Genomic DNA, 63,292 nt, shown 5'->3' on the forward strand with positions numbered 1-63,292 from the left:
TAATATTACAATATATACATATTTACTCTTCATAAAAACCATAACCACGCAGTAAAAAAGTCACATCACTCTGATCAGTCCGGTCTCTCTCAAGAAAGCCATCAATTTATCAGTCATAACAATGTCCCCATCACCCAGGATGGTGGAAAGGGTGAAGGGGACGTCTACTGCGCCGCAGTAATTTATAAGTGAAGCGCGTTCACGAATAAATCGCCGACAGCGCAGGATGATAAGACTAATAGATAACACCGCATTACAGATGTCACAGTGCGGTGGGAAGCGTCTTTCCATATATGGTTTTATGTGGGTTACAATGGTGGCATTAAGCCGTAACCGTGCCAACACTTTTTCTTCTAGGCGACTGGGACGGTTGGCAGTGTCCCAGTCGCCCAGGTACGGCTTACAAGTTGGAATATTTAGTCTGGTCCACTGACCTTGCCACAGAAGATTTATTGATTTCTTTCCGAGAGATAGACTCGACTGTAGATCACGAGGAACGTCCCAAGTCTCCTCGAGCTCTACAGCCGACTTTGCAAGTAAGTCAGCCTGCTCATTGCCGTAGATACGACAATGACCAGGCACCCAGATCAGCGTGAATGACTTGTTGCATGAATGCAACTTATTAACGATGCGGCCCTGGATCTCATGAGAGTCCGTAGTGCAAGATGCAATTGCCTGAAGGGCTGATTTTGAATCTGAAAATATAACAAATGAGTCATGTCTAGAATTGAGAGCATAGTCTATGACTTTGTCAATAGCAAAAAGTTCTGAAGTAAACACAGATGTATGAGTCGGCAGCCGATACCTGAGGGCACATTCAGTCGACCACACACTTGCACCCACACATTCACTCGACTTGGAGCCGTCGGTGTACAATTGATGGGACCCCAAGTGACGAACAATGATGTTACGAAACAAGTGGTGGACCTCCGCCTCCGGCGCCTTGGCCTTTGGTGCTGGGAGCCATGTAACATCGACTGTAAAGCCGGGTGGCTCCCAAGGCGCTATATTTTTAAGCACCAACTTGTCACAGTCACTGGGGTCCACATCAAGCTCCTGAGTCAGTAAGTGGAGGCGAGCGGCAAGTGGCCGACGCACCCCCCGCAGAAGGTGGTGGTATTGACGCAGGGGGGTACAGGCCACATTGCCGATATTACTTTTTCTTAATGTCCTTATGCCGTAGGACAAGGCCAGGTGGTCACGGCGAATACGGAGGGGAGGCACATTCGCCTCCACTTCCATACGAGCCACACGGGTACACCGTACAGCTCCAAGACACATTCGCAAGCATTTATTCTGTAACACATCCAATCCTTTCAGCGTGGCATCAGATGCCGAGCCATACACCTGTGCGCCATAGTCTAGCTTTGATCGAATAAGGGACTTATACACCATTAATAAAGATTTTCTGTCGGCACCCCAGGTAGTACCCGCTAGGTACTTGAGGACATTTAACGGTTTATCACAACGAGCAAGCAAAGTATTAACGTGAAGTTTAAAATTCATTCTACGATCAAAATGTATTCCTAAAAATTTTACAGAATTTTGAAAAGGTACTGCCTGATTATCCAAAGTTAAGCACAAATTAGGTACGTTACGATTAGTGAAGACTACAGCGGCACACTTACGTACGGAAAACTTAAATCCCCACTGCAAGGCCCATTGGTGGACGGAGTCAAGGGCTGCTTGAATCCGCCCAGCCGAAAATTGTGCATTACGGGAAGAGTGCCATATTGCACAATCGTCAGCGTACAGTGAGTATTTAAGATTCCTCGGGATGGGAGCTGATGACAGAATATCATTGATCATAATACTAAATAAAGTAGGACTAAGCACACTTCCCTGTGGCACCCCATTTTCCTGGATAAATATATCCGATGTTACGTTACGGGGCAATTTGACAGAGAAAGTTCTGTCCCTTAAGAAATTTGAAATAAAAACAGGCAAATTTCCTCTTAAACCATAAGCATAGAGCTTCATTAATATACCGTGTCGCCAGGTCATGTCATAGGCTTTATGGATGTCCAAGAACACCCCTATCATGAATTCTTTATTGGCAAATGCCTCTGCAATACAATGCTCCAAATTCATTAAATGATCTAGTGAACTTCTGTATTTACGGAAGCCATATTGTTGATCATTTAACAAATTCTTCGACTCTAAAACAAAAAGAAGCCTATTGTTAACCATTCGTTCCATGACCTTACATAGACAAGAAGTCAACACAATAGGACGAAATGAAGTGGGATTCATAAGACGACCAGCCTCTTTGGGTATCGGTATGACGTGCGCAGAGTGCCATGAGTTTGGGAACGTTCGAGACGCCCAAATCTCATTGTACAATGCTAACATCTTAATCAGGTTGTCCTGATTAAGATGCTGGATCATACCGTACGTGATGGTGTCTGGTCCAGGGCTGGTGTCTTTACAGGATTTAAGGGCAAGGAGCAGTTCATCTAGCGTAAACTCTTGGTTGTACGGGGAGTTTACGTCTTTTGTGGCAAAGTCTAATATCTGTAGCTCAGCCGTGCGTTTATGATGTTGGAAACGCGGGTCATAATTGGCTGAGCTACTTACATGAGAAAAACTCCTGGCGAGGATGTTAGCAACGTCCACGGGCTCGTCATAGATGTTATTATTTACTTGCAAGGTGGTAATGGGGAAATATGGGCCTTTATTATTTAATATTCTTATGGTGGACCAGACTTTACGTAATGGTGTTGTACGAGTCACCGTGGACACAAAGGACCGCCAGGAGTCACGTTTGGCCCTTCTTATTATTCTCCTTGCCTCAGCCCGTGCCAGTTTGTATGCAATAAAATTTTTCTCAGTGGGCTGACTATCAAAAATCCTGTATCTCCTATTGCGTTTTCTTAAAGCTTGTCGGCAATCCGACGTCCACCAATGTGCTCTAAGCTTCGCATGAACTGTAGAAGTCTTGGGAATAGCAGCCTCAGCTGCGTGTAATATGGAAGTAGTTATATTTTCGACCTTAACATCTATGGTCTCCCCAGATATATCTAAATTGGCGATCCTTGAGAAGGATCCCCAATCTGCTTTCTTATAGTTAAATTTTGGAGGTGGAGGGTCCGAAATGATGTCGCGTGTATAAGAAAGACAGATGGGTAAATGATCACTTCCCAAGGAGTCGTCATAAGGGTCCCATGAGAGATCTTGATGTATACCAGGGGAGGCCAAAGATAAGTCAATGGCCGAAAAGTTACCAGTACGATCATCTACACGAGTCGCTCTACCATCGTTCAGAAGACAGAGGTTGGACTGTAGTAGTAGGTCGGCTACTTGCTCCCCACGACCATCAATCCTCAAGCTACCCCATTGATAGTGATGAGCGTTAAAATCGCCCAACACTAACTTATTTCCAGGCAGATGTTCAACTAGTGAATTTAAAGCATCACTATCAATGGGGCCATGTGGAGGACAGTACAGAGAGCAAATAGACAGATACGTGTTATTAAATTTTACTCTGCACGCGACAGCTTCCAGAGTAGAATTTAGAATCACTTCCGTTTGTGGGTGTGATTTGTGTGTGTAAATGGCAACTCCGTGACCTTCATATCTTCTATACGAGTGGTAGTGTCTGAACTGTGGGGGATCAGGATGATCCTCCAGGCGCGTCTCCTGTAAACAAACAACGTCTGGCCTGAGTAGTGAAAGCAAGATAGCTATATTATGTAACTTATTCCCAATACCTCTACAATTCCACTGCAGTATAGTGAATGCGGCGGTTTAAGATTTTCGAGGGTGGCCAGTGTGCTTAGTCTTTTTATGCCCCCCGCGACCAGGCGAGTGGCTACCGGGGGACCTTTCCCGGTTCTTGTTCATGGAGACTTCCATATTGTCATCAATGATAAGGCTCCCAGACTCCACCGAGGAAGAGCTATTCTTTCTCTCCCTCGTTGGACCAGGAGCGGGAAGGACATGAGGACGTGACTGCTTAGTGAGGGGGGTCAAATTAATTTTGTCAGACTTGTCAGGCTTCTGTTTTGGCCACACTGACTGCGAAGGAGCAGCGGCAGCCTGAGAGTATGATGTAGCAACAGGGATATCCGTAAGAGAGTTGGAACGTACAGGAGGCTTAGACTGAGAGGTAGGGCGTGGAGCACGAGGAGCGAATGTAAGGTCAGTCTGTGTCTCAACGGTGCACATCACGGGACGGGACACAACCGCCGATGCATAGGAGACATTAGGCTTGGGAGTTGCATGCAACTCCTTCACCTTCTTCCTATCTATCTATCTATCTATATACCTAGGCTGCTTCCCCCAAGAAAAGGGAGGTAGCCGAGACAGGACGACTCACTCTCCATTTACTCATCCATTCAAACACATTCATTCGCATCTTATCTCCAAAGGGGAGAACGGACAGATCCTCACCGCATCACACTGCACAAGGGTCAACTGCGCAATGCAATCAGTGACATCCGCAGCAGGGCCCGACAGCAGAACTGGTTTACCCCTGCCACATCATAACAGATCCATCCCCTTACCCGCACCTGACCTGACTAGCTGATCAGACCAAATGCGGGAGAATATCCCCTCAGGGCTGCGTCATCACTTATTCATTCACAATTTCTCTCCATTTATTTCTGTCACGCACAGCCACTCTTCCTTGCTCAACAGACATCCCTCTCGCATCCAGCGCTCTCTTCACACTGTCCATCCATCCTATTCGTGGTCTTCCTCTCAGCCTTACACCTCTCACATCAGATCTAGTTATCTTTTTCACCAATCGCTCATTATCCATTCTCTCCATATGCCCAAACCATTGCAACACCCTCTGCTCAACTCTACCAGCCATCTCCCGAACAACTCCAGTTCTCCTTCGCACTTCATCATTTCGCACTCGATCCATACGCGTCACTCCACACATACTCCTCAGACATCTCATCTCCATTACATTCAAACTTTTCCTCTCTGCTACACCCATATTCCATGTTTCAGCCCCATATAATGCAGTCGGTACCACAACACCCTCATACAGCCTTCTCTTTACATCCATTCTAAGCGAACGACATTTAAACACTTTTTTCATTCCTCCCAGCACCTTTCCTACTTCATTTATTCTAAACTTCACTTCTGCATCTATTCTTCCATCCACAGCAACATGTGACCCTAGATATTTAAAACAATCTACCTCCTCAAGCAACTCACCATTCAAAACTATATTCATCCCTCTACCATCTATCAACCTCGTACACTTCATCACTTTACTCTTATTCTCATTTACTTTCAATTTCCTCCTTTCACACACCCTTCCAAACTCCTCTACCAACTGTCTCAATCTCTCCTCTGAATCAGTCACCAGTGCAGTATCATCTGCAAACAGCAGCTGCTTCAGATTCCACTCTCCTCCATCGACATTTACCAGACTCAGACCACCTAAAACTCTTGCATTCACCTCCCTTACAACACCATCCATGTAAATGTTAAACAACCAAGGCGACATCACACATCCCTGTCGCAGCCCCACTCTCACGGGAAACCAATCACTCACAGCATTTCCCACTCTTACACACGCTCTACTATTTACATAAAAACTTTTCACCCCTTTTAGTAACCTACCATCAAGTCCATACAATCTTAAAACAGTCCACAAAGCCTCCCTATCAATTCTATCATAAGCTTTCTCTAAATCCATAAATGCCCAAAACACCTCCTTGCCTTTCGCTAAATACTTTTCACACACTTGTCTCACAGCAAACACCTGATCAACGCATCCCCTCCCTCTCCTAAAGCCACACTGCTCATCACTAATCACTCCCTCTGTACCCTCTCTAACTCTCATAATTAACACTCTACCATACACTTTACCTACAACACTCAACAGACTTATACCCCTAAAGCTAGTACATTCATACTTATCACCCTTGCCTTTATACAACGGGACCACACAAGCACTTGCCCAGTCAAATGGCACCATACCTTTCTCAAAGCACACATTCAACAATCTTACTAACCAGTCAACAATAGTCACTCCACCACCCTTCAGGCATTCCACAGCACACCCATCCATACCTGCAGCTTTCCCTGTTTTCATCTCCTTTACTGCCTTCTCCACTTCCTCCTTCGTGATCAAAGAATCATTTAACTCTCCCAACACATTTATTCCTTGCACCCTTCTATCCGCCACAATCTCAGCCACCCTTTCCTCCTCTACATTTAACAATCTTTCAAAATACTCTGCCCATCTCTTCCTTACTGCATCCATCTCAATTAACATCCTTCCATCCTCTGCTTTTACTCGTTCTTCCTTCCCAGACTCTCCCTTTCGCACCCTTTTCACCTCCTTCCTAGCATCGTAAAAGGATATGCCCTCAGTCGCTTTCACTGTGCAGACCTCTTTCTCCTCCTTCCACTTGGGACAAGCCCTAGAGGAAGTGGAGTGAGCATCCTTACAGTGAAAGCAGCACTCAGTCTCGGATGTACAGTTGTCAGCAGAGTGACCTACAGCCGCACACTTGCCACACACGATGTTGGAAGCCCGACAAGCCTTTTCATGATGTCCATAGAGCTGACATTTTGAACAACGAAGGGGATTCGGGATGTACGGTCTTACATTTACAATTTCATATCCTACTTTGGCATTTGTAGGTAGCAAAACTTTGCCAAAAGTGAGGATAACAGTGGCTGTCTTCGTCCTTACGCCTTCCTGATAACGAGTGATGAATCTGGCATCAATTACATCCTGCTGAGCAAGTTCCTGTATGATTTCTTCCTCACTCATCACCATGAGATCCCTGCAAGTGATAACACCCTTGCAGGAATTCATGGATGTTGGGATCTTGGCCTCGATATCATGACAGTGAAACTTACGCAGCTTTAGCAAGTCTTTAACCTGAGCTGAGTTGAATGTCTTTACTAGGAGGTCTCCATTTCCAAGTTTTTTTACTTGTTCCACCTCTCCCGCACAGTGGTCAATCACCTTCTTGACAATGAAGGGATTGAGTCTGGACAGGGGAGTGGAACCTAAAGCATGCAGTGTCACGTAGGTCGCATTCCCAAGGGGAACGTCAAGTGGGGATCGAGTCTGGCGTCCGTCAGTCTGGGGCCGGTCAGTAACGGTAGGAGTGTCGTCAGGACTACCTCCCCCCCTGAAGGGGGAGGAGACAGTAGGGGGGTCCATCATAGCTACCACTTCCCCCTTACGGGGGAAGTGGGAAGAAAGAGAAAAACAACCAAGGGATAAATTGCCCGGGGAAAAAACACCTAGTCTGAGATTACCCTCTCAAACCACTCTCGGGAGGACGCGCCCGTGTGTAACTCACACCCCAGAGCGATCAGTTGGGGGTACACTCCAGAGGTGAGTAAGCAAAGGCAATCTCAGGAAACAGATATAGACACTTACTATATCTACTAAGGCCAGGGAGGAAAATGAGATCTAGCTAACCTAACTTTACTGAAAAACGCCCTAGTGGCGAGAAAAAGAAAAAGCTAAGGCCGGTGAGGCAACCCTGCAGCTAGAGAAGAGCCAGAGAAACACGTCTGCACACTCCACGACCATCCATCAAAGTCCGGCTCAACAATTCCACTCCGCGAAGGTAGTGTCCTTTTCCTACGGTGGCGGCGGCGTGGTGGCTGCATGACACAGGGGCGCACGGCCCGGGCTGACATATGTCGCTGTTGCCGAGAGTGGTGGTGACTGGTGGCGGCTACCCCGTGGGGTCCGTGTGAGGGTGTCGGCGCATCTTCGGGCATACTAAGCTGCGTTTGGCTTGCCCTGTCGTCGGGGGTACTATGGTATTCTTCGGGGGCACTGTTCTTCAAGCCACGCATTTTAGAAAGGGATGACAGTTTGTTGCTATACGGGTGCTACGCACTCCTCGTAGAGGTGGAGGGATGCAAAGAGACAGTTTTCAGAGGAGCAGTGACCATTGAAGTAGCGATAGAAAAGAGATAAAGAGGCAACAGTGCGGCGAAGAGACAGAGGTTGAAGGGAGCCAGTAAGAGAAGGAGAGCTGATGAGATGAAAAGCCTTTTACTCCACCCTATTGAGAAAAGCTGTATGTGGGGAGCCTCCCCACACATGAGAGTTGTACTCTGCACAGGGGCGAATAAAACCCGTGTATAAAGTCAACAACTGGATATGCATACTCTTATTGGCATTGAGAATGTTTCAAGATGTTTAAAGAGAAAAATATATATGTGGACTTCACATTTTTGTGACTGTATCCCTTTTTTTTAACATACGGTGCAGTACTGCTAAATTTGGGCAAATTTTATAAAAGCCAATGTGGTACTAAATAAGGAGCCATTTGGGAGCCAAAAGAGCCGGCTGTCTTGACTGAACTAAGCCAAATGAGCAGGCTTCCTTGAAAAAGCCGGAATTCCCATCACTTCCACACACCGCTTTTGCATTCCTAACTAAGCAATCCCTATACGTATTCCACGGTCTGTCCAGATCCGTTTCATTCCAAATCACTTTGGCCCTGTACTCATCTGCCATTTCTTTGATCCTCAGCTTCTCGACTTTCAGGCTCTCTCTCTCTGAATGCTCTCACTCCTCTAAGCTCTATCTTGTGTACCACAGTCATAATATTATGATCTGACAAATCTCCACATCGTCCTCTCACTGCCCTCATATCAGCAAGACTACACAGCATCGATTTCTCTATGAGCACAAAATCAATCAGGCTCCTTTCAACATGATCGCCATTCCCTCTATACCAGGTAAATTTATGTGCATCAATGTAGTGCTGCTCGTGGGTGGCTACCCATTCCACTCTTCCTTCCATCTTTCCTCTATGTCCCCTATTCCTTCTTTCTTTCCTCTTCCTGCCTATGGGTTACTCTGCACTGAGTGACAAGCCAAATGGTTTAATGTACACCAGGAAACCATACATTATGCTGGGTGGTAAGCATATAACCAGATTATGGCACCTGGTGGTTTAGGCAGTCCAATCGGATTGAACTGGTGCAGGTTTATATCCAAGGGATGGTTGGAGTTTATTGCTCACGTAATGCCACTCAGGGATGAGTGAGGCTGCTCACTCTCATCCTAAATGTCAGGACCAACTTGCCTAGTCCAGGGCTCCAACGCTCCTCATGGGGTAACACTGGATTAGATGATGAGTGAATGAATGATTGCATTTACCAGTCTTGTTGAAACTTCGGCCTCTCCTGGGAATTTCCTCACTGAGGATGACTATGAAAGAAGTTTCCAACTACTTGATTCTTACACAACTCGTCCATTCTCAATCATTCTATTTCCATTTCCAACTCACGCTCAAAAACTGTTATTTCTTTTCTCCATTGTAACACGTCTTCCTCTGACAATGCAAAGTACCTCACTTCTGAGCACTCTCCCTCACTCAAAGTTCGAAACTTCTGTTCACATATTCTTACCCAGTGTTTCTTGACATCCTTAATACACCAAACAGCAAGGCCATATGGCTCTTTTCTCCGTATCCAGCGATCTACAGATCGTGACGACAAAGTCAATAATGATTAAAATATGTGACAGAGAGAGAGAGAGAGAGAGAGAGAGCAGTTCTTTGCTCAAAAGTTCTACCACATAATCAATGAAGACCAGTACAGATTCTACGGCATATAGGGTGAAGCTGAGACTTTTGAAGGATGGAACAAGTGAACAGAATGATACAGAAGTTCTCTCAATTGATTTCTTCCTTTTCCTTTTCTGAATCTTGCCCCTACTTATTTATTAGTGAGAAACTGTGCTATGATGATGAAAACAGGGAATAGGATGATGATGTTACAGTATCTATCATCTGATCCTATATTGCCCCTACAGGAGAACAGCGGCCTGGGACTAGGCTATTCAGTCTAGGTATTTAACGTGAGTGACCAGCCACTTCCTTATGTGGCATTACATGCATATAGGTAGCAGATAAGTGTTTACCACTGATCATGGGAAGTATACCATGAGAGTGAAATGTGGCTGCAAACTTGGTAACCAGCCACACAAATATTACTTTTAGGCAGGGAACATTCGGCCACAAGTAAGTCACCCTGTTACCTTTCTTCTGAGAGTCTGTACACAGTCATAGCCCCAGTTGAGACTCTCACTCTGTTGTAAATCTTGATACACATCATATATATATATTTTTTTTTCCAACAGCTTCAAGCAGCTGCTGGGTAGTAATCAGCTGGTGTTGGTACTTGGTTTAGTTCCAGTCCACAGTAAACATCAGTTGTATCATGGGCAACCCCAAATGGGACTCCTCAACAGAAAACATTGAGGAATATATTTTACACTAGACGACATGAGCAAAACTCAAAACATCTGGATTCAAACCCCATGTAGGTTAAATCTATTTGCAGCACTTTAAACTTGCTAAACCACCAGTCATCCTTCTATTGGTTACAGGTTTTTGATCACCTTCCAGTATAATAAATGGTTTCCTGTATTACAAAACCATTTGGCTTGTCACTCAGTGTAATCATCTGAAGGCAGCACTGTATCAAGTGAATGTTACAACAGTTACTGCATTTATAACTGAAAGAGTAATGCAGCAAACTATGTATTTTCTGAATACAGCCCAACTTTCCTATTGTTGTTATCTCTTCTGTACACCTTTGGACAGCTTTGAATTTTGAACACCTTCTAATTTATATTTTATGTTTTACACCTACCACTTATGCCTACTCTACACTCCCTTTTCTGTCTTTTTTTTTTTTTTCATTCTTTCCTCTTCCTTCTGCCTATGGGTGACTCTACACTAAGTGACAAGCCAAATGGTTTCCAGTACATTAGGAAACCATTTACTATGCTGGCTGGTAACCATACAGTATAACCAAATCATGGCAGCTGGTGGTTTAGTGTGTAATTAAGGTGTTTCAATCGTATTGAGCCTGTGCAAGTTTATATCCAAGGGGTGGTTGGGGTCTATTGCTCACGTAATGCCACTCAGGGATGAGTGAGGCAGGTCACTCTCATCTCAAATGTAAGGACCAACTTGCCTAGCCCTGGGCTTCTGTGCTCCTCATGGGGCAACACAGGATTAGATGATGATGATGATGATGATGATGATGATGATGATGATGTATTACCAAGGATAGTGGTAGGTAGGGGCATTCGATATCCACTCACTCAATGCAGTGCTGCTCTTGGGTACCTGTCCTTTCCTCTTGTCTTTCCTTAATCTTTTGTCTTTCTTTCCATCATTCTTTCCACTACCTTCTGTCTATGGTTGACTCTACACTGAGCAACAAGCCAAATGGTTTACTGCACATCAGGAAACCATTTACTACACTGGGCAGTAATCATATAACCAAATTATGGCAATTGGTGGTTTTAGTGGGTAACTAAGGCACTCCAATCAGACTGAGCCAGTGCAGGTTTATATCCAACGAGTGGTTGGGGTTTATTGTTCATGTATGCCACTCAGGGATGAGTGAGGCTGCTCACTCTCATCTTAAATGTCAGGACCAACTTGCCTAGCCCAGGGCTCCTATGCTCCTCATGGGGCAACATTAGATTAGATGATGAATGAAAGAATGATTGCATTTACCAGCCATGTTGAAACTTTGACCTCTCCTGGGAACTTCCTCACTGAGGATGACCATGAAAGAAGTTTCCAACTACTTGATTCTTACACAACTCTTGCATTCTCATTCTATTTTCATTACCAACTTTTGCTCATAAATTAATTCTTTTCTCCACTGTAACAAGTCTTCCTTTGACAATGCCAAGGACTGTTTCCTACTATCCAAATTCCCGTGCTATGGACTAACGTCTTTTGTTCCTCTGCTTTCCTCATATATCAGCGACAGAAAAATAAGAGTAAAAGTAGATGATGTAAATTCCTATTTCCACTCAGTTAATGCAGGCATGCCACAGGGATCAGTTCTAGTTCTAACCCTGTTCCTGGTTCATATTAATGATCTCTTATCTGTCACCCACAATCCCATCCATTCATATGCAGATGACTCAACACTTCACAGTTCATTCACACTCAAACACCCATTTACAAAGTCTAATATCTCTAACTCTCAACTCAGTACAGCCATCTCCATAAATCAAGACCTATCTATGATCAGTGAATGGGGACAAAACAACCTTATCTCATTTAATGCTAGTAATACCAAATATATACAATTTACTAATAGACAGATATTGCTAGATTCGTATGTTACCTTCAATGCTACTAATATTCCCATTTCCAAAAGTATTGAAATTCTTGGTGTCTTACTTAACAATGCCCTCAGGTAGACCTCTTATGTCCAATCACTTGCTAAAACTGCCCCAGAGAAACTTAGATTATTGTATAGAGTCCGTAACTTCTTCACTGAGAAGCAGTTAGCTATAATTTATAAGTCATGGGCGCTCTCAGCTTGAATATGGCTCACAGTTGTGGAACAGATGTGGAGAGGTTGCACTAAAACAAATAGACAAAATTCAGAACAAAGCTGTTGTAATTATTAATAGCCCTGCTATTATAAAATACACTACCTCCCCTACAAGTATAAAGGGATTAATCCCCGAGCTAGACTTTATTAGATCATATAGCCCTGCTAGGGTCAAAGGGGAGCACTACCCCTCACAACACAGCAGCCACCGGGCGGGGCGCGAACCCGCAACCTCGCCATTACGAGCCCGGCACCCTACCACCGAGTTACCGCGCTCCCACCCTATAAGTACAGTATACAGATACTTTTATGGCAAATGCTCAGACGAAGCCGCGTCCATCGTGCCATCTCTCCATTGCCTTCCCTTGTGCTTCGCGGTCATCTGGTAGTGCTCATGACTGGAATGTCACACAACCATATTGCAGAACTGCTGCCTATCAGAATTCTTTTATTCCCTGAACTGTATCTGTCTGGAACTCGCTTCCCTGAAGTTGTATCCCCCTACACTTCAACCTGCAGCTGTTGAAGTCCAACCGTTACAGATATTTTATGAATGGAGGACAGTATATAATTTGGTGTATGGATTATTTTTTTTATTAATTTGTTTTTCCTTCCTCTGTTGTTATTAAAACACACACACACACACTTCTGAACACTCTCCCGCACCCAAAGTTCCAAACTTCTTTTCACGCATTCTTACCCAGTGTTTCTTGACATCCATTATACACCACACGGCATGGCTAAGGCTCTCTTCTAAGTATCAAACTATCTACTGATCATGATGATGACAAAAACAATGGTAATTAAATCAGAGAGAGAGAGAGAGAGAGAGAGAGAGAGAGCAGTGCTTTGCTCAAAAGTTCTACCACATAATCAAATGAAGATCAGTGCAGATTCTATTGCCTACAGGGTGAAGCTAAGACTTTTGAAGGATAGAATAACAAGTGAACAGATATATGCACTTTAATGATACAGAAGTTCTCTTAACTGATTTCTTCCTTTTCCTTTTCTGAATCTTGCCCTACTCATTTATTAGTGAGAAATTGTGCTATGATGATGAAAACGAGGACTAGGATGACAGTGATTTGCAGTATCAACCTGATAAAATCTTCCACAGGTATACCCACTAATGTTTAATAATATTCAGCTTAATCCTGCATCATCCTTGAACATGCTCGGGGTTTCATTTACTCGGGACTTATCTTGGAAAGATCATATTACATCTCTTGTACAATCTGCTTCCAAGAGACTGGGTGTGCTAAGCCAACTCTGTTCCTTCTTTACCCCTGCACAATTGTTGACTCTATACAGGGGTTTTATCCGCCCCTGTGTGGAGTACAACTCTCATAAGTGGGGGGGCTCCCCACAGACAGCTCTTCTCAATAGGGTGGAGTCAAAGGCTTTTCGCCTCATTAACTCTCCTCCTCTTACTGACTCCCTGCAACCTCTGTCTCTTCACCGCACTGTTGCATCTTTATCTATTGTCTATCGCTACTTCAATGGTCACTGCTCCTCTGAACTGTCTGCATGCATTCCTACACCTCTATGACCCATCTAGCAGCAAACTCTCATCCCTTTTCTGTCCAACTCTCTAATGCAAGAGTTAACCGTTACTCCCAGTCCTTCATTTATGCGACAGGTCAACTCTGGAACTGTCTCCCTCTGTCTGTATTTCCTGCTTCCTATGATCTCCAGTCTTTCAAATGCAGTGCGTCCAGGCATCTCAAAATGATCAGATCTTGAATTTGGCTCTCTCTTGTATTTTGTTTTTCTCTTGGAAGGAACAGTTTTGCGGACTCGTTGCCTTTGGTTCCTTCTTCCTCACAAAAAAAAAAAAAAAAAAAAAAAATCCTTTATTGCCCTGTCAGGAGAACAGCAGCCTGGGACTAGGCTATTCAGTCTAGACATTTACAGTGAGAGTGACCAGCCACTTCCTTGTGTCGCATTACATGCTTGTAGGTAGTAGATGAGTGTTTACCACTGACCATGGGAAGTATTACCATGAGCATAAAATGTGGCTGCAAACTTGGTAACTAGCCACACAAATATTACTCTTAAACAGAGCACATTCGGCCACAAGTCAAGTCACTCTGTGACCTTTCTTCTGAGGGTCTCTACACAGTCACAGTTCAAGCTGACACTCCTACACTGTCAGAAATCTTGATACACATCCCTTTCCTTCTTCCCCAACAGCTTCAAGCAGCTGCTGGGAAGTAATTAGCAGGTTTTGGCACTTGGTTTAATTTCCAATCCATAGTAAACATCAGTTGTATCATGACCAACCCCAACATGGAACTCCTCAACAGGAAACATCGTGGAATATATTTTATACAACATTACATGGGCAAAACTCAAAACATCTGGATTCAAACCTCTTGTAAGTCAAATTTATATGCAGCACTTTAAACTTACTAAACCACCAGGCATCCATATGTGAGTTGCAGAGGTATCATTACCTTCCAGTATAATAAATGGTTTCCTGTAATACAAGAAACCAATTGGCTTGTAAATCAATGTAATCATCTGAAGGCAGCTTTATAGCAAGTGAGTGAATGTTACAACAGTTATTGTATTTATAACTGAAAGGGTAATGCACAATATGGAATTTCTACAGATCAGCTTTCTTATTGTTGTTATCTCTTTTGGACTTTGAATTATGCACACCTATTTAAAATATTGATGTAGTGCTGCTCTCTGGTGTCTGCCCATTCCTCTCCTCTCTCCATTCCTTCCTTCCTCTTCTGGCTTTCTTTACTTCATTCTTTCCTTGTCCTTCTGCCTACGGGTGACTTTACACTCCTTCTTTTGTCTTTCTTTCCTCTTCCTTCTGCCTTTGGGTGACTCTACACTGAGTGACAAGCCTAATGGTCTCTTGTACACCAGGAAACCATTTACTACGCTGGGTGGTAACCGTATAACCAAATTATGGCGCCTGGTGGTTTAGTCGGTAATTACAGCGCTCCAGTCGGATTGAGCAGGTGAAGGTTTATATCCAAGGGATGGTTGGGGCTACTGCTCATGTAATGCCACTCAGGGATGAGTGAGGCTGGTCACTCTCATCTTAAATGTCAGGACCAAATTGCCTAGCCCCGGGCTTCTACGCTCCTCATGGGGCAACTTAGAATTGGATGGATGGATGGATGGATGGACACCTACCAGTATGCCTGCGGGTGACTCTACACTCTCTCTTGTTTTTTTTTTCCTTCATTCTTTCCCCTTCCTTCTGCCTATGGGTGACTCTACACCTGGAAACCATTACTACACAGGCTGGTAACCATATAACCAGACTATGGCACCTGGTGGTTTAGTGGGTGATTGAGGCACTCCAATTGGACTGAGCCTGTGCAGGCTTATATCCAATGGGTAGCTGGGGTCTATTTGCTCATATAATGCCACTCGGGGATTAGTGGGGCTGGTCACTCTCATCTTAAATGTCAGGACAGGACCAACTTGCCTAGCCCTGAGCTCTGACGCTCCTCGTGGGGCAACGCAAGATTAGATGATGATAATGATGATGATGATGTATTACACAGGAATGTGGTAGGTAGAGGCACTCACTATCCACTCACTCGATGTTGTGCTGCTCTTGGATGCCTGCCCTTTCCTCTCTTCCTTCCTCTTCTGTCTTTCTTTCCTCCATTCTTTCTTCTTCCTTCTGGTTACGGGTGATTCTACACTGAGTGACAAGCCAAATGGTTTCCTGTTCACCAGGAAACCATTGACTACAGTGGGTGGTAACCGTATAAACAAATGATGGCATCTGGTGGTTTAGTGGGTAATTAAGGCGCTCTAATCGGATTGAGCTGGTGCAGGTTTATATCCAAGGGGTGTTTTGGATTTATTGCTCAAGTATGCCACTCAGGGATGAGTGAGGCTGCTCACTCTCATCTTAAATGTCAGGACCAACTTGCCTAACCCCAGGCTCCTATGCTCCTCATGGGGCAACACTGGATTTGATGATGAATAAATGAATGAATTACAAAGGATGTTTCATCCTAGGGGTGGCTGGGGTTTCTTGCTCATGTAATGCCACTCAGTGATTGAGTGAGGCTGGTCACTCTCATCCTAAATGTCGGGACCAACTTGCCTAGCCCCGGGCTCCTACGTTCCTCATGGGGCAACACAGGATTAGATGATGAATGAATGAATGAACGAATGCTTCATCCTCACTACTCAACACTTGTGTTGCAAACAAACTTTTAACTCCTGCAGTGCAGAAGGGAACAAGATTATGCACAACATTTCCTTTTCCATGTGAACACAGGGAATGAGGCTATGATGATGATGATATATCTATACAAAGTTTACAGTAACAACTACGTATACTAGCAAAGACAAAAATTATACATGCCGGTAAGTACAAATAAATAAGGAACTGTGCCAAGGTGGACAGGTTTAGTACACATACACAGTACACACTAAATAATATTGCACAGCTCTATGGTACACAAAATAGGCTTTTAAGAATTCAAATAATTAGTCAGCATAAATAATGCAATTCTTTAAATGGTACAGCAAAACTAAACTTTTAGTCTTGGTGGTCATTCTGTGCCTCAGCCTCTCGCCAGTTGTTGAGTACAGCCTCTGTCAACCGGGCACAGAGATCTGAGGTGACGAAAAGCCATGAGGCACAGCTCAATAGGAACACCCACGCTGCCCACAGAGCATACGGCCGTGCTTCTGCTACTTGTGATGGGAGCTTGGCCTGTAGTATATAGTAACAGTGTTAGTCACTGGAAATTTAGCATGCTCATGGCACAATTTTCAAACCCCTCAAATCCAAATTACATCCCTAAGTTACCATTAAAACATGCAGTAAGATGACACTGTAGAGGTTTGTACTATCTCATGATTGTGGTATGCAAGATCAAGCTGAGAGGAGTGAGATGGACCAAGAGAGAGAGAAGAGCAGTGAGGGAGGGAGGCTGAAAGCCGAGAAGCTGAGGATCATAGAAATGGCAGATGAATACAGGGCCAAAGTAGGGGAGGAGTTAGAATCAGTGAACTGGAATGAAATGGATCTGGACAGCCTGTGGAATACACACAGGGAATGCTTAGTTAGGAATGCAAAAAGCAGTGTGTGGCGTGGCAAGAGTAACAACAAAGATAAAAGGTACGGCATGGTGAGATGAAGAGGTTACAAGAGCAGTGGAGGAAAAAATGAAGAAGTGGCTAGGGTAGATACAGGACAGTGGTTCAATTGAATAGAACTGAATATATTCTATCTATCTATATACCTAGGCTGCTTCCCCCATGGAAAGGGAGGTAGCAAGAAACATGTTAAGAGACTAGCAAAGAGGAAAAAGGAGGTAAGTGATGATCTCGGAAGAAAAATAAATGCAAACATCTCTGAAAATAGGAAGTTATTTTGGAAAGAGGATGATGGTTGGTGGGGGTGCTCACCGTCCACACACTTGATGTAGTGCTGCTTTGAATGTCTGCCCTTTCCTCTTCTGCCTTTCCTTCATTCTTTCCTCTTACTGCTGCCTAGGGGTGACTTTACATTCTCTCCTCTGTCCTTCTTTCCTTCATTCTTTCCTCTTCCTTCTGCCTATGGGTGACTCTACACTGAGTGACAAGCTGGGTGATAAACATATAACCAAATTATGGCACCTGGTGATTTAGTGGGTAATTAAGGTGTTCCAATCAGATTGAGCCAGTGCAGGTTTAAATCCAAGGAGTGGTTGGGGTTTACTGCTCACATAATGCCACTCAGGGATGAGTGAGGCTGGTCACTCTCATCTTTAATGCCAGGACCAACTTGCCTAGCCTCAGGCTTCTACGTTCCTCATGGGGTGACATAGGATTGGATGATACATGAATGGATGGATGGACTGGAAATGTAGAAGTGACAGTGGAAAGAAATGTGAAAGTGTGAAGGATGTAAGTGGTAGATTATTAACCCATAGGGATGAAGTAAGGACTATATGGAAAGAATATTTTGAAAGTCTGGATAAGTGGGACGGAGAGAGCAAAACGACTGTTAAAATGATTAGTTTTGGCGGTGTACAGAGAAGGAATGCAGTGCCAGGAAACATGATACTTGCAGAGGTGAAGAACGTTGTGAAGTGGCTGAAAAATGGGAAAGCAGCTGGGGTTGATGAGCTGTATGCAGAGATGATTAAGTGTAGTGGGGAGAGTGGAATGAAATACTTGTTGAAGATATGTAAGAAAGCATGGATGAGTGAAACTGTCCCAGTAGAGTAGAAAAAGGCAGTGATTGTACCCCTGTACAAAAATAAAGGTGAGCAAAGTGAGTGCAAGATTTATTATGGCATAGTCTATTAAGTGTTGTTGGGAAGGCATATGGAAGAATTATTAAAGAGAAAGTAAGAGAGATATCAGAAGTCCTAGTGAGTGACCAACAGGGTTTCTTTGGGAGTGGCAGAGGATGTGTGGATCAAATATTTGCAGTGAGCCAGATAGTGTAGAAGGTGTGTGAGAAGGATAATAAAGTGTTTACGGTATTTATGGATCTGGAAAAAGCATACAACAAACTAGACAGAGAAGGATTGTGGAAGGTTTTGCGCATGTACGGCGTAGATGATAAGCTGCTAGGTGCCGTCAAGTTTTTATGATGGTAGTGAGGCATGTGTAAGGGTACATGGGCATTTAAGTGAATGATATGCGATCAATGTAGGAATGCGACAAGGTTGCATGATGTTCCCATGGTTGTTCATCCATCCATCCATCCATCATCCAATCCTACACTGCCCCATGAGGAGCGTAGGAGCCCGGAGCTAAGCAGTTGGTCCCGACATTTAAGATGAGAGTGACCAGTCTCACTCATCCCTGAGTGACATTACATAAGCAATGAACCCCAACCACCCCTTGGATATAAACCTTCACTGGCTCAATCCGATTGGAGTGCAATAATTACCCACTAAACCACCAGGCACCAAAATCTGGTTATATGGTTACCACCCAGAGTAGTAAATGGTTTCCTGGTGCACAGGAAACCATTTGGCTTGTCACTCAGTGTAGAGTCACCCACAGGCAAAAGGAAGTGGAAAGATTGAAGGAAAGAAAGACAGAAGAGGGAGTGTAAAGTCACCCGTAGGCAGAAGGACAAGGAATGAATGAAGGAAAGAAAGACAGAAGAGAATGGAAGATAAGAAGGATGGAGAGGAAAGGGCAGACACCCGAGAGCAGCACTACATTGAGTGAGTGGATGGTGAGCGCCCCCACCATGGTTGTTCTATATATATATATATATATATATATATATATATATATATATATATATGGATGGGGTAATGAGAGAAGTAAAAGCATGAGTAATGTAGTGAGGGATGGCATTGGTAATGAATGGATATGGATGGAATATCTCAAATCTGTTGTATGCTGATGATGCAGTGCTACTTGTAAATACCGGACAAGAGCTTGGTAGACTAGTGCAGTGTTTTGTAGATGTCTGTGAGCATTGTGCCCTGAGAGTATATGTAGAAAAGAGTAAAGTGATGGACACTAAGAAAGAAGGTGACTCCAGTGTGATATTTCAGTGAATGGAGAGAGACTGGAACTGGTGAGAGAGGTCAAATACCTGGGTACAGTGATAGAAAAGGAGGAAAATGTGCAAAAGAAGTGGAAAGTAGAGTGACACAAGAAAGGAAAGAAGTTGGTGCTATGAAGGCCTTGATAAGAAACAGAGGCTTGAGTGTTGCAACAGTGCGAGGCTTACATGAGGGAGTGTTAGTGCCAACTTCAACATTCGGATGTGAGAATATGGCGTGGCATGAAAATGAAAAGTCAAAAGTAAGAGCAGTGGAGATGGGAATGCTGAAGAATGTATGTGGAGTACAGAGAGTGGACAGGATACAGAATAATGTGATATGTGAAAGATGTGGAATAAGGAAGTCTGTGGACACCAGAATCGAAGCAAGTGTACTGAGATGGCTTGGTCATGTGAAGAGAATGGATGACAATAGAGTGGTGAAAAAGGTACATCTGAACAAATTTGAAGGAAGGACAAGGCGAGGTAGGCCAAGAAGGTGGAGGGACATGGAGGGTGAGTGTGTGAAGAAGAAAGATGTGGAAGTTAGTGAGGCTAAGGGAGACAAGAGATTGAGCTGGATGAATGAATTTTGTGTGGAGAAGTGCATACCCAGGGATTTGGCACCCTTTTTATATGTAACAGCGTTCAGACTGGCTCTATCAGATTGGTATATGTGAAGCTACAGAACATGGTGAAATATTTTGCCCTATCTGATGGAGGCAGGATTTCTAGGGCATGAATGATGAGTGAATGGAGGCATGGCCCACTGAACTGGGCAAACTTTGGCTGTATGGACTTTGCTACCCCTCAGGGTGGGAAAGGAGGTCCAGGTGATGATGATGATGATAAAACATAATACTCTACAGTTAAGCAGTTTCATGTGAGTCAATGCATACACAGCCTACTGGTATAGGTGCATACACAGTTGCCCATAATTAGCTGTTGCTGATCAACCCCACTCTGTCTGGCCATGCAGACCCAACAACCACGGGCAAGTGACCATCCCTGCAGGGCTGTCTCATGCAGTGAGCTGATGTTCCATTGTGGTTGACAGCACCTTCCCATAGCAAGGCACAGAGAAGTGTCGAGGTTTGGTTCCTGGGTGGATACTACACCTGCATCTCTCCACCCAGTTAACAAGGGTACCATTAGGCTCCTCGCCACCCCATGATCTGGTTATCGGCATCCAGCTTTGTAAATGGCTTCCTGGGTTACAGGAAACCATAAAACCATTAGACTTGTCACTCAGTGTAGAGCCACCTGAAGTGGAAAGAATAATAATAAAGTGGCAGGAAGGAAGGAAGGGCAAAAGTAGAAGAGGAGGGCAGACACAGAAACTGAATGATAAAGGTGATGGAAGAAATAGGCAGCACTACATCAGACGAGTGGAGCATTGTCGCCATCACCAACCACTAGTCCATAAATAGTACTGTAAATTACAGTAGTAATATGACACATGCAAGCATATCTGTGCCTTTATAAATTATTTCTTTTTTTAGGTGGGGGTGCTCACCATCCTTTCACTTGACATAATGTTGCTTTGGGTGTCTGCCCTTTCCTCTCTTCCTTCCATCCTCTTCTGTCTTTCTTTCCTTCATTTTCTCCTCTTCCTTCTGCCTACGGGTGACTTTACACTCTCTCTTCTGTCTTTCTCTCATTCATTCTTTCCTCTTCCTTTTGCCTATGGGTGGCTCTACATTGAGTGACAAGCCAAATGGTTTCCTGTACATCAGGAAACCATTTACATCGCTGGTTGGTAACCATATAACCAAATTATAAGGCCTGGTGATTCAGTGGGTAATTATGGAGCTCCAATCGGATTGAGCTGGTGCAGGTTTATATTCATGGGGTGGTTGGAGTTTACTGCTCACGTAATGCCACTCAGGGATGAGTGAGGCTGATCACTCTCATCTTAAATGTCAGGACCAACTTGCCTAGCCCTGGGCTCCTACACTTTTCATGGGGCAACATAGGATTGGATGATGGATGGATTTTTTTTATTTTTTTATTTCTCTTAATAATAACTCACCCTGAAGTCAAGTGATGAACATATGCTATTGATATGAACTTACTCTGAAGTCAAGTGAAGTGACATTGATGTTGGTAATCTCCTGATCAGTGAAGTGACGCACAAATGCCATGAGCTGCGAGACTGAGTATTCAGAGGCGTTGTATCGACCAACCCCATTACCATTGTGAAAAAGCAGAAGTGTTGGAGTGCCCATCACGCCATAACGAGCATTGACACTGTGGATTGACATACAGTAATGGTATATTGTGCTTAATTATTTGATGTGCTGAAACTACAATCAGTCCTCATTATGTCTTAAGGGATTCTGGTAATTCTTAAATACCACAAACTGTTACATACATTCAGGAATATAAACAGGAGACACTAGCAAATGAACTTCATTTGCAGCAATATAATTTTAATAGGCAATTTTTCTATATCTAACTGAGGACTTAATAGCAAAAAGGGAACATATATATATATATATATATATATATATATATATATATAGACACAAATATAAAATATATATATATACTGTATATATATATATATATATATATATATATATATATATATATACACACACACACACACATACATACAGTCACTGTTCACATAACACGTGAATATTGGTCCTGGCAGGTCCCACTTTATGAGAATTCCGCATTATACTGCCATATGTTTCCATGTTAAAAGGTCTCATGGTACCCAAGCCAGCCCCAACTTCACCTTTTGAGGCAATTTTCCGGGATTTTTCCCAGGACATTTACCTACTTAAAAATGATTTCAGTACATACAAACACTGAAGGATTCCTCACCTTGAATTGAAGAGTTTGTGGACTTCCTGGGAGGAGGAGGAGTCGGGTACCAAGGCAGGATAGGACTCCTACTGGTCCCCAGCACAGTCCTCTGGCCATGCCGGCTCCACAAAGTCCTTCAGGCATTTATAGAGTCAATTGGAACTCCTTCTCTCTCCTGTTGATTGCAATGCATGTCCAGGTACCTCTCCATCATAACAAGCACTGGGTCAGACGAATAGTTGACTCGATGACTTGGCACTGTTTGGCTATTCTCCTCTCTCCTTCTGCTTGATTATGTCAAGCTTCTACTCCTGGGTCAAACTCTTCCACCGTCTTGCTAAGTCACGGTAGGGCGGCATGGTTAGGCTGGATCAGGTGACCAAAAGAAAGAGCAAAGTTAACACACAGCACGTGCGGAGGCAGAAAGCAGGCAGAGGGTTGACTGGATTGGCCCAGGAATGCTCAGTAGACCATGACGACACTCCGCGCAGACAGGTGACATGCATATGTCACGGGCAGATGCAATGTGCACTATGAGTAAAACTGAGCGCAATTTGTCTGTTTTTTACTGTGTTTTGACCAGTTTTCTCGTGTAATGACTAAATATTCCATAAGTTTTGGCCTCAGACCACGTTTTCACTGACGCAGCAGCATAGTATGTTCTTTTAAGAAATGGACCATTACTCCACCTGCATATTTGTCAAAATCGCGTTTTGACCATTTCTTGGGCTAAAAAAAAAAAGGGCCGTGTTATGACTAGTTTCGTGCTCTGATCGCGCGTTATGCGAGCAGTGACTGTAAATATATATATATATCGTTTCGTTTTTAAAGGCTCCAACATGCTTGCATGCGTTGGCCTTGGTCACCTAATGGTGGCTCTCCATGTTGCACGATTCATTGCAGCCTCCCTGTTCAGTCCCCTAACCCTGAGGTCACACTCAATGACCTCATCCCATGTCTTTCTCGGTCTACCCCTCATAACCCCACCCCCAACATTAACACTTCTCACCTTCCTCACCCAATTATCATCCTCCATCCTCTCCACATGTCCAAACCATCTCAATCTACCTCTCCTCAATTACAACACCAATACACTCCAGTCCCATCCAACCTCTCAACTCTTCCATTGTGAACCCAGACTCCCCAGACCTTGGAAGCAGGGACGCACTACACATCCACCTAATCATTGTCGTTTCTGTACTTCTGAGCTGGTGAATATCTTCCTCTTTCACTGCCCAAGTCTTACTACCATACAGCATTACACTCCTAACACATGCTGCATACAAAGACCCCTTAGCACGTAGGGAAAGTCCTCTCAATGTCAGGAGAGGCAAGAGCTTCCTGAACTTCTTCCAACCACTTCTCACCCTAGCCACAGAGCTAGCTCCAGCCCCACCTCCTGCACACAACATGTCTCCCAAATAACAAAACTATTCCACACAGTCAAGAGATTCAGCAGCAAGTTCAATTCTTTCACGTCTGACAATCTCCCCGACACTTCGTACACATAAAATCAGCATTATCTCTCAGTCTGCCTCTGATACCACTACATCTTTTATGCACCCATTTATCACAAACACCGCACAAGATGGAATTACTTCCCACGCCCTTGTGGCAAACTGCACATGGCCACTCTCCCTCGTCTTTGACAGTACAGTATATATACTGTATATATATACACACACACACACACACACACACACACACACACACACACAAAGGTGGGCATCGGTCTGTTTTTTCTGTTACTCCATTACTAATGAAGTTACTTTTTTGAATAATGGAGGACCAGACTCATTACTTTTTTTTTCTATAACAGAACGAGTAACTTCTGTTATTTTCCTAGTCCGTTACCCCGTTACATTTTGGTTACATTTTGTTTCGTGGTAGATGTTTCATGTAGGTGGTATTGGTAGTGTGGTGTGGTGGTAACTGTAACCGTGGTAGTTGTGTTGGTAGTGGTGGACCATGAAAGGTGGTAGACTAGTACAGTAGTATCATGGTTGTGATGCCTGGTGCTACTGGTAGATGGTAGTTATGGTAGATGCCTGGTGTGGTAGTAGTGGTTATGGCAGTAGTGGTAGTTGTGGTAGCTACTAGCTGGTAGTGGTAATGGACTAGTGGTAGTACTAGTAACTACTAATCAGTATTGGTGGTAGCTGCCGAGCTGGTCAGTGATAGTGGTGGTAGCCTGGAAGGTGGTTTCACTGGTGTGGTGCCGTGATATAGTGGTAGTGGTGGTAGGTGGCAAGTGCCTGAGTGGCAACTGACTGACTGACTGACTGATATCATGGTGTGGTGGTGGTGGTGGCATTGACAACTGTTGTGGTCATGGTGGTACTGGTAGTTGTGGTACTAGTTAGGTCCTGGTGATTCTGGTAAGTGGTTCTGCTGTCACAGTGTGGAAGTATCGGTAACTTGAAACTTTGCTGTGGTGGCGATGATGGTACTGGTGGTAGCCGGTACTTCAGTTGTATGTTGGCATTATGATAGCAGTGGTAGTGTGATATCACTGATATGGTGCATAACTAGTAACTTCTATCTTTCTGTCTATCTATCTATTGCCAGACGCCATAATCCCATAAAGGGTGGCCATCGACTTTGAGTTATTTGTTTTACGGGGAGGGGCATTGACCCTCCACCAACCCACTTGTTTACACGTAGGGAGCACGTATGGTTTGGTTATATGGTTACCACCCAGCATTGTGAATGGTTTCTTGGCATACAGGAAACCATTTGGCCTGTCACTCAATGTAAAGCTACCTGTAAAGGAAAGAAAAGCAATAAGACATGACAGGAAAGATGGGAGAAATAGGAAGAGAGGAGGGTAGGCACAAAGAAAAAAAAATAAATAAATAAAAAAATAAAAAAAAGATAAAGGCTAAGGAAGACGTAGGCAGCACTACATCAAGTGAGTGGATGATGGTCGCCACCACCTACCACTACTAGTAACTTATAAAGTCTAATTGTGGTGGAAGTTAAGGGCAAGCATGGTAAAAATATAGCTAAAATATAATAACGTTAAATAATTAAAACTTAAAAAGATTAAAAGGGAATATTTAGTGTACAGGTAAGCCCTTAATTCACGCGAGGGTTAGGTTCCCAGACCCTTCGCGTATGTGGTAAATTCGCGTATATGTTCTGCCCTTGCCCTTGTGTGCACATAATTACGCATGTTTATACATATATTACATCTGAATAATACTGTTTATGCACTACATACACCTTATAAACTAGCATAAAGTATTAAAAACAACAAAAATGTAACAAATTTAAAACTGAAACCTGACAAGCACAGGCGTAGGTGGAGACACTTCAGCAGTCTGATGCACTAGCCCTCACTGCCTCCCGTATGCTACATTCTGCCTTCTTTATTGTATGAACAGTTGACTCATTCACCCCAAACATGCGGTTACAAGACAATTCACAGGAGTATGTGGAGACACTTTAGCAGTCTGGTGCATTAGCCCTCACTGTCTCCCGTATGCTACGTTCTCCTTCTTTATTGTATGAACAGTTGACTCACCCCAAACATACGGTTCTGAGACAATTCACCATCAAGTCAATTCACCATCAAAACATGGACAATTCCCCATCATTCTATTAATATACTTATTATTGATTAATTAATACTTTAATAACTAATTTTCAGGGGGATTTTATAACTCATATAAGTAAAAAACTAGTGTACTGTACTTTCTAAATAAACTGGTATGTAAATAAATGACGGGGAATCGTCCTGACGGAGAATTGTTGCCAACATTCCTCCCTGAAGTTTGTCCAACACTTTAACTTTCTCTGTCAGCAACATCATTTTACAAGTCAGTTTTGGTGTGTTACCACATGCATCACTAGCACTACGCTTATGCCCCATGTTGACAGACAAGGCATGCAATTACTGGAAGGCAGAAAAATAAGCCACAAATAATGATTTGCAAGTCATGCATGGTTCGACCGTCGGATTCAAACTGACTGTGTGGTGTGTGGTAGACCGATCTCCCAGGCTCCCACACACACATACACACACACACACACACATACATATATGTGTGCACACGGGCAGCAGGTAGGCATTTTTTATATTTTATTTATTTCTCTTGTATACTGAAATTACTTATTTGAATACTATAATTTTGTTTTAATTATTGTACGAAAAATTCGTGGATAACCGAAATCGCGTGAAAAAAGTTCGCGTGAATTAAGAGATAACCTGTACTTGTTTTCTAAATATTTTTGTACTTATATTAACTACAGTGGGCTCGCACAATGCGCGAGAGATTGGGCGGTCCACGACCTGGCGAACTGGGAATTCGCGTACTAGGAATACATAATCTTATGGGAATAATTACATATGGGCGGTACCCCCTCATACCTGGACATTTTTGGGCCCTTAGAGACATAATAAAGGTCATATGTTTCAGACATGGTACTAATGCTATAGCTACAATAACAAAAATATGGGTAGTCACCTTAACAACAGTAGACAACAGGCCTGATGACCTTAAATAACAGGGGCTCCGAGGCGTAGCAACGCTTACAGCGCCGAACTCCCCACTGCACCTCCCACCGAACCACCACTTCCCTTCACAGACTCCTCTTGATCACCTTCCCCAGGAGCATCAAAGTCACTCACTTTGGCCATAAACCCTTCAAAGTCCAATGCTGACACTTCTGACATTGCATCCTCTTCATCCTCAACAGGAACAGGAGCAGACGATGTCGCTGGTTCCGCAATTTCACCAACTTGAGCCCGCTGTGTGTAGCTTGTTATGAGCGTCTGTCTTCTCCTGTTTATTTCTTCCCTGTGCCTGTCTGTGTAGAAACGGAAGAGTTTGTTGATACCAACCAGAAGTTCCTCCGTTCTTAGGTTGCTCACTTCCTGTTCCTTCACCTCTTCCTTGAGCTTATCCACAGCAGCAAGGATCTTGCTAATGTTTGACATACACAGCTCAGTCCTGCCTTCCATCATGCTAGGCTGCTCAACTTGACTCTGTCTGGTGTCGGGCTCTGCGTCAGCCTCGTCTATCCATTGCAACACTTCCTCGGGAGGCTGTTCCTCAGTAGCAGTGTGCACTTCTTGTATGTCCGCCAATGTAACGTCCTCGAAACCTGGTACAGCTTGTGCTGCTGTCAATGTTGCTGCCTCAGCCTCGGCCAGTGGTTGAATGGCTGTCTCCTGGGTGATGCATAAGTGAGGCAAGAGCATTCGCCACGCATGGTTCACCATTGCAGGTGTAATCTGGTGCCAAGCTTGTAGGAGAAATTCAACTGCGTCCTTCACCGTAAAGTTACGCCAAAATGCCTCAACAGTCATGGCATCTGTGGCAGGTTGGGATACAGGTGCTAGTGGAGATGGAACGGGAGCAGATTGCTCATCAAGGTCTTCGTCGTGATCTTCTTGTAGGGCATGAAGCTCCTCTTGTGTGTCGGTCTTCCTGCGTAGGTAGGCGTAAACTTGCTTATGGTAGAAATGCTTCACTGTGGCAATTAGTTCTTGATCCAGTGGCTGCACTAGTGACGTCGCGTGGGGCGGCAGAAACACAACACGACAATCCTTATGAAGATCTTCAAGGTATGTAGGGTGACTTGGTGTGTTATCAAGCACAAGGAGCATCTTAAATGGAATGCCCAGTTCCTGACACTTGGCCCTGGCATCAGGGACACACCGCCTCGTTAACCAGTCTGCCATAATGTTCCCAGTCATCCAACCATTTGCGGACTTGTACCAATACACGCCACTTGCATCCATGTTCGTGAGGTTTTTGTAGCACATTGGGTGTGAAGCTGTGTGTACAACAACTGGCCTCATCTTGTGGCTCCCAGACAGGTTTACAGCGAACATTACCGTCATCTTACACTTCTGGAGCTTGCGACCAGGGGCTTGTTTCTGTCTTTTAGCGATGTAAGTTGATTTTGGCATGGCCTTGTAATATAATGACGTTTCATCGATGTTGTAGATCTGGTCCTTGGTGTACTGTCCCTCTTCAATAATCGCTCGAAATATCGCAGGATAGTCTCTCGCGGCCAGCTCATCGGCAGAGGCACGATTACGAGAAACTTTCACGTAACGGAGTTCCTTGTGCTTGAGAAAACGGTCCAGCCATCCAACCGATGCCCTGAAAGGTTTTTCCACTTTTAACCTGCGAGATGCTGCCTTGTAAAAGAGCTGGGCTTGGTTTCGAATAAATCTTCCACTGAGTGGAACACCTTCCTTTGCTTTCTGCATTTTGAAGGTGGCAAGATAGCGCTCCATTAGTATCATAGCATGATTTCCCACCCGCAAACGGCCGTCTAGGTCAGAGGCACCGTACGTCTTCACTACAGCCTTTATGGCTTCACGGTTCTTCCACACAGTTCTCACTGTAGATTCAGTCAGTCCCAAGGTTCTCCTGATAGCCATGTTTCCTTGACCCTCCTCCTTCATCTTAATGATCTTTAACTTGGTGGAGTGCGTCAGAAGTTTCTTAACTCTTGGGGTTGGAGCCATGGTGCGGCGAAGTACAGGCAGCACAAAAAACACCACACATTGTACACGACAGGTTAGCTGTAGAGAGCGGATCCGCACAGTGCACGAGCTAGGACTGTTACGGCGCGCCCGCTCCCTTGTACCCCAAGCTGCGCAGTAGAATGCCCGGGAATTTCTGCACATCAACATGACGACATGTGACGCGCTGTGTGAGGGGTGGTCGCGCACCAGGAGAAAATGGCATTTTTGAGCCATTCCTTGCCTCTCCCTCGCGTTCTGTGCGGTAAACTCGCGCATTGAAGGGTTTTTGGTTATGATTTTTGGTAACTCGCGCACAATGCGAATCGCGCACTGCGATGACGTGCACTGTGCGAGCCTACTGTACTTTGCACAATCGTGCAAGTCACAGTAATTATAATGGATATATTTATGTTTTAATTACAGGCTAACCACCTGCATGCCAAGGACACAGAAGACCTAAAGAAAGGTCAAGGGCAAGGTCATCCCACCACTGGGCCACTGGCCGCCACCACCCATTAGTGCCAGTACAGTGTGACTGTCAGACTCAGAGCAGTGAGCACGATGTTTAATTATGGTTTAACCCCTAAAGCGCGGGTTGTCGCGTTTGCGACGCTCGCCAAAAAGGACATAACGGCGGATTGTCGCATTTGCGATTCGAGTTAATTTTGAATAAACGTGGGCGAGGATGTTCCAGCTGGTATTGTCTATCAGTACCACCACCCTTTAGCTACAATTAGCATACTTTACCTTTGTACTACTGACCTCCGTTGTTGCCAAGTATTGCGTTTTTCCCCCCTCCCCCCACCACCACGGCCCGGCCAGCCTGGCTGTGATACATGGCAGCCCTCTGACTGCTCAGAACTGTAAATCTGCGCTCTCCTCTCACAAGCAGTTTATGCTAATAGGAAACGCTTGTTTCCCCAGCTGTCACACTAGCTTTTTTTCACACGGTTTGCCCCTGTTTAGCGTCAGTTTACCGCAGGCTTTCAAAGTGACATTATGGCGAGTTCTAGCTCTTCCGAGTCAGTGCAAGCGGCCGACAGGAACGAGAATAAAGTGACAGGCGTAAGGCAGAATAAAAAGCGCGCTGCAGTGATCTTTTGGGAAGTAATATGATTGAAAATAATGTAGTATACGTGTTTTTAGCTGTGAAAATGGAAATGTTTGTTGAGTGACGGGAAGACCGCCGCCGCACTGCATGTCGGCCGTACGCTTCGTTGATTTTAGCCTTATTTTCACTGCTTATTGTACAAATACGGATTCCAAACTACCTGTACGTTGTAGTATAAAATTTACTGTGACAGAATGAGGCTGTGGTAGAGGGGAAACCGGGTTGCTGGAGGTGTGAAAGTGAAGATTTTGTTACCCAACTTTGCAAGTCTCCACAAGTCCTTGGGTAGTCCACGAAGGCTCAACACCTGTCTCTGGAGAAAGCTGAATGTAAGTACTATCTGCCATACCAAGTATAATGTTCTAGGGTTAATCTCTGATTTTTGGCTAATATTTCCTACAGGTACTCAGACCGCGATACAACCCCGCCACCCGGGGGGGGGGGGTCGGCTGTCCATTGGCCGCGCTTTAGGGGTTAATCATCCGTCTGTAACCTTTTTTGCATTACTTCCCTTTGTTACTTTTATATAATAAAATGAAATGAATGTTTTTTTTTTTTCACTTTATTTAATACAAGTAGCAGAGTAACGGTAACTTCCGTTCCTGTTGTAAAGAAGTAATGGTGTAACTGATAACAAAGTTACCTTTCTAAGTAACAAAGTAGCGGATAACAAAGTTACTTTTTAGAGTAATGATGCCCACCAGTGTGTGTGTGTGTATGTGTGTGTGTGTGTGTGTGTGTGTGTGTGTGTGTATACACACATATATATATATATATATATATATGGTAGGTACTCACAGTTCACGAGTATATGGGCGACAGTGGGCGTCGCGTACTAGGAATTCGCGTACTCAGAATACATAAACTCATGGGAAAAATTATATATGGGCAGCACCCCACTTCATGGGCAACCCTTGAGACTCCTTTCAGGCCTAAGTATTGTACTGTACAGGGAAACTATCTAAGACCTATTATCTAAGGTAAAGAAAACCAACAAGATTATGGCTTTACTAAATCAACAAGGATATGGCTTAACTAAACCAACAAGAATATGGCTGCTCACCTTAACCCACGAGGAGAACAGGCTTGATGGAGGTAAAAAGGGGATCCAAGGCAGGATGAAGCACCTAGAGTGCATCACCTGCATCACCCACCACACCACCCGACACACCACTTTCTTCACCATGCTTGTCACCAGCACTTTTGACACTTTAACTAGCTAATGCACTCCCTTTGTTCATAAACCCTTCAAAGTCTATTTCTGACACCTCAGACATCGCATCATCCTCTTGATCCTCCTCAGGATATGACTCTTCTGATGTTGAAGGGAGTGATTTCTCACTTTCTTCAAGCTGCAGGTAACGGGTGACAAGGGTTTGCTTCTGTCTGTTTACTTCCTGAATGTGCTTGTCTGTGTAATAGTGGAAGGTTCTGTCCAGTGAAGTCATCACCTCCTCCACTCGCAACTGAGAGAGTTTGATGTCCTTGAAATCTTACTTAAATTTATCAAGGGCACACAGTACCCAGCGATCTCCATCATGAACAAATCTTCACTCTCCACCACTGGTGTTGCTGGCTTGTCTGCTGCGCATCATCGCCATCAGAGGGAGGGCAGAGCATAGGCAACCATTATCGCTTCTTGAGATGGCAATGTCGCATACTTGGGGTAACCCCGGATTTGGGCCACTCTTCGCTGCCGTCTCGCCTACAAGAAGTTCAATTCGCGTACTATTAAAAAATACACTAAAATTCGGAAAAAAATAGGTCTTCGCGTACAATGAGGATCGTGTACTCTGAACTCGTGTACTGTGAGTACCTACTGTATATGAAACAGGGGCTACTTATAATGAGGACCACCTTTAGTTCTTTACACACTGCTATGGTGGGGCATAATAATATATCTGTAAAATGGAGATGTACAGTCATGGTAACAACAGTTTTAAAACATGGATATCAACTATGCAGTATATGAGTCCTCAGAATGAGATTTCAATTTCTGTGATACTACAATGGCCATTCATCAATTAATTTAATAATACCTCCATTTTTTTTTTTTATTTGGTGTTGTTATAAAAGTGATGATGATAAAAAAACAAGCATGAATGAGTGTAAAATTATTCAGAAAATGATATGAATAATGTACATACGAACACTAAAAAAAAAATTATCTGGAAGAAATATTCACACTGTGTATTTACCTATTTGTAGTATACAGGAATTGAGCAATGCTTGTGTTGTCCTGTCTCCATATCCACACTTATTAGTTCTTGTTAGCTGCATGGTACCTTTCTCAATCACTCAGAGTACCAGAAATCCACCTGGAGGGTAGTTTTTCTACTTCATTACTTCATCATTATAAGGTAAAGTTTATCCTTGACGAGTCACTTTTCTCCTTGTGGCGTGTGACTGCCAGCCTCTACTCTAGCGCACAGGGGATAAAAGGTGGAATGGAGACTAAGGAATACAGAATGAATCAGGTCACATTATCTCTGACAATGTACAGTACTCCCATCTGCTCCAAAGGTCTCTCGAGCCAGTCCCAACCCACTGGAGTAACCTGTCAACCCCTCTTCCTACCCTACAGTGTCATTGGGGAAAGGCCCCCCCTTATTCTATTCTGACTGATCATTAATTCATGAAGAAGGTGTTATATGAGGAGAGATTTCAATGAATACTGTCAAAGCAGGTGCCATAACAAAGGAAGCTCCATCAACCCATCCTGCATCCCTCACGAGCAATTGCTCTATCTCCTCCCACGAAAGTCTACTAGGCCTATGACACCCCCAGCACCTGACACCTCCAGAAGATTGCCCTCCAGGCTGAAGAGCAAGTCAGAATCTGCCACCAGAGACAGTCATGCCCTCAAAACAGCCAATCCCAACCAAATCCTCTAGTACCTCTCGGTAACCATAACAGCACTAACACGTTCTCTGATGCACTACCTTCAGTAGCAGATCTAACTGCTCCTACCCTAGGACAAGTGGGTAACCACCATGGAGGATAATGATGTAGTTTCAGCAGGTGTTTACCTGCATCAGTATGGTAGCCCTAGTTAAGAAGACTCTGAGGACAAGGCACCTGCATGTGTCATGAGATGCACAACCACCTCTAAGCACCAGCTGCTAGGCCAAGTAAGGTTAAAGTTATCCCACAACTTTCTACTATGGCAGGAGATGCAGAGTGCCTACACCACACCCTTAGATGGACTAAAGGCAAGTACAATCCTACTACAGAAAGGGCTAGAGTGATTAACATATCACTTTATCCAGATCTACTGTAGGCTGAAGGTGTTCCATGACCACTCTAATGTAGCAGTGTGACTTGCCCTAAAAGGGACTGATGGCTCCTGCAGAAAACTACTGTGGCAGAGTCATGTGTGCTCTCAGCTGGAATATTGCTCACCCTTGTGGAATGGATGTGGAGAGGTTGCACTAAAGCAGCTTGACAAAATTCAGAACAAAGCTGTTAAAATTATTACTAACCCTTCTATAACAAATAAACTACTTCCCCAACAGGTAAATAGGAATGTTGCCTCCCTTGCATTATTTTACAGATAGTCACACTGTCATATTGCAGAACTTCCACCTATCAGAAATCTTTTATTCCCTGAACTGCATCTCTTTGGAACACACTTCCCCAGAGTTGTTTCCCCTCAAACTTCAACCCCCAGCTGTTCAAGTCCAACTGTTAGAGATTTTTTATGAACAGAGAACACTGGTAATCTGGTGTACGGATTATTTTTTTTTATTCATTTTGTTTTTCCTTCCTATTGTAAAAAAAAAGAAAAAAAAGAAAAAAAGAAAGAAAGTCCCTGCAGGGAACTCTCGTGTAGCAGAGGCCACAAACTGACAGCCTCATCCCTGGATGCTGAGGTGGTCTGGAAATATCCTGCAACCACCCTCCTGTGACAGTAGATGCAGAACTAGGCTAAAGATGCTCTGCAACCACGCTCCTGCTGTGCAAGCATGAGAACGACAATTCTGCCTGCCTTCAGAAAGGAGGAAGTATCCTGCAGCCACCCTACTACAGCAGGAGTCATAATCAATTATTCTTACCCTTCAAGCTAGCAACAAGAGGTGTACAGTGCCTTGCAGCCCCAGGCTATATTACTGTGTATGATTACAAGGACCAGTCTGGAGACTCCTCTTGAGGAGTTTCTGCACCATATATGAATAAATTACTGCACTATATATAAATAAATTACAGTATTACCTTCTTACTGTAACTTTGTACAGTACACATATTTTCCTTATCAATTCTAAGAAAATGTTACTATTTGTTCTATTTAGTTGTTGCTGTATGGTACTAAATTATCAGTATGTCAATGCATGAGCATAAATGGCTGCATCAGAGTCTAAATTCACTTACCTATGATGTTCAATGCTGTCTAGACCATACACAGGGATGTTTGGCAAAGAGCGTGCCAAGGCATTGACATATGGTGAACCCACTACAGAGAATGGACAATAAGGGCTGAAGAAATATACCAGGTGGCAGGGCCCAGCAGTGGTCCTGCCTGTTACATTAGGGTCTACCTGCAGTAGCTTCAAGAGGGTTGTAGCATTGATGATCTGAGGAGAGAGAGGTTTCCTCAGTTTTATGAAGCTTTTTTGTTTGTTTGTTTCTGGAAAAAAAGGAAGTTGACATGCATGAAAAGCAATATAGTATATATATATACATACATACATATATATATATATATATATATATATATATATATATATATATATATATAAATCTATCTATCTATCTTTCTATCTATTGCCAGACACCATAATCCTGCAAGGGGTGGCCATTTGACTTTGAGTTATTTGTTTTACGGGGAGGGGCACTAACCCTTCACCAACCCACTTGACACGTAGGGAGCATATCTGGTTGGTTATATGGTTACCACCCAGCGTTGAAAATGGTTTCTTGGCTTATAGGAAACCATTTGGCTGGTCACTCAATGTAAAGCCACCTGTAAAGGAAAGAAAAGCAATAAGAAGTGACAGGCAAGATGGGAGAAACAGGAAGAGAGGAGGGCAGGCACAGAAAAAGAATGATAAAGGCTAAGGAAGAAGTAGGCAGCACTACATCAAGTGAGTGGATGATGGTCGCTACCACCCAATACGTATACGTACATATATATATATATATATATATATAACACCTAAAACATATACATATGTATATATATATATGGACATGTCACAATAAATAAAAATCTATTCTTTAAATGATGAAAGCTAAAAAACAGAATGGTGAACACTAAGCATGAAGTGTATGGAAAGTAAGTGAACCATACCTGTTAACACATCCTCAGACTCTAGAGCACTGAGAGTATAGGGGAAGATGACATAAAATGAAAACCTCTCACTATTATTTTACCAGCATTATTTAGGCCATAAGTATCTGCAATTTTCAGATTCCCATAACCTCACTATAATTTCATTGTAAGGATTAAAGCAAATTTCCCAAGATATACAGAATATAAAGTGAACACTGGCAGTTGGTGGAGGAAAAAAAAAAAAAAAACAGCAGCCAATATACAGCCAAATAAAACAACAGTAACTACACAGAATAATACATGAAATATTCTGGTCACCTCTCCTGTCATTGCACCAGCAAAGTCCTAGATAGGCTTTATTTATTCATTATATAAAAAAAATAGATGAAGTAAGCCATCTGAGAATGGCAAAACTGAACTGCAGGGTTTTGGCCTTTGATCCCTTTCTGGAAAACATATATATAAAACACCAACCATCTTCCTTAACCTAAGGTGACCAGATTTATTGGAGCTAAAAGCAAGACGCGCGCGAGCGTGCATATGTGTGTGTGTGTGTTTGTGTGTCTATAAATAGATAGATAGACTGATAGATAGATAGATAGATAGATAAATAGATAGGTAGACAGATAGACAGACAGATAGATATAGATAGATAGATATAGATAACAAATAGATACAGTAGATATATAAACAGATAGATATTGACTAATGTGACAGTGACCGCTGCTGCGCTACACCTCAAACTGAGGCTGTTAATCAAACACTGACGTCTCCTACGAACTCCGAACATACTTTACGGTACAGTGAACAGGTCGACCAAAGTTACCAGCTAGTGAGCATTACAGATTTTATATTAATAATTCAGTATTTCATTTGTTTAGGATTATGCATAATTTAACTAATTCATCCTAATTTCATAAAAGAAGGCCATGTTATATCTAATGCAATAGTAAGTTTCTAAAAGCGGGACAATTAAGATAATTTGCTCAAAAAGCGGGACATTCTAGTCACAATTAAAAAAGCGGGACGGACGTCCAAAAAACGGAACTGTCCTGCCTAAAAGCGGGACTCTGGTCACCTTACCTTAACCTCTTTAATTATATGACAAATGCCTAATTTTATTTTAGCTATCACCCAACAATTTCACTAGCCTTACAAGAGTTATTTTGAACTTTAGAGCTTAGATACTGTCTTTATTAACCTCTTGAGTGGAAATGTCTTCAGTTAAAATTGTCTGACAGTGGCAAAAAATTCTTCTGACTGATGGGGTTAACAAACACCAACAGCTTCACCTCCACATCAGTCACTGGCTCAGTTGTGTTGACTGGAGCACACACGGCTTTTTTGCTGCCACTACCACTGCTGGGGCCATTAGTCTTGGTAGCATTGGCATCAGGATCTGCCTCTTGCTTCTCAGGTGATCCCGATGATGATAGTGCTTCTTCATCAATCTATGGGAAAAAAATTTAAAATAAATTTGGTGATAAAGAACAAGATTCAAAGGGTAGCTTATGATACATCACGCTACTCTATGCTATTATGCTATCTAGAATAGCATGGTATGACAAATATTATTCAAATGAACTTACACTGATTTCAGCTCACTGTCTGATATGACTAGGACCAGTAAAATACTAAAAAAGAACTTATCTGTTTTGCATGGAATAAAAAAACAGAAAAAGTGTGCAAGTGTGCATGCATGTATATGATGTGCATCAGGCATGAAGATCACTGTTTACTATGTGAAGGAAATATATTTCATTGCACTGCAATAAACAGATTTATACATGTGTTTGATTAGACTTACTTATAAAGTCAAGGTGAGAGAACTGATGACTTCTCTAAACTCCCTCTGAGAAAAGTGGACGTGAATTGTGTTGAAAGGAGCCTGACTGATTACATGCTCACAGAGAGGTCGATGCTCAGAATGGCTGCTGATACAAGGGCCATGAGAGGATGATGTGGAAGTCTGTCAGATCATACAATTGTAGTATGCAAGAACAAGCTGAGAGGAGTGAGGTGGACCAGGAGAGAGAGGAGCAGTCAGGGAGAAAGACTGAAAATCGAGATGCTGAAGATCAAAGAAATGACAATGAATACAAGACCAAAGTAAGGGAGGAGTTGGAATCAGTGAAGTGGAATGAAATGGATCTGGAGAGCCTGTGGAATGCATATAGGAACTGCAGAGTTAGGAATGCTGAAGTGGCGTGTGGTGTGGCACGACTAACAAACAAAGAAGAAAGGTACAGCAAGGTGGGATGAAGAGATTAAGAGAGCACTGAAGGAAAAGAGGAAGAAGTGGCTAGAATGGTTGTTTGATGAACAGGGGTTCAATTCAAATACGAACTGAATATACTGAGTGCATGAAGCATGTAAAGAGACTAGTGAAGAGGAAAAAGGAGGTAAATGATGATTAGGAAGAAAAATTAATGCAAACTACTCTGAAATTAGGAAGTTATTATAGAAACAGTGTGGCAATGTAGAAGTGACAGCTGAAAGAAATGTGAAAATGTGAAGGATGTAAGTGGCAGATTATTAACCCATGGGATTAAGCAAAGACCAGATGGAATTAATATTTTGAAAACCTGATGAATGGGAATGAAGAGAGCACAGTGGCTGTAAACATGATTGGTTTTGGAGGTGTGCAGAGAAGGAATGCAGTGCCAGAAAATGTGAAAATCGCACAGGTGAAGAACGCTGTGAAGGGGCTGAAAAATGGGAAAGCAGCTGGGGTTGATGAGCTGTATGCAGAGATGATTAAGTGTAGTGGAGAAAGCGGAATGAAGTGTTAGCTGGAGATATGTAAGAAGGCATGGATGAGTGAAACTGTGCCAGCAGAGTGGAAAAAGGCTGTGATTGTATTCCTGTACAAAAATAAAGGTAAACAAAGTGAGTGCAAGAATTATCGTGGCATAAGTTTACTGAGTGTTGTAGGGAAGGTATATGGAAGAATTATTGTACAGCAAGTAAGTGAGATATCAGAAGTCCTAGTGAGTGTTGAACAGAGTGGCTGTAGAAGTGGCAGAGGGTGTTTGGATTAAATATTTGCAGTGAGACAGATAATGGTGAAGATGTGTGAGAAGGACAATAAAATGTTTACAGCATTTATGAATCTGGAAAAAGCATATGACAAAGTAGGCAGAGAAGGTTCGTGGAAGGTTTTTTGCATGTACAGTATAGATGGTTAACTGCTAGGTGCCATCAAGAGTTTTTATGATGATAGTGATGCATGTACAAAGGTAAATGGGGATCTAAGTGAATGGCTTACGATCAATGTGGGTGGTGTGACAAGGTTGAGTGATGTCTCCATGGTTGTTCAATATATATATGGCTGGGGTGATTAGCAAGGTAAAACCATGTGAAATGGAGAGAGGGATGGCATTGGTAATGAATCGTGATGGATGGAATATCTCAAATTTGTTGTATGCTGATGATGCAGTGTTACAGTACTTCCAAATGCCAGACAAGAATTTGGTAGACTAGTGCAGAGTTTTGCTGATGTCTGTGAGTGTCATGCCTTGAGTGTAAATGTGGAAAAGAGTAGTCAAGGGTACTGAGAGAAAAGATGACTCCCAGTGTGATGTTACGGTGCATGGAGAAAGACTGGAATTACTGAGAGAGTTAAAATACCTGGGAAGAGTGATAGAAAAGAGAGGAAAATGTGCAAAAGAAGTGGAAAGTAGAGTGACACAAGGAAGGCAGCTAGTGTTAAGAAGGCCTTGATAAGAAACAGAGGCTTGAGTGCTGCAGCTGCATGAGGCTTACATGAAGGAGTGTTAGTGCCAACTTTAACATATGGATGTGAGAGTGGTGTGGCATGAAAATGAAAAATTAAGAGTGAAAGCAGTTGAGATGGGACTGCTGAGGAATGTATGTGGAGTACAGAGAGTGGATAGGACATGAAATTATGTGATTTGTGAAAGATCTGGAGTGAGGAAGTCTGTGGACACCAGAATCGAAGCGAATGTACTGAGATGGTATGGTCATGTGGGGAGAATGAATGACAATAGAGTGGTGAAAAAGATATATCTGAGTGAATTTGAAAGAGGGACGAGGTGAGGTAGGCCAAGGAGAAGGTGGAGGGATATGGTGGATGAGTGTGTGAGGAATAGAGGTATGAATGTCCGTGAAGCGAGGGGACTGACAAGAGATCGAGCTGGCTGGCTGAATGTTGTGAGAAGAAGTGCATGACCAGGGACTTGACAACCCATTTTAACCTGAACTGGGTTCGGACTGATTCCATCGGATACATTTATGTGAAGCTACCGAATGTGGTGAAAGCTTTTGGAGTATCAGATAAAGCCAGGATTCTGGGGGCTTGAATGGCGAGTGAAAGGAAGCGTGGCCCATTGGACTGGGCAAACTTGGTCTGGATGCTGCTACTCTTCACCCTGCCCTAGGGTGGGAAAGGATATCCGGATAATGATGATGATGATGGTGTGTGTGTGTGTGTGTGTGTGTGTGTGTGTGTAATAACTGAAGTGAGACTTACCACATTAACCCTCTTATATACGAGGGCTCGGTAAAAACCCCAACCATTTGTAATAATGAACGAAAAAAAAAAAGTAAAATTATCATTCTGAATTGTTCACTCATTTATTCAACAGTGATTTCTCATAGATATATAGACATTTTGTCAATGGTTGTTAAGAGAAAGTTGTGGAGCATTTAACAAGCACTTACTGTATGAAATGTTTATATATCTCTAAAAAATTTGTATTGAATAAATGAGTGAAAAAAAAAGAAAAAAAAGGGTAATTTACTTTCTTTTTTCTTTCTTCTTTCATTATGAGTGACAAGCCAAATGGTTTCCAGTACACCAGGAAACCATTTACTACACTGGGCGGTAACCATATAACCAGATTACAGCATCTGGTGGTTTACTGGAAAATTAAAGCACTCCAATTGGATTGAGCCTGTGCAGGTTTCTATCCAAGGGACAGTTGGGATTCATGGCTCACATAATGCCACTCAAGGATGAGTGAGGATGGTAACTCTCATCTTAAATGTCTGGACCAACTTGCCTAGGCCCTGGCTCCTATGCTCCTCATGGGGCAACAAGATTAGATGATGATGATGATTAGGAATATCATTTATTCATTTATAAAAATGTTGTAATTTCATAATACTGTAATACAGTTACAAACAAAGGCAGGGAAATGAAGTGTTGGGAAACATTTTACAATGCTGAGCCAGCTGCTACTAGAGCAGCTGGGTGTGGTCAAAGACCGTAAGATATTTCTGTTCTATAAGCCATTACCCCTTAAAAGACAGGCATCAGAATGTTTTGACATATGCTCAAGACACGCATAATTGGCGAGTGCGATATGGTGAGGGGGGTAGTGGGGGTGGGAGGGATGGTGGTGGAATTTTGGGGTGATGCCAGGGAGAGGGCTGGGTGGTTGGGGGGGTGGGGGTGGGTGTGGGGGGTAGGGTGGGGTAGGGGGATGATAGGTTGGGGGTGGAGAGGGGGTGGGGTGGTAGGTAGATGGGTGGGGGTGGCAGTGGGGGTTAGAGGGGTGGGGTGGTTTTGTGGGTGATGGGTTTGGGGCATAGGGGGTGGATGGGTGGAGGGCTAGGGGGTAGGGGGTTGGGGATGGTGGGGGTAGATGGTGGTGGGTAGGGGTGGGAGATAGGGGGCTGGGGTGGTAGGGGGACTGTCGGGGAGTAGGGGATGGTTGGGGGTAGAAGGGGTCATGGGAATTGGGTGGTGGGATGTGTGGGAGGTGGGGGTTATGAGTGGGGCGGGTGCAGGTGGTGGGAGGGTGGGGGATAGGGATGGTGGATGGTAGGGGGCAGTGGGGCTTGGTGAGACTGTGGAGGAATTTGGGGGGCTGTGGGGGTTGGGGTGGGGGGGTGGGGGCTATGAGGGTGTGGCAGGGGGGTTGGGGTGGGAAGGTGGGGGTGGGGAGGGTGTGGGTGTGGTGATAGGGGGATGGGGTGGGTGTGGGGGGCGCGACTGCATATGCGGACACCCGTCTTTTTGACCCCTGTACCCTCCGACAACATATGCAGACACCCATCGTTGAGGGGTTAAAATCTTTCTGACAGAGCTAGATGTGTAATTTCTTTACAAAAATAATCACAATTAATGCTCTACAAATTTTTCTCAACAAGCACTGACGAAATGTTTATACAGTACGTCTGTAAGGAAATCAGCATTGAATAAATGAGTGAATGACGAAATAAGGTACAGTAATTTATCTACTCATTTATTCCTTTATAACATGAAGCAATTTCATGGCAGTAGAGTTATAAATAAAGGGAGGGGAGAAAGTTGAATGAAAACATTTTCCAAAGTCGCGCATATCGCTGAGTGAAGGGTGTGAGGTACGTAAGGTCTGGGCCAGCAATGAGGGTCATGCAATACTCGGAAGCTATTCAATGTGGGTTGCGTTAAAAGAGTTAGAGAGGGTTAATCACACTTTCCTGGCCAGGATTCAAAATTGGCCCTCGCACTCCAAATGGTACTGCGCCAAACAGAGGATCCCCACTTTGCCTATGGGCAATGCGTGCATTTATCGACCCCATTACATGCCCCCCTTTTTCTCCCCTTGGTGATTAATTTGGTGAGTTTTGAACACAGGTAGCATAGCAATGGAGGCCACAATTAGGGGCACTGCAGACCACACTGAACAGCTCATCCCTGGGATATAAAGAATAGGACACTCCCAGCTAACCAAGGTAGGCTACATCAAATTGCCAACCAAGCCTCGCCTCAAATCCCAGACCACTGCCAACCAATGTAATAACTGAACCGAAACGTAACAAATTAATCACACGGTCCTGGCCAGGATTCGAACTTAAGCCCTTGTGCTCCAAACACGCGCACGTTACCCCTGAGCCAAACAGGGGATCCCCACTTTGCCCACGGGCAACGCGGACATTTATAGACCCCATTACATATGTTACAGGAAGTTTGTGAAACCAGTGATTTCATGAAATCCCTAGTGAATTCGTGAAATGAGTTTAAACTGGGATGGGTTAATTAAGGTTTAGTTAGTTTAGGCTTGGTTAGGTTAGGCTGGGATAATCTAGGTTAAGTTTAGGTTATGTTAGGCTAGGTTAGTCATGTTGGGTTAGGTTATATTAATTTAGATGAATGCTAAGTTATGTTATGAGTTCATCTAAATCAATCTAACCTAACTAACCTAGCCTAACATAACTTAAACTTAACCTAGATCATCCTAGCCTAGCCTAACTGCTGCCTAAATTAACCTTAGATAGGTAACCCTTTTTTTATCTCAATGGGTAACCTGGGGTCTCAATACCCCAAGGAGAAAAAAAAAAAAAAAAAAAAAAAAAAAAAAAAAAAAAAAGTTAGATTTATTCGAATGTGCTTTAATACACATTAATTTAAGCCATTTTCTTTCATAAAGGACCAAAAATGAAGTTTATCTGAAAAAATATATTTTAGAACTTTTAGAAAAAAAGTGAAAAATGTTTTATATGCTAATTTGAACCTAAACCCTAGGAAAACTGAAAGCCAATATCCTAAACTTTTGGGCCATCTCCTGTAGACTGATGTTGAGACTTCCTGTAAACAAAAGGAGACACACAGCAAATGAAAATTAACTGTACACAAGGAATGACATATGACGCGACGTGATAGGTAACCTGGGGTCTGACAGACCCCAGAGGCTCTATAAAGCAAAATCAGAGCCAGTTCCAGGAATGACTCCATCATCCCCATGAACGACTTCACTAGACAGGAAGGTAAACCGGAAGGTCAGATCCCTCAGCCTTAAGACCATATGTGAAAAAATTAATTTGGGGGGCCTAGGACTTTTGAGAACCTAACCTAAATTAATCCATCCCAGTTTAAACTCATTTCACGAATTCATTAGGGACTTCATGAAATCACTGGTTATGCAAAGTCCTAATAACATATACAGAATGTATGTATATATATATATATATATATATATATATACAGTATATATATCTATCTATCTATCTATTGCCAGACGCCTCAATCCCGTTTGGGGTGGCCACAAACAAATCGCCTCCAAGTCGCCCTGTCCCCTGCCATTTCACTACCCTGCTCCCAACTCACACCCCCCTCTCTCATATACCTCTCCACCCCATACCTCCATCTCATCCTCGGCCTCCCCCTCCCTCTTCCCCCCCTCCACCTCACTCACATACACTCTCTTCGTCAGTCTTTCACCCTCCATCCTCTCCACATGGCCAAACCACCTCGGTGTGTTCCTCATAAAGCTCCCTATCACATCCACATCAACACCACAACGTTTCTTTATATCCTCATTCGTCAGCCTATCCCTCCATGTGACTCCACAGGCTCCTCTTAAATAACTCATTTCCACGGCTCTCACTCTTGACTTGTGTCCTTCCAACAACGTCCAAGCTTCACTTCCGTACGTTAGAGTTGGTATCACAATACTGTCATGTAGTAACTTTTTCACTTCCATGCTCACTTCCCTGTTTCTTGTCACTGCTTTCAAATAACCAGCAACCTTTCTTCCCTGCTGTACCCTTTCAAGCACTTCACCCTCCAAACCTCCATCCTTACTTATCACACTATCCAAGTACTTAAACGTACTCACATTTTCCAATTCCTCACCATCCAACCTTGCTGTACATTCACTGACTTCACCTCTCTCAAAGACCATCACTTTACTCTTCCCTACATTCACCTTCAGATATATACCTATATATATAATCAGACCCCTATATATACAATCAGACCCCTATTTACAAAGGATCGACTTACAAAAAATCCAGATATGAAAAAATGTGTGTGTGGCAGGTCAGTTATGGGAAGAAAGATGGGGTTAGGTGAAGACACTGACAAGGAGGTGAGGTCTTAATTGCAGTTCAGGGAAGGGTAGGATATAAGTGGAGGAGCAGAGACAATAATGGGATCATGGCGCCAACCCTCTTTCTCATTCATAGAAATGACCTCCTATCTGTCACTCACAACGCAATACACTCTTAAACTGATGACTCGACCCTTCATAGTTCTATCACATTTAGTACCTCCTTTACACAATTTGATATAAATTCCCAAATAAACAAAGCAATTTCTCTGAACCAGGACCTTTCTAAAATTAATCAATGGGGACAAACAAATCTGGTATCATTTAATGCTCAGAAAACTAAATACATTAATTTCTCCAACAGAAAGAATCCCTCAGACTCTCACATAATTTTAAATGCTGTCAATATTCCCGTATCCACTACAATGTTTCTAAAAAATTGGGACTTATGTACAGAGTTCGTGAGTTCTTCACTGACAAGCAGATGGCCACAACATACAAAAGTCTTGTGCGTTCTCAGATCTAATACTGTTCACCACTGTGGAGCGGATGTGGAGAAGTTGCATTGAGGCAGTGGGACAAATTCAAAATAAAGCCAATAGATTAATCAATAATCATGCCATTGTGCAGGACCTTCCTCCATTATCAGTACATAGAGATGTTGCTTCTTTAGTATTATTTTATTGATATTTTACTGTAAGTGCTCTGACGAGCTGGCTTCAATTGTGCATCCCCTTCACATTTTCTCCTGAAATACTCGGCAGCTGGAAGCGCCCATGAATTCACGCTCTCTCCCCCGCAATGCAGAAGCTCTGCTTATCAAAATTCATTTATCCCCAGAACTACTATTCTCTGGAATTCACTTCCTGGGAGTTGCTTCCCACAAACAGTTAATCCACTTCAATTTAAATCCAGTTGTTATAAATATTTTATGAATGGAGGATGCCTTTAGGCACATGGACTTATTTTTTTTCCTTTGTTTTTCCTTCCTCCATTCACTATCCATAAAAAAAAAAAAAAAAAAAAAAAAAGTGGGTGGGAGAGAGAGAAAGAGAGAGAGAGAGAGAGAGAGAGGATAGCACAGAAGTAGGTATGAAGAAGAAAGGCGATGAGATAAAGAACTTTGTGACCTCAGTAAATATGGGATTAGGGTTGGGTTGGAGGGAGGGGGAGAGAGAGAGAGAGAGAGAGAGAGAGAGAGAGAGAGAGAGGATAGCAGAGAAGTAGGGATGAAGCAGAAAGGTGAAAAGGGTAAAGGGAATGAACTCTGTGACCTCAGTAAATATGGGATTAGGCTTGGGTTGGAGAGAGAGAGAGAGAGAGAGAGAGAGAGAGAGAGAGAGATGGACTTACGAAAAAAAATGACTTGTGAAAGACCTTTAGGAATCAATTATTTTCGTAAGTTGAGGACTGCCTGTACATACAGTATGTGTATATATATATATACACACACACACACAGTAAAAGCTCGATTAACTGGAATGCATGGCGATTCTTCCATTCCGGATATGGAATTTTCTGGATAATCGAATGTTACTCTTAGAAATTTACTGGGAGGTCAAACAAATGAAACAGTACCAAACTTGGGACTTTATTTCATAAAGTACATTATTCAGTATTAGATACTGTACAGGTAAGATACAGTACAGGCACACTCACGCTCACTAATATCTGCCCAGGGGTGCCCCATTCCTACCTCAGAATACCCAGGGAAGAGGGGAGGGGGGGGACGAAATGAGCTTCACCTGCCACTACCCCAGCTCCCGACGATCCCCCATACCCCTACCCAACTCCCCACCCTATCCGTCATTCTTAACTAGCACTTACATCTCAAGCTAATTTCATGCTTAACACTCTTGGTTCCACTACTAATACAAACAAAAAGCATTAGGATATGTTAAAAGAATATAACTATCAACACGCTGCAGCAAGAAATTAATGCATTATGATGTTGACAGTAAAACAAAAATGTTAACAATGGCCACTTCAGGCCTCCTGTGTTGGGTGCACTGCTTTGCACACACACACACACACACACACACACACAGACATAAACACACCCAAACACACAGGCACAGACACGGACACATGCAAACACCCAACGCATGAGGCCTGGGATGGCCATTGTTAACGTTTTTGTTTTATTGTCAACATTATAATGCATTAATTTCTTGCTGCAGCATGTTCATAGTCATATTATATACTTTTTATATATCCTAGTGTTCTATATTTGGGTATTAGTAATGTGACTATAAGTGTAAAGTATGAGGTTAGCTTGAGATGTATCTGCCAGATAAGAATGATGAGTGGGGGGCTGGGAGGGGTATGGGTATGGGGGAGGGTCGTGAGCTGGGGTAGAGGCGGGTGGAACTCGTTTCGTCCCCCCCTTCCCGTCTGGGTATATGGGGGTACGAAGGGGGAATCCCTGAGCAGAAATTATTGATCGTGAGTGTACACTACAATACACACAAAAAGACAGCTAGAGAAATTGTACAGGACTGAACACAAACCAGCAAACATTACCAAAAATTATTTAAAGAAAAATTTAGCATATGTTACAGGCCAAAATAATTTTGGAAACTTAGCTGCATACACTACTTTACCCTGTACTGTACAGAACTAATCAAGAATTATAGGGAGACGACAATATCCGGAATATTTCCGACCCCATGCCTGATCAAATTTGCGTTCTGGTTATATGAGGAGCTGATGCATCAGATGCCAGTTAATCGAGCTTTTACTGTATACAGCTACCACAAAATGACTTAGGATCCCCCCACAAGGTATTAAATAACATAGAAATCATAGTATATCGCAATGTTTGTTCATGAAATGCCATTCATTAATACGAAATCATGTTTCCCTTGTTTTTCAGGACCAGTTGGATGTGTTTTGGCATGGAATTACTTATCTCTCAAGTAATTATCTAAGGACATTGCACCAAACATCTGTCAGTTCAGTCTTGAGGTTGTCCAGATCGGGTGTCTTCTTCTCTGCCACGATTTTCTTCATCTCTGCCTAGCAGTTTGCTATCAGATTTAGATCCGGACTGTTGCCACGCCAGTCAAGGACCTCAATCCGATTATCTTGAAGCCATTTTGTCACCCTGCTTGACTTGTGACATGGAGCTGAATTGTGCATTAAAAAGTCGCACCCATGAATAGCACAAAAGTTTAACAAATGATCTTTCAGAACTTGGATGTACTGGCCACCATTCGTCATCAAGTTCTTAGGAAGAAAGTAGAGGCCTCCCCGTCCTATTTCACCTGAGAAACACCCCCATACCATTACTGATTGTGGGTGCTTAACAGTCGGCATCGTATAAGCAGGGTCTTATCGACTACGGGAGGCAGGGCGACGAACCTTGGCAGAACGCACCTGGAACACTTGAAATGTGCTTTCGTCGGAAAACATAACTTTTGTCCACTCATCCAATGTCCAGTGTGCATACTTCTTGGCAAACTGAATGCGGTGCTTCTTCATGCGCTCAGTGAGAAGCGGTTTCTTGGCTGTGGTGCGGCTTGGCAAACCCAGCTCCTTCTGCAAGCGGTGTTGGATAGTTCGAATTGAGACGTCTTGTAACAGCTGGGGATGCATTCTCTTCAATTCTGCTGCTGTCAGTCGAGGATTCTTGATTACTTCCCTCTTCAGAAGCGTATCTGTACCTCTGCAAGTTGTCCTCTTCTTTCCACCACCATGCTTGTGCTCTACAACATCAGGTGGCAGGCTGCGCGCTGCAGCAAGAATCTTCATGACGGTCAACTTTGCACGTCCAGTATGTTCACAGATCATGTTGATAGGGACATTATCCTGCCTCCATGCGATGATACGGACCCTCTCATCCCTTGAGCAGTAATTTCCAGGCATGACAACACTCTCTATCTATCTGTCTATTGCCAGACGCCATAATCCAGTATGGGGTGGCCATTTGACTCTGAGTTATTTGTTTTACAGGGAGGGGCACTAACCCTCCACCAACCCACTTGACACACAGGGAGCACGTATGGTTTGGTTATATGGTTACCACCAAGCGTTGTAAATGGTTTCTTGGCTTACACTCAATGTAAAGCCACCTGTAACAGGAAAGATGGGAGAAATAGGAAGAGAGTAGGGCACGCACAGAAAAAGAATGATAAAGGCTAAGAAAAGTAGAAGGCAGCATTACATCAAATGATGACTCTAGGAAAATAATAGGGCAAACAGTAATGCATATGAAAAAAAGGGGAGGTGCAAGCTCGGAGCGATGGGAACATATACTCCCACTCTCGCATCTGCACAAGCACTGACTTGCTGAGTGTTTCACCACCTCCCGCCAACACCAGAGGAATAGACATTTACTTCTTGCCCAAAAAATTCACTTGGTAGAGGTGGAAACACAAAGCAAAGAGAAACAACTCTCCCACAGCAATTGTGTATGTAAGTCCTAAGTCAATTTGCGGTGTGTGTGTGTGTGTGTGTGTGTGTGTGTGTGTGTGTGTGTGTGTGTGTGTGTGTGTGTGTGTGTGTGTGTGTGTATATATATATATATATATATATATATATATATATATATATATATATACTCTATGTATACGTATATGGTGGACAGGGACACCCATCATCCACTCACTCAGTGTAGGGCTACTCCAGGGTGACTACATTGAGTGATGAGCCAAATGATGAGACACTGGGTGGTAACCATATACAGTAACCAATCCATATGTGTTCCCTCCATGTCAATAGGTGGGTTGGTGGAAGGTTAGTTCCCCTCCCTGTAAAACGACTAACTAAAGAGACAAATAAAATGCCTCGTATCCAGATGGACTTACAGGTAATGGCCAAGGACCGAACAAGAGACACAATGAGGATGACAACATGGAATGTGAGGGGTGAAAGTGAGAGATTGTTCAGGTGAATGAGGATGCAAAAGTAGACATATAATGACTGACACCAAATGGAAAGGTGAGAATATGACAGAGTGGGAGTATGGATTGTGTGGGAGTAGGTGAGAATGATGAGGGAAAGAAGCATGTGTAGTTACATGGAGAGATAGCCTGACAAGTGAGAAAGTGAAGAAGTGCTCTGGTGTGGATGTGGATATGAAGAAAGTGTTAGAAGAAATACACTGGGGTGGTTTGACCGTGTAGAGAGGATGGAGAGTGAGAGACTAGCCTACCTAGGAGTGTATGTGAATGAGGTGGAGGATGGATAAAGGACGAGGAGACCAAGGATGAGATGGAGGGATGGTGTAGAAGTAGGAGCGTGGGGGGCGCATGTAAGCTGGGAGAATAACAGTCAAAATATCAGGGGACAGGGTGACATGAAGACAATATGTTTGTGGCCACCCCTTATAGGAGGTAAGGCATCTGGCTATACACAGTATACAATTTATATATATAAACATACATGCATGAGTGTGGGTGTGGGAGGCTTCCAATGTGTAATGAGAGAGGTATGCATGGAAATGTTCTGCTTCCACTGCAGCACAACATTCTGCCATCAATGAAGGAACCTCCACAGAGTGCAAACATATCAGAATACATGAAAGAACATATTACTATGTCCCAAAGATGTTCACTCCAGGTTAAGAGTGAAACTAGATACAGCATAGATAATAATATACACAGATACGTTATGTGCCCAATCACTGGAGACTTGTCAAGACGAAATACAGTACTGTATCACTAATCTTTGAACATCTTTTGTTATGTACAGTTCTATGCAAATGTGAGAATTAAACATAAAGTTGGGTGTTACACCAAGAAACTGCCTTCCCTGGAGATATTTTTTTCCTAAAAAACAATAATAGTATAGCATCATCATCTAATCCTGTGTTGCCCCATGAGAAGCATTGAAGCCTGGGGCTAGGCAAGTTGGTCCTGACATTAAGATGAGAGTGGCTAGCCTCACTCATCCCTGAGTGGCATTATTTGAGCAATAAACCCCAACCACCCCTTGGATAGAAAACTGCACCGGCTCAATCCAATTGGAGTGCCTTAATTGTCCACTAAACCACCAGGGGCCACGTTTTGGTTATATGGTTACCATTCACCATAGCAAATGGCTTCCTGGTGTACAGGAAACCATTTGAATTGTCACTCAATGTAGAGTCACCCGTACGCAGAAGGAAGGGGAAAGAATGAAGGAAGCAATACTAGCACCTGTATAATAATACCTAACAGAAACGTGACAGATACTTCTAAGGGTACATAAGAACTTAAATATTATAGCACAGCATTTCATATGTTTACTTACCTCAACATCACTAATACTTGCTTCTTGTGGCTGAATATTCAGATGTCTGATCATCTTCATCATCTGTAAGACCTTCTGGCTGTAATGGAACATAGGTAAAGGTAACTATGTAGAGTAACTGATCTTTATGTCCCATATATATTGTATTGCCCAAACTGCAAACTGCACTTAAACTTCTTGAAACACTTCAGTATTTTGGTATTCTATTTCATTCTCTCTACTCCCATTCTGTTCGGCTTCTTTACCTACTGGAACTGATAACTTAGACACTATCACCATTAAGCTTTTCAATCTGATGACACATTTTATTAATACTGTACATTTTTACTACCCCCAAACAATTTTATTCAGCCTTGGGGATACATCAAGTAATGAAATTATCAATGAAGACTATATTTAACCTGTGGATTGTGAGCCACAGCTCAGGCTGGGAGGTGTCGCGTTGTGGGCCACAGCTCAGGCTGTGTTGGCCACGCATCACCTCTAACTACTCCATCCCTATGCAAACTTGAGCATGGCACTACACAAAGACGGATTTTTTTTTTTTTTCAATAGATGCCCTGGATGTTTATCTTTAAGTATTTAATAAACAAAAACTAACTTTTTTTGTTTTTTTTCTCACTACTCCCCTATGCAAACTTATGCAGGGCCCTACGCAAAGATGGAGAGAGATTATTTTTTTCTTTTTTCACCAGATGATGCCCTCGATGTTTATCTTCAAGTTTATAATAAACAAAACCCTTTTTTTTTTTTTTTTTTTTTTTAATTTTTTGTGCACCACAAGGTGGGATAAAAAAAAGGTTAATTGTGCAATCCACAGGTTAAACCTTCTAGTTTGAAGTCATCCTCCATAACCAGATAAATTTGCTGGAATACAGCAAGAATAAAATGAACAATACATCATTGGACTGAAGGGGTTAACTCCTTCAGTACAATGATGATTTCTGTTTATTCTGGCTTCCACTGATTAATTTTGTCACATTAGAATGGACCTGTAGTATCAAAGGGAAAAAATAGAAAATAAATTAAAGGAACGATACAATACACAACTTTAAATAAACAACTACAAAAACAGCCTTCCATTGTACATTACACTAAAGCATACAGTATATAGCTTGGTGACTTTTTATGATAATGTTGCAAAATAATAGCATAGCCTAATACAGCAGTTATATCAAAATGTACTGCATACAGTACCAATAACCTACTGAAAATAACCATTAGTGTATTATAGCAAAAGTTTAACAGTATACTGTAATGATTCTGCATAAACTTGTTCAATTACGGTTGAACCTGTACTTTACTGTATACTATTGTTGTTGTTGTATAACCAAATTATGGGGTGAAGTGGACCTGCTATGGTGCTCCTGTTAACTAGGTCAAGAGATCCAAATGCAGCAACCATCCAGGAACCAATCCTCTACAATTTTCCCAGTGCCTCGCTGTGGTAAGATACTGTCAGTCACAAAGGAGTGTCGGTTCACCGTATGGGACGGTCCTGCGAGGACACTGCTTGCCTATGGTTGATGGGTCTGCTCGGCCAAACAGACGGGTTGATCAACAAGTGTATGTACAGTATATACAAACCTTAAGTTTCAGTAAAATTTCCCGTAATGGAACATTTTCCTGCTCTGTGTCAACTTCCTCTGTCTCCTGCAACTGTCCTGCAACTCCATCCCTTTGGATTTCACAAGTTTTGTCATCTCCATTACATCTGTTCTCCTCTGGAACTATTTGCTCAACACACTTGGGTGGATCAGGGTTTTGAGTGTCGCAGGTTTCTTGTGTTTTGTCTTTTTCAGTGGAAACCTGATCACTTCGTGCTTTCATGTGTATTTGTGCAATTTATTATTTATTACTAATGACTTTTGCTTGTAAGAGATTTCTGCAGTGATCCTCAGTATCAATGCCCTCTACTTTTGGCCTATGTTCACTTTCATCTCGCTTCTCAAGCATTTGTAGGTCACTCTCATCGCACCTTTTTTCTTTGCAGTATGGCACAGTGCAGGACTGTATTTCATTATCTGCACAATTTTTAGAAACTGTTGTCTTTTCATTACATTTTTCATTTTTTGTTAAGCATTCCGTTTCTTTAAAATTTATAGGATTCTCTTGATAGTCAACAGCATCATTCACTATACTTTCAGCTGCAGGTAGTCCCTCCTCCCATGATCTTACTCTTGTTGAGTAAAACACCAGCAAGATGATGAAAGACTCTGAAAGTAGATGGTATATGTGCATGTGATTTACTAAGGTACTGGTATAGTATATTTTAAATTAGCTTTTTTTTTCCCCCCCCAATGCAAGGAAAAAGGAACCAAAGGCCAGAAGCCTACAAACTGTTCCCCCAAAGAAAAAAACAAAAACCAAATAACAGAAAGCAAAAATTCAAGATTCGTTCATTTTGAGATGCCTGGACACACTGTGTCTGAAAGACTGGAGATCATAGGCAGTAGGATATAAAGACAGAGGGGGAAACTTCCAGAGCTGACCTGTTGCATGAATGAAGGACCAGGAGTAAAGGTTAACTCTTGCATTAGAAAGTTGGAAAGAAAAGGGAAAAGGGATAGATAAAGTTTACTAAATATGGCTTTATATAATAGAGTACTAAACTGTCTACCTGTCTATTTATTGTTGGATGCCTTAATCTCATTAGGGGTGGCCACAAACAAATCACCTCCATGTCACCCTGTCCCCTGCCATTTTGCTGCCCTCCCCCCAGCTCACACCCCCCTCTCTCATATACCTCTCCATCTCATCCTCAGCCTCCCTTTCCCTCATCCCCTTTCCACCTCACTTACATACACTCTCCTCTTTTGTCTCTCGCACTCCATCCTCTCCACATGGCCAATCCACCTCAGTGCATTTCTCCTAACACATTCTATCAAATCCACATCGACACCACAATGCTCCTTCACATCCTAAACTGCCAGACTCTCTCTCCATGTAAATCCACATGCTGCTCTCAAATAACTCATTTCCACTGCTCTCATTCTCGCATTCTTCTGACAAGGCCCAATCTTTGCTTCCACAGGTTAGAGCTGGTATCACAATACTATCATGCAGCGACTTTTTTACTTCCATGCTCACTTCCCTACTGCTTATCTCTGCTTTAAAAAAAGTAGCAACCTTTCTTCCCTGTTGTACCCTTTCAAGCACTTCATTCTACAAACTTCCATCCTTACTCTTCACACCACCGAAGTACACATACAGTAATCCCTCATTTACCTGGACGTGTAGTATCCAGTCCTGTTCATTATCCGGATACTGGACCTTGGCTCTATTAATCCATTATACGAATTTACTTGCTATTATCTGGACGTGAAAGTCCCTGAGAACTTCGGCTGGCTAGCCGACAAGTTCATACATTTGGTATCGTGGCTGCTGGGCTTTAGCTGTGTGTGGGAAACAGGCCATAACCCACAACCTGACTTAAAATGTCTGTCCACCCCTGTACCGAATGGTCAAAGTCGTTTGCTGGTCCGATCTCTCCCAATGAACCTCCAGCACCCGAGTAATACCAACCATAACCCACAAGCGGTGTCAAAGTGTCTGTACACATCCCCACAGAATGTCCAAAGTCGTGTGGCCACTGGGATTAGCCTTTCCCAACTGCCAACGCTCATCTAACAGAGATTGCAAGCCATGAGTCATGTGAAAACGCCTGTCCGTCTCTACACCGAATGTCCAAAGTCGTCCAGTCACTGGGAGTTGTGTTCCCCAGCAGCCAGCACGCGTGTAAGACAGATCTCATGCCTCGAGTCAAGTGAAAGCACCAGTCTGCCTTGAGACAGAAAGGTGAAAATCCTGCCCATAGCCTCATTTCTCCTCCCCTCCCGTCCCTCCTCCATACCCTCCAGCGCTCCCCGCCGTGCTAGCCCTGCCTCATGGCTCCCCCCTCACTCCCTCAGTCCCACCCCCCTCCTTTGCACTGAAAGCACCGGCTTGTGACTTTTTAAAGTTTTTGGTGACTTATTTGAATACTATTGGTTGTATCAAAATTCCGCAATATCCAAGAGAAAGCTCGTGAAATTCTGCATCTAGACACATTTTTAACTCTTTCAAGCTGCAGGCAAAATTTTGTCCTAGGATGGTGGGAAGTTTTATGAAGGAATGTTTTACTCTTGAGGATCATTTATTTTCACTACAATTTTGTTATTTTACGCATCAGTTTTTTGTGTTTTTATTTGCTTATCTTACAGTATAAACACCAGCGAAGATGATGGTGTACCATTTATACCAATATAATCAACTTCTGGTATATTTGGCTATGGATTTTTTTTTTTTTTTTGGTGCCACAGGAACAGCTATCACTCATGTCACAGAGATAACTGATTTTCTTACCATCTTCAGGTTCTTTGTGGAGTTTTGTTGTTTATACATTGTTTTTCTTGGTGTTTAGCATTAACAGGGATATTCCTGTGTTTTGATGTCTCAATATGGCAGATTGGCAGGAAAACATTGCCAAAATTTGGAGGGACACTGTACAAACAGCAGTGTATAGGTTGGGTGTTTTTTTATTTATTTATTTTTTTTCCCCATGGTTTTCTTGGTGTTTAGCATTAATATGGATAATCCTGTGTGTTTTGATGTCTCAATAAGGCAGAATTACCAGAAGACAGTGCCAAAATTAGGAGGGGTACTGTACATACGGTAGTGTATGGGTCAGGTGTTTTTTGGTTTTCAGTGCTTTTTCTTTCATGGCTTTCTTGGTATTTAGCATTATTTTGGATATTCGTATATGTGTTTTGATGTCCAAATATGCCTGAATGACCAGAAAAATTGCCAAAATAAGCAGAGGTACTGTACAAATAGGTTAGGTATAGACTGGAGGTTGGGTATAGGTAGGGTCTGGGTATAGTAGGGGGGGATATTGCTCATTATCAGGATATTGCCACTACCCGAACATGCCTTTGGCTCTATTACGGTGGATAACAGGCAGTAATATATATATATATATACATATATATACAGTGGGCTCACACAGTGCGCGAGATCACAGTGCGTGAGTGGCCAAAAATCATAACCAAAAACCTTGAATGCGCGAGTTTACCTCACAGAACATGAGGTAGAGGCACGGAGTGGCTCAAAAAAGCCATTTTCCATTAGTACGTGACCCCCCCACACACAAACACAACACGTCCATCGTCACGTGTCGTGATGTTGATGCGCAGATATTCCCAGGCACTCTACTCCGCAGCTTGGGATATGAGGCAGCAGTCGTGCCATTACAGACACGGCTCGTGTACAGTGCGTATCTGTTCTCTGCAGCTAACCTGTCATGTACAACGTGTTGCTGTTTTTTGCTCCATCCTGGGCTGTACCGTACCTTCGTTGCACCATGCCTCCATCCCCAAGAGTTAAGAAACTCCTCATGCATGCAACCAAGTTGGAGATTATCAAGCTCAAGGAGGAGGGACAAGGAAATACAGCTATTGGTAAAGCCCTGGGAATGGATGAATCAACAGTGAGGACAGTGTGGACGAATCGCGATGCCGTCAGGGCTCTAGTGAAGACGTATGGTGCATCTGACCTAGATGGCCGTTCCAGGGTGGGAAATTGTGCGATGATACTAATGGAACAGTATCTTGCCATCTTCATAATGAGGAAGGAGAAGGAAGGTGTACCACTGAATGGTAGATTTATTTGGAACCAAGCCCAGCTCTTTTACAAGACAGAATCTCGCAAGTTAAATGTGGACAAACCTTTCAAAGGGATTGGTAGGATGGCTGCACCATTTTTTGCAATGAAAGGAACTCCTTCACATCAAAGTGTCTGGTGAACGTGCCTCTGCTGACGAGCTGGCCGTGAGAGAGTATCCTGCGATATGTAGAGCGCTTCTTAAAGAAAGACAGTACACCAAGGACCAGACCTATAACGTCGATGAAATATCGTTATACTACAAGGCCATCCCCAAATCGACTTGCATCGCTAAAAAACAGAAACAAGTCCCTGGTCGCAAGTTCCAGAAGTGTAAGATGATGGTAATGTTCGCTGTAAACCTGTCTGGGAGCCACAAGATGAGGCCAGTTGTTGTACACACAGCTTCACACCAAAGGTGCTATAAAAACCTCATGAACATGGCATGTACTGGTACAAGTCTGCAAGTGGTTGGATGACCGAAAACATTATGCCAGACTGGTCAAAGATGCACTGTGTCCCCGATGCAAGGGCCAAGTGTCGGAAACTTGGCATTCTATTGAAGATGCTCCTTGTGCTGGACAAAGCACCAAGTCACCCTCCATACCTAGAAGATCTGCACAAGGATTGTCGTGTTGTGTTTCTGCCATCCTGGACAACGTCACTAATGCAGCCACTGGATCAAGAACTGATCGCCACTGTGAAGCACTTCTACCACATGCAAATGTATGACTACCTATGTAGGAAGACCGACATACAAGAGGAGATTCATGCCCTACAAGATCAAGACGATGACCTCAATGAGGCACCTGCTCCCACACCATCTCCGCCAGCAGCTGTATCCTGACCCGCCACAGGTGACCTGACTGTTGAGGCATTTTGCCGTCGTTTTACAGTGAAGGACCCAGTTGACTTTCTCCTACAAGCACGGCATCAGATTACACCTACAACGGTGAACCATGCGTGGCGAATGCTAGTGCCTCACTTATGCATGACCCATGAGACGGCCATTCAACCACTGGCCGAGGCTGAGGCAGCAACACTGACAGCAGCACAAGCTGTACCAGGTTTCGAGGATGTTATAATGGCGAACTATACGGGGAAGTGCAAGCTGTTAATGAGGAACAGCCTCCCATGGAAGTCTTGCAACGGATGACGAGGCTGACGCAGAGACCGACGCCAGGCAGAGTCAAGCTAAGCAGCCTAGAGTGATTGAGAGGAATTCAGAGCTATGTATGTTAAGAATAAGCAAGATCCTCGCTGCTGTGGATATGCTCAAGGAAGAGGTGAAGGAACAGGAAGTCAGCAATCTAAGAATGGAGGAGGTTCTGGTTGGTATCAAGAAGCACTCTTCCATTTCTACACAGAACAGGCACAGGCAAGAAATAAACAGGAGAAGACAGGAGCGCTCATAACAAGTTACACACAGCGGGCTCAAGTTAGTGAAATTGAGGAACCAGCTACGGTACATCGTCTGATCCTGTTCCTCTGTTGAGAGATGAAGAGGAAGCAATGTCAGATGTACAGTCAGCATTGGACTTCAAAGGATTTATGGCCGAAGTGTAGTGACTTTGGGGCTCCTGGGGGAAGGTGCTCAAGAGGGAGTCCTGTGGAGGGAAATGTTGGTGCAGCGGGAGGTGTGGCGGGGTGCGGCTCTGTAAGCGTTGCAGCACCTTGGAACCCCTGTTATTTTAAGTCCATCAGGCCTGTTGTCTACTGTTGTTAAGGTGACTACCCATATTTTTGTTACTGTAGCTATATCTGTAGTATAAAAAGTCTGAAAATTTGACCTTTATTATGTCTCTAAGGGCCAAAAAAAGTCCAGGGTATGTGGGAATTTACCGCCCATATGTAATTTTTGCCATAAGATTATGTATTCACAGTGTGCGGGGGCCAGGACCGTCCAATCTCTCGCGCACCGTGCAAGCCCATTGTGTATATATATATATATATATATATATATATATATATATATACACACAGTAAACCCTCTCTAATTCGAACCCGAATAATTTGGATGATTGGTTAATTTTGAATCTTTTTGAACACCACACAAATAATTTTAATTTAGATAGAAATTCGAAGTAAGTGAGACAGAGTCCAAAAAGGGTTCCAGTGATAAGTGGATGTGAACAGTTTTTGTAAGTGGTAAGAGATGTAGTAATAAATGTAATTTTTTAAGAACTGTACAGTACCTTTGGTACAGTTAAGTGTACTGTACTCTACTGCTGTGTTGCAAGACTTCACTGTCAAGGTTTGACACTATTTTTTATTTATTGTACCTGTGCACTCTTTTTTTTGAGTATAAAGTAATAATATACTGTATTGTTCAATGTTTTTGCCCAGAAAAAGCCATGTTTTTAGTGAGCGTGGGTGTGATTTGGGGAAAGGGAAAGCATGAGCTCCAACAATTTGGATTTTTGGGTAATTTCGACATAGGGTACCCCCTAGTAATCAGAACTATTGAGGGTTTACTGTATATACAGGGTGTTACACGAGGGTTTCTGCAAATATTTGTAGGAGGTGAAAGAATCGTCACTCCTGAGTAGAAAATCTTCTATACAAATATGTTTTTTAAAGAGAATACTATAGGCGTGACGTGGATTTTTAACATTATTCGCATCGCAACCATCACACAAAGACTGAGTCGGTTAGGGGGAGATGGCAAGAAGGGAGCGTCAGCTGACTGTCAGTCAGAACACACTTTCCCACCAAGATAAGTAGGCGTGCTCCAGCCCTTTCACGGGTCAAACCCTTGATTTATTTTGTACGCCAATTTGAGAGCCAGAAACTGCATATAATGCCTTACACTTTCAGTAATCTAGCTGGAGTATGCAGATATGATATTTATTTACGGGTTCTGCAATGGAAGTGCAAGTGCTGCTGTACAGGAATACAGAAGAAGATACCCAAACAGAAAATCTCCCAATGTTCGAACATTCTACACAGTTTTTTCAACACCTTCGTGACAAAGGGTCTTTCCCTGGAATAGGTGCAACAGCTGAACGAACAGAGGAAAGTGGAAGGAGGACCAAGGCAGATTCTTGATACAGTTCAAGCGTAGCCCAGACATTAGCACATAAGCCCAGACATTAGCACAAGAAGAATTTCCCTCCGACTTGGAGTTTCTCACACGAAAGCCTGAAGGCTGTTGACAAGTGAAGGTTTTCATCCATATCATCTGCTCAAGAGTTCAACATCTTCAGGATGGAAGGATTACTGTTAGGCGAGCTAAGATTTTGTAAATGGTTACAGGATGAATTCCCAGCTGTATGGAAATACATTTTATTCATAGATGGAAGCCACATTTGCCCATGCTGGACCACACAATGCCCATAATGGAACATTGGTGGTCAAGAGGAGAATCCACACAAAATGGTAGAATATAATTTTCAATATGATTTTCCATTTAATATCTGGTGTGGCATTGTAGTGATCAAATGATTGACCCACACATCTTTGAAGACCGCCTTAACGGGGATACTTATGCTAAATTTTTGATAGATTACCTCCTCTTACTCCTGGAAGATGTTCCTCTGGCCACACGGCGCTTCGACTAGTTTTTCCAGCATGACGGGGCTCCACCACACTTCAGTAATCAAGTAAGGCAGCACCTTGACCTGACGTTTTCCACAGAAGTGGATAGGTCGAGGAGGACCACACCAATGGCCTGCCAGATCACCGGACCCTAACACCACTGGATTTTTATCTCTGGAGACACGTACAATCTTTAGTATTCAAAACCAAAAATAACAGCAAACAAGAACTTCTGCAGAGAATAATGGAAGCTTCAGAGCACATCAAAAACAAACCAGAAATTTTGAGGAAAAGTACACATTCCATGTTGCAATGAGCACGATTAGGTATTGAAGCTAATGGTGGCCGCTTTGAGCATTTGATGTGATCATGCAATGCTTTTGGGGGTTTGTAGTGGTGAGAAGTGACTGACTGTAGACTTGGCAAGAGAGTACTGACATTCAGCTGATAGCAAATAAATGTTGTCACCTTAATTTTACAGTATCTTTCTTGCTAATTACAATCATACTGTCCTCATGTAATCCTTATCGGTGAATTACATAATGTCTATTAATAGCATGATTTCCTGTCTGAAGGTATTCTTAATTTCCATAACTTGCATTAAAAATCATAACTTCACCAAGTTGGCATCATGTGCCCAGATAGCCTCCCTCCTCCCCTCCCCTCCTCCCTTTCTGCCACTCCCCTAACAGAGCTAGTCTCTGTGTGACAGTTGCGTTGCGTAATGTTAAAAATCCATGTCACGCCTATAGTGTTCCTTAAAAAGCATGTGTGTATAGAAGATTTTCTACTCAGAATGACGTATTCTTTCACCTCTACAAATATTTGCAGAAACTGGTGTTACACTCTTATATGTACAGTATAAATATATATATATATAACAGTCAACCCTTGGCTATCACGTGGTTTTGCTATCACGTTTCATGGCTATCACGGACAGGTGAAATGCAACACGATTACCTTTATGTCGCGACCTCAAATACTGCTATCGCAGACGATGCTTTTGGTCGGCCAGGAAACATTCAAATCGCGCTGGCTATGCCCATGCGTATACTCGCGCCGTGATTGGCGCGACGTCACAGGCTACCCGAGCGCTGATTGGCCCAAGACATGGTTACAGCTACCCATCCTTCCCGCCAAGGTTCAGAGAGAGTCAGCGTTACCAGTCGACAGCAGTGCTCATAGCCGTGAAGACCTATTGTTCAACCACAATGGCCACCAATACCCCATCCAACCCTCCTACCATTGGTGCACGTAACTTGCGGCTAACCCAGGACGGCAAGTGAGGAAGAGGGAAGAACCTGCCTTATGCTCAGAAACTGGAAATTGTGCGGCTGATCGACGGTGGTGAGAGCAAGTGCAGCGTGGGGAGAGAAATTTGGTATCAACGAGTCCACGGTCCGAGGAATCTACCAGAAACGAGAGCACATAAGGAAGCACATGGAATTGGCATCGTCAGAGGAAGCCATGCAACGCCTTGCATGGAGAATCGTAATCAGGTGCTCCTTAAGACAGACACAGTTGCTGGCCAGGTATCTTGATCGGCAGGCACGGAGGAACCAGGCGGTGGAGACAGCGTGGAGGTCATGGACACACAGCCAGGGAGATATATGTTGCGGTTGCAAGGAAGCTGGCTGTTGCACAACCACCATTGTTTGTGGCCTCCAAGGGATGGGTGGATCAATTTATGAAACGGCAAACGGATCAAGAAACAAGAAAATCAGTGGTGAGGGCAGCAAGAAGTGCGGGACACTGGCAGCGGCTAAGGAGTATCCCGACTTTTTAAAGCACGTGATTGAGGAGGGCCAATATACACCTGACCAAATATTCAACATGGATGAGACGAACTTCTTTTGGAAAACTATGCCCAGGCTGACATTCATCACAGCCAACTCTGCCCACGTACGAGGAAGGAAGGCGATGAAGACACGGTTCACCCTCTTGTTTGCAATGAATGCGTCAGGAACATGCCGCCTTAAACCAACAGTTATTCATTGTGCTAAATGTCCACGGGCCTACAAGCGACAGGATATGAGCAACCTGAATGTGCACTGGATGTCTTCAAAGAAGGGGTACATGTCGGCAAAGCTGTCGCAAGATTGGATGAAGGAGGCGTTCATTCCCCAGGTCCAAGAAGCATTGCGCCCAAAACAACATCCGCTTCAACATTCTGTTGCTGCTGGATAATGCCCCAGGACATTCACCTCTACTGAGGGATTCAGACCCCTAACGTCAGAGTTGAATTCTTGCCACCCAACACGACATCATTGATTCAGCCCCTGGACCAGGAGGTAATATCTGTGGTCAAGTCTGCCTACTCGCGGCCCCGGCAATTCAGGATAATGAGGGAAGCTACCAAGGACGCCCAGCTCATCCAGCACCTAGTGGACAGTGATGGTGATGATGATGATGATGACGAAGTGCAAGGTGATAGTGAACATGACAGAAAAGTGTTTCTTTACTGGAAAAAGTACAATATTAAGCAAGCTGTGGACTTAATGGTGCAATGCTGGGATGATGTGACACAGAAAACAATTCATCACGCTTGGCAAGAAATATTTTGGAGGGGGCTACCCGAGGACCCACGTGGGAATGTGGCTTGGGTGAGCCACAGTCCGTGCAGAGCGGAGATTAAGGCAGCAGTGGAAGAGGCACGGCAAATTCCTGGGACTGGCTTTGCTGACACAACGGAGGACGACATTCGTGACATGATGCAGCCACCCCCTGTTACTGCAGCCGACATCCTAGAGGAGGAGAATGTGGCAGAGGAGGACAGGAGTGAGAGTGGTGAGGAGAACATCGGTGGTGATGCTGGGAGTCGTGGGGGACTCAGCATAGCCAACATAAAGGAAATCATCGACTTGGGTGTAAGGCTACGTCATCTCATCGAACAAGATGTTGGCGCCAACATTGAGGCAAATTCTTCGGCGATTATGGAGGCACTGGAAGGTTACCACCAACAATACCATGCCCATATCAACAACCTACAACAACGCCAGATAACAGACTTCCTACGCCGTCGCAACGAGGCTCAGCCCAACCCACAGCCAGGACCATCCCGTGAGCCTCAGGTGGATTCTGATAATGGAGCTGACGACTTTGAAGGTTTTGAGGGTCCCTTCCAGACTCCTGATGAAGCTGATCAATTCCTAGACGAGATAGAACGTCGGAGGGGTGGCCAGTAATACTCCACCCCAGCCTCGGAACCCCTTCAACCCACCCAAGCCCCTCATCCTCTCCAAAAATGTTAAGTAAAAATGGCTTATTACAGTTAATTCTGTTTTATTTATAACCTTTATGTACTGTACTGTTGTTAATTTACTGGCAGCATTGGTTTGTAATCCCAGGTATTTTAGGTGTGAAGGAGATGTGAAAATAGGGGTAAGGTTGGAGTAAAGTTGGAGGTCGGGGAACCAATTAGAATTTTTTCCCATTAGTTCTTAAGTATGGCTATCGCCGTATTTTGGCTATGGCGGGTCGCCTAGGGTACCAATTTTACTCAAGTGATATTAAAATAATCGCCAAGGGCTGACTGTATATATATATATATATATATATATATATATATATATATATATATATATATATATATATATATATA

General features: G+C 43.3%; 2 protein-coding genes across 2 annotated transcripts; one reads left to right on the forward strand and one right to left on the reverse strand.

Moving 5' to 3' along the window:
* Positions 1-16,789: 16,789 nt before the first annotated feature.
* Positions 16,790-52,344, reverse strand: bug (thioredoxin domain-containing protein bug). Its single transcript, XM_080277861.1, has 6 exons — positions 52,102-52,344; positions 50,515-50,577; positions 36,793-36,951; positions 34,600-34,802; positions 21,892-22,066; positions 16,790-17,029 (listed from the first exon to the last, which is right to left on the reverse strand). The coding sequence occupies exons 1-6, from the start codon at positions 52,342-52,344 to the stop codon at positions 16,853-16,855; spliced, it is 1,020 nt and encodes a 339-aa protein (XP_080133987.1). The 3' UTR covers positions 16,790-16,852.
* Positions 52,345-55,855: 3,511 nt separating this feature from the next.
* Positions 55,856-59,714, forward strand: LOC145406765 (uncharacterized). The gene is made up of 4 exons (XM_080277862.1): positions 55,856-56,065; positions 56,268-56,487; positions 57,012-57,126; positions 59,588-59,714. The coding sequence occupies exons 1-4, from the start codon at positions 55,856-55,858 to the stop codon at positions 59,712-59,714; spliced, it is 672 nt and encodes a 223-aa protein (XP_080133988.1).
* Positions 59,715-63,292: the final 3,578 nt, after the last annotated feature.

This window comes from Coenobita brevimanus, chromosome 71 (assembly GCF_032717465.1).
Source record: "Coenobita brevimanus isolate Jiangsu-jjx chromosome 71, ASM3271746v2, whole genome shotgun sequence".
Taxonomy (NCBI): Eukaryota; Metazoa; Arthropoda; class Malacostraca; order Decapoda; family Coenobitidae; genus Coenobita; species Coenobita brevimanus.

What these genes read in the sequence shown, in the direction of transcription:
- bug (XM_080277861.1), bottom strand. Translation starts at nt 52,344, where the DNA reads ATGAAAGCACGAAGTGATCAGGTTTCCACTGAAAAAGACAAAACACAA. An exon ending in CAAGTATTAGTGATGTTGAG is followed by an intron (nt 36,952 to 50,514) that starts GTAAGTAAACAT and finishes TTTTTCCCATAG; the next exon opens with ATTGATGAAGAAGCACTATC. An exon ending in AGCCAGTGACTGATGTGGAG is followed by an intron (nt 34,803 to 36,792) that starts GTGAAGCTGTTG and finishes CTCTCTCCTCAG; the next exon opens with ATCATCAATGCTACAACCCT.
- LOC145406765 (XM_080277862.1), top strand. Translation starts at nt 55,856, where the DNA reads ATGCCTCCATCCCCAAGAGTTAAGAAACTCCTCATGCATGCAACCAAG. An exon ending in ACCTAGATGGCCGTTCCAGG is followed by an intron (nt 56,066 to 56,267) that starts GTGGGAAATTGT and finishes TTGCAATGAAAG; the next exon opens with GAACTCCTTCACATCAAAGT. An exon ending in TGGTCGCAAGTTCCAGAAGT is followed by an intron (nt 56,488 to 57,011) that starts GTAAGATGATGG and finishes GACCCGCCACAG; the next exon opens with GTGACCTGACTGTTGAGGCA.